At 51.3% G+C, this 60948-nt stretch overlaps 1 protein-coding gene across 1 annotated transcript; it reads left to right on the top strand.

Annotated features, from left to right (window-relative positions):
• Positions 1-3674: 3674 nt before the first annotated feature.
• Positions 3675-28693, top strand: SLC22A5 (solute carrier family 22 member 5). Its single transcript, XM_062189201.1, has 10 exons — positions 3675-4088; positions 10477-10580; positions 18408-18562; positions 19457-19628; positions 20721-20847; positions 22393-22493; positions 24001-24215; positions 25671-25853; positions 26961-27096; positions 27430-28693. Exons 1-10 carry the CDS (start codon positions 3696-3698, stop codon positions 27515-27517), a joined length of 1674 nt encoding a protein of 557 aa, XP_062045185.1. The 5' UTR covers positions 3675-3695; the 3' UTR covers positions 27518-28693.
• The last annotated feature ends 32255 nt before the right edge of the window (positions 28694-60948 follow it).

Raw genomic sequence — 60948 nt, 5'->3', positions numbered from 1 at the left:
TGGACGCTTCTCTAACTTTACCTTGCTTAACGACTTTGATTATGGCAAGTCACCCTCCCACCAAAGGTTAACTCCCCGAATTAAGGGAGTGGTGCACGGTCCAAACCAGTCCTGCAGGAGCTCAGCTCATCTATCCTCTCCAGAGATAACATCTCCCCCCAGGCCCTGTCTTCAGATGTTTTACCAAAGCAGCACTCCCTACCTGGAGACCCTAGGTAGACCAGAGCCCCCTCCCCTGCCATGGTTCCCAGGCAAGCACATGGGCAGGCATATTGCTGGCCAATCAGAGAGGGGGCATGAGCACTATGGACCAATCAGAGATCAGCACACAAGCTGAACCCGCCTCTCTCAACCCCAACCTCAATAAAGTTCCTTACCCTTAATGTCTTGGGGGTCTAGGAATTAAGTCATCATTGTCTGCACTCCTTGCTTGGAGATTTACCAATATCTACTTTCTTTCGGGGTCAGTGATGGCTCGCTGGGTTTTCATTTATTTGAAATATATATATATATATATATATATATATATATATATTTTTTTTTTTTTTTTTTTTATTTGAGAGGTAGAGAAAAAGGTCTTCCATGCACTGGTTCACTTCCCCAGATGCCCGCAAAGGCTGAAGCTGCGCCAATCCAAAGCCAGGAGCCAGGAGCCTCCTCCGGGTTTCCCACGTGGGTGCAGGGGCCCAAGGACCTGGGCTGTCTTCCACTGCTTTCCCAGGCCATAGCAGAGAGCCAGATTGGAAGAGGGGCAGTTGGGACTCAAACCAGCGCCCATATGGGATGCCAGCACTGCAGGCAGAGGATTAACCTACTGCGCCACAGCACCAGCCCTGAAATACTAAAATATTTGATACAAGAAACACTTATTTTCTAGAAGTCTTGCATCCTTTTTCACTGGGTTTCAGATAAGGACTATCAGTCAAGATCAGATGTTAGGATGAAGTGCATTTCTGAATGCATAACCATCCATCTTCAGAAAGCAAGAATATGAGGGTACTTCAAAAAGTTTGTGGGAAAAAGAATTCAAACACAAATTCATTTTGGTGCAAACACCCCTTTGAAGTCCATGCATAGAGGGGAACAATAAGTGTAAAGAATTGAGCAATAATGGTGAAAACATTTTTCATTATTTTTAAAAACTCAATTATGCTTTATATTTTATCACCTGTATAAAATCTGCTGGCAAGGTTAGCTTCTCCTTCTGTATTTTTATTTTCAATTTAGAATATGGTCGCTATTAATTAATGTTTATCCAACAGATGACATGTAAAAAACGTATACTTAGTTCTCTATCACTAAGCCACTATTATAGAAAAGGAATAACTGGCAATGTTTAAGTTAGCAGTCCAAATTCCCAAAAGCCTTAGAATGGTACTGTTCCAATGGCCACTAGCTACATGGGGCTAGGGAGTATTTAGTCCAAATTGAAATGAAACCCATATTGGAGTCTGAAGGTTTAGTAGGGGAGGGAGTAGGAACAATGGCTTTTATGTAAGAATATAAAATATTTAAATAATTTCTAAATTGACTATGTGATGGAATGGTCAAGTTCTGGGCACACTAGATTAGCTAAGTATACTATTAAGTTAATTTCATGTTTTATTTTTTAAATATCCAGTGTTGTTCAATTAAAACTTAGAAACTTTAAAATAACTTTATTAGGGGTTTTAGGAATTGTAATTTGGGAGACACAGGTTCAGGAAGCTATGAATCTGTTCTGAGGAAGGCAGGTAAACTGGGAGCTTATAAGAGGGAACCTGGACTACTGTGACGAATGGGATGTAAAGAAAAGGATACGAGAGGCCAGCATTGTGGCATAGCAGGTAAAGCTGCTGCCTGCAGAGCAAGCGTCCCATATGGGCGCTAGTTCCAGTCCTGGCTGCTCCACTTCTGATCCAGCTCCCTGCTAATATGCCTGGGAAAGCAGTGGAAGATGGCACAAGTATTTCGGCCCCTGCACCCAAGTGGGAGACCTGGAAGAAGCTCCTGGCTCCTAGCTTTAGATGGGCTCAATTCTGGGCCCTGCAGCCATTTGAGGAGTGAACCGGTGGATAGAAGATCTCACTCTCTCTCTCTCTTTCTCTTTCCCCCCTACCCATTACTCTTTAAAATAAAATAAATAAATTTTTAAAAAGAAGTAAATAAAAGGATATGTAAAGAGGGTAGAAATGTCCATAGAACAAGAATCCAATTGATAGGCATCTTGAGCCTCTGGGTATAATGTAACTGGCCATTTATGTCATTGTAGATGCATGAGGTCAAAGGTGGAGGTGACCGAAGTCCACTTTCCAGGAAGCAGCTGGAATTATGCATAAGCCCTGCTCCCTTGACAACCCCTCCACTCCACTTGGAGCGGTGCAGTCTATGCTTATTTCATCATTTTCTGCATTTTCCCAGAAGCACTGCCAGATAAAACACTGGACACCCAGTTCCATTTGCAGTTCGTATATTCATGCATGGGACACATTTCTCCTGAAAAATTGTTCATTAATTAGGTAAAATTCTCACTCAACTCGGTGTATTTACTAAATAGGGAAATTTTTTAAATATGGCTAATAAAACATTTAAAAATACACATGTAGCTCCTTAGCTCGTGCTGCTTTGGAATCATCTAGTTGCTATTTTTTTTTTTTTAATTATCAACTTCTGAGTTAACTTTTCAGAATTAACTAATCTGAGGGACACAGTTAATCCGAGGCTGGGATTGTTTATAATCTTGAAGTTAAATTTTTACATTTGCTTGAACAAATTAAAGAACAACAAGGAGTTGGCACTGTGGCATAGCAGGTGAAGTGCTGGCATCCCATACAGGCGCCAGTTCGAATCTAGGCTGCTCCTCTTCCGATCCAGCTCTCTGCTATTGCCTGGGAAAGCAGCAGGAGATGGCCCAAGTCCTTAAGCCCCTGCACCCACGTGGGAGACCTGGAAGAAGCTTCTCCTCTGGCCGTTGCCGCCAGTTGGAGAGTGAACCAGTGGATGGAAGACCTCTCTCTCTCTCCTCTTTCTGTGTAACTCTGATTTTCAAATAAAGAAAGCAGGCAAGAAAGAAACGAACAACAAAAGGCCTTGTTACAGGGCATCTGGACCAGAATGAAAAGCCGTGGCTCTCCTCTTCCCAGAATCCCAGTTTAACACAATCCCTGCCACTCTCACAAGGAGCCTAAGCAGCAGTGAGACCTTGGGCCAGGCACACAGTCCCTACGGACCGGGACAGGCGACAAAGGTAGCAGCGGACCCTCCCACCGACCTGGCCCAAGCACAGCGCGCCTGGCCCCTGACGCCGACGTCCTGAGTCGGCTTCGGGCCGTCAGCGCTCGCACTCGGGGCCGGCCCAGGGGTACAGGCCAGGGACGCGCCGCAGGTGCACCCGGCGGCCGGAGCCGTCCACCCGCCGCCGCGCCCCGCCGCAGCTCCGCCCCTGCCCGCGCCGCGCCGCCGGCCGGAGGGGCGGGCCTTGCAGCCCAGGCCCAGGGCCCGCCCCAGCCTGGCGCCCTATGTAAGGCCGGTGGCGGCGCCCGAGCGCCCAGCTCGGGAGCCTGCTCGGCCGAAGGACGGTCTGGGGGTCGGGCCCCTGCTCCGCCGGGCGCCCGGGAGCCCACGCGCACGCGCACGCGCTCGCCGCGCCGCGCCCCGCCCCGCGCGCCGCAGTGTCCGCGACCCCGGGCGGCGCGCCGCGGGCGGCCGAGGGCGGCATGCGGGACTACGAGGAGGTGACCGCGTTCCTGGGCGAGTGGGGGCCCTTCCAGCGCCTCATCTTCTTCCTGCTCAGCGCCAGCATCATCCCAAACGGCTTCAATGGCCTCTCGTCCGTGTTCCTCATGGCGACCCCCGAGCACCGCTGCCGGGTGCCCGACTCGGCGAACCTGAGCAGCGCGTGGCGCAACCACAGTGTCCCGCTGCGGGTTCAGGACGGCCGCGAGGTGCCCCACAGCTGCCGGCGCTACCGGCTCGCCGCCATCTCCAACTTCTCGGCGCTGGGGCTGGAGCCCGGGCGCGACGTGGACCTGGAGCAGCTGGAGCAGGAGAGCTGCTTGGATGGCTGGGAGTACAACCAAGACGTGTACCTGTCCACCATCGTGACCGAGGTGGGTGCCGCGCCCGGCCGCCGGGGTCTGGGGCGCAGAGGCAGCTCTTCGGTCCTCAAATCCGCCGCCACCAGCCCAGGTGCAGTGTTGACTCGCTTCTCAACTTAGAATACCCTGGCGGCTCCGGAACGTGTTGCCCGGTGACATCCAGCCAGACCGTGCCCCTGCAATAGCAGGTGTTAGGCTGCCCCTCCCGCCCCTTCCTCACGGCCACCTTGGAGAGAGAGTCTAGAAGGGACGGCCTCTGGCTTGGGGGTGGGAGTGGTGAGTGGCAGAGCCGGAGCTTGGAACGTGGAGCTGGCACCATCTCTCCTCCGGCTTCCTGGCATGCGTTCCCACTAGGGAAATACTCCTGTGCTGAGCTTTGATAGTCAAGGGAAACATGTGTCCGAGACTGTCTATTCCCTCCCTGGGACAGCCCTGTGAGGAACTGTCCACCTCTTGCCCCGGGTCACTTGTCGAACTTTTTTTTTTTTTTTTTATTTGATAGGCAGAGTGGATAGTGAGAGAGAGAGAGAGACAGAGAGAAAGGTCTTCTTTTGCCATTGATTCACCCTCCAATGGCCACCACGGCCGGTGCGCTGCGGCAGGCGCATCATCATGCTGATCCGAAGCCAGGAGCCAGGTGCTTCTCCTGGTCTCCCATGCGGGTGCAGAGCCCAAGCACTTGGGCCATCCTCCACTGCCTTCCCAGGCCATAGCAGAGAGCTGGCCTGGAAGAGGGGCAACCGGGACAGAATCCGGCACCCCGACCGGCACTAGAACCCGGTGTGCCGGCACTGCAGGATTAGCCTATTGAGCCATGGCGCCGGCACTTTTGACAGCCTTGTATCTGAAGACACAGGGTGCCTTGTGAACGTTTTGTGGGATGTTCCCAGGTGAGCTGGGCAGCCACGCTGAGTTCAAGTGCACAAGCTTTGTTTTTGGAGGGTAGTGGAGGTCTTGGTCCCCAGCCCCTCAGATTTTCCTTTCCAGGGGTTATGTCTGTCCCCTGGTGCACCTGCTGTCCTTGGGGCTCAGTGCCTGACATGACATTAGTGGTGCAGGTGAGTGTCCTTTGTGTCTTGCTTAGGCATTGCCTGGAGGGTCAGCAGAGCTGAGGAAGCAGAGCAGTGGACAGAGCACCCCTTTGTAGGTACTGGGTCACCTGTGTGTCATGTTTAGGGATTCCCAAGTTAGGAAAGGTCTCCTAGAGGAGGTGTTGCCTGCCCAATGACTCTGGGATGGCCCAGATGCAATAGCACGAATCTGCGTGGCAGGGCAGAGTTCACAGGGAGGGGAGGCGGCAGGGTACCATGGGACCCAGTGTGGCATCAGACGGTAATGTTCCCTCCTGGAGCCTTACGGGGGCTCTGGGGCGCCAGGTATGTTCTTTCCAGGGAGTCTGAGCGCTGCCCTGGGAAGCTCAGACACGTGTTTGTGTAGAGAAATTTGATGTCCCCAGCACCTGTGCCTGCTTACTCCCCATATTTGTAGTAGGAGTGTGACCTGAACCCCACAGGGAGTGACATCATTGCAGTGTCCTCAGGCGTACTCAGGGACAAAAGGGCAGAGTGGAGGTAGCTGGCCATGATCTGGGACCCAAATCTCCAGAGAACGCATGGAGAATGGGAGCTTTCAGTGGGTTCGGGTCTTGGGTCCTAGCCTTCCAAGTGAGTTTGTTCCCTTCCTAGAAGCCAGGGAGAACTGGGGAGCAGAGCTTGTCCGACGGTCACAGGTAGGGGCCACCGAGGGACAGCCAGACTTCATGACACAGAAGTCCCTATGCATCTGCTAGTGACTGCTGGAGGAAGGGGGCAGGCGTGAAGCTGGAAGAGACCCGGGCTTCCCGGGTTTTCCCCGGACCCTTGAGGGTCCCCTGGCCTGTCCTTGTCATTGACTGCTGTCCTTCACTGACCACACCCTGCCCTCAGCTGAGAGAGGTGGCAGCCCCGAGGCGCTCCCACGGCCCGGCGGATCCGGTGCTGCCCCTGTTAGTCCGCTTTGTATTCTTTTGTTTAGACTATTCATTTCGCCGTCTCAGCAGTTTCGTCAAAGCTCTGTGCCCTTTCGCCTACTTCCAGGTTTTCCGTCTCTGCGGAGAGAAGGATTAATACACAGTCCTTTGTTTTGGGATCGGAATGCGTGAGTTCGGGCTGCTGTTCTCAGGTGAACAGTCGCTGTTGGGAGCTGCCGCAGCAACATTCTGAAAGGTTTCTTTCTTTTTTTTTTTTTTTCCTAAGGTTCACTTTCTTTCAGCCAGGCCCACTGACCACTGTAGCTTGTCCTGTGCCTGCCAGATGTCTCTAAGCCTGCCCTGTGTGCCAGATCCCACAGAGAGGTGTTTGCACAATGGGATTAGATTCTTGTTCATAGGTTTCGACAGAGACTAAAGCCTCAGGTCTGCAGTTTGTTTTTTTTCCTAATTCACATCAAGGTACATCCACTGGCAGTGAGCTGGGCAGTAGGTTTGGATCATTGCTGCTTGCTCAGCTCCTGACCCAGTGCTGGATGCAAGTACTCAGGAAGTTTATGATTGATTGGCTTAATGAATGATTTAAGGAATCTTCTCTAAAGTTGGAGAAAAACGGATAATTCATAGGAGGGAAACTTGGGGGGTAGTCAGAAAGGATCGACCGGAGTATTCTCAAGGAACTGAGATTCTCCACCCCGTGTCCCGGGGTGTGGTACTGTGGATTGGGAGCAAGGCATTGGACTTGGCAGGAAGAAGCGGGCAGTTTGTGAAGTGAATGGGGCTCAGGAATCGCCTGATGGTGCGCATGCTTCTAGGCCAGCCCCCACCTCGCCTCTTAGTCACCCCTGGGCTGTGGGGACTCACACAGTCTCCCTGGCAGTGCTTCTGGGCCCAGGACTGCCCCCTCCTCTGCACACCTGCGTGGTTTCTCAGATTGCCCGCGCACCCTGAAGCCCGTCCCAGCGTGCAGGCACAGAGATTCCTTTGGAACTTTTGTACCCTTCTGACTCCTGGGAGTTGTTAGGACCCTCCCCGCCTCCCCCCCCCCCCCCGCCCCCAAGCTGAGACCTGACCTCCGCATCGGCCTGTTCCCAGTTTGAATCCCTCTCTGGCTATCTGAGAACATCCTTGGCTCAGAGTTCTGACAGTTGCCACGAGGCAGGGGGGTCAGGGAGCAAGGAAAATAACTCATCCAGAGACAGAGATTCAGGGTTCATCTGCACTTTGGGTAGTGAAGCCCAAGGACCAAGCCCAAAGGATCCTGAAGGGAGGTGGTGAAGGTTGACAGCCCTTTCGTTTACCCACTTGCTCTCTCACTGTGTGGCCAAACAGCCCCTGAGCCTCTCCTCTCAATGGGGCACTGCCAGATGTAGAGGATGCATTAGCTGATAACCTCTTGACTTTGCCCTGACAGCCTTGAGGCAAGAATGGCAGCCGGAGGCAGGACGATTGTCCGGCACACAGCATGTTCGGTAACACGCAGTGCTTACCGGGCTGTTTGACCACTGGTGCGGTGAGGTCAGGTACACCTGGGAAGAGCTTCTGCCTCCTGGGCAAAGACCCTATCTTTTCACTTCCAGCCAGTTCTTAGGTCAGAATGTTCAGTCCCAGGGAGCTCTGTCGTCACAACTTCCCATTACTGAAAAGTAGCACCAGTCATGTGTAAGGTAGAAGAGACACGATTCTTTCTCAGAGACATGATTCTTTTTCAAAAGAGGTAACAGCTTTGTTGCAATGGAGAAGACACTTTTTTTTTTTTTTTTTTGACAGGCAGAGTGGACAGTGAGAGAGAGACAGAGAGAAAGGTCTTCCTTTGCCGTTGGTTCATCCTCCAATGGCCGCTGCGGCTGGCGCACCGCGCTGATCCGAAGCCAGGAGCCAGGTGCCTCCCCCTGGTCTCCCATGGGGTGCAGGGCCCAAGGACTTGGGCCATCCTCCACTGCACTCCCTGGCCACAGCAGAGAGCTGGCCTGGAAAGGGGGCAACCGGGACAGAATCCGGCGCCCCAACCGGGACTAGAACCCAGTGTGTCAACGCCGCTAGGCGGAGGATTAGCCTGTTGAGCCACGGTGCCGGCCTAGAAGACATTTTTAAAAACTGAAAATCTAAGGTGTGCAGTAGGAAAAGCTTGAGCACGTGTGCCTGTAGTCCTGTGAAACCATCACCACCCGAAAGGCATGTTTCTGACCAAGAAGCACAGCCAGTCTTGCTGCTTTGCCAGAGTTACTCCCAGCTGTTTTCAGTAGCGCCTGCTTTCCCAGATCATCCAGCCAAGGGGTAACCGTGCCAGACTTGTGGTTGAATCTTAAACCCACACATTCAAGTGGAGGCATGGATGAGCTGGGGAGCTGGGAGTTTAGTACCTTTCAGGGCACCAGTGCCTTCGGAAACACATGAAGCAGGGGTAGGGAGGTGGTACTTGGCTTGGATTCTGGGCTGCTCATCCAGTCCCCCAAATGAGGATTCAGGCAAAGTCCTGGAGCCCACTGCAGCCTGCCTAGTGGTTGTCGAGTGAGTGGATGGATTGGCTGGGTGGGACCCATTCCATGTCTGTTTTGGCAGTCTTTCACCTTTCCTGACCCCTGATCACAGGCCTTTGGCTGGCCGGAAAGAAGTATTAGGACATGTTTGCTTTTGGAGGGCCCGGTGCCAGACCCTGAGCATGGTCTGGGACTGACAGTGGTGGGTGGTGGGCACAGTTACTCTGGAGTTACACACCTGCCTGGACGAAGGACAGGCCAGACTGCCTGGGGAGGGTGGGGCTGAGGGACCCCGAGAGACGCCCTGGCATCACGCAGAGACGCACTCCACAGTCTTCCTGTCCCCTGCAGGGCAGCATCTGACCTGGTTTCAGGTAGCACCCAGCCTGGTCAGCTCAGGAGTCTGTTACTGGGAGACCTCACCTAGGAGCTGCAACCCTAGAGCTGGCCATGGCGCCTGTGTGTATTTCTGTGTCACTGAGCCTTGCCGGCCCCTGACTCAAGACAGACCAGTTGAGAAACAGTGATTGGCCCTTTATTTATTCGTTCTTGAGCTCCAGAGTGGCCCCTAGAGGTCAGCCGAGCATCCCGAGGCTGACACCCCATTGCTGATCAGCTCAGCTCTGCCCACTGCTCCCAGGCTTGGCTTTTTTCTGAGGCTGTGAGGTGGGAAGGCTGTGGCAGCCTGAGCTGTCAGGTTTTTGCACCAAGAGTCAGTGTCCTCCAGATGGAGGTAGAGGGGGAGATACTTCCAGTCCTGCCCTTGCCTTGGGGATTGCCACTGTGAGTGCTTCTAAGTGCGTGTGACCCTAAAGCAGGAAGCCAGCAGCACGCCCGTGTGAGCCACACTACCCACTGTGGGCGTTCTCTGTGTCCAACCTGCCGGCTACCTTCCAGCCCCTCTCAGAGGTGCCCAGAGGCTGCGAGCACACTGCCCAGCAGGGCAAAGAAGCAGATTCGTTTTTCCCCATCACTGGCCCAGAGGAGGGGCTTCGTTCTGGGCTCCGTTCATGACTCAGGAGCTGGCAGGCTCCATGCACAGCAGGCAGGGGTCTGCATTCCTGGAGGGCGGCTGCTCATGTACAGAGGTTGCTGGGGAGCTCCCTGTTCTGGGAAACATTTTTCTGGGAACCACTGAGGTTCCTGTTTTGGCTCCTTGTGTCCGAGACTCCAGCTGCTGGGCCCTGGACCCTTCCTCTGCCTGCAGGCTTCTGTTCCCATTTGTGGTGGCTACAGATGGAACCACACGCCTGCTCCTTACCCCACAATCCCTGTTTTACAAACGGGAATTAAGGCACAGTATGGTAGGGGAGCAGGGACTGGCTTGACTGAGGTTGGACACCCAGTTAGGAGTAGCTGGAAGTTCAAACTGAGTTTCCCGCCTGCTTGCGCAGGGCTCCGAGGTGCAGCTGGGCCTGGGATTAGCATGCAGCATCAGGATGCCAACTGTAAATGTCACAAAGAGGGCCCAGGCGTCACTGGCCCAGGGTAGGAACCTAAGCATAGCAGAAGGAACAGGTCCAGAGTGTGCACCCTGGGCCCACTGGCCTCAGTGACCCTTACAGCCCCAGAGCCCTGCTCTGGAAGCGCACCAGTGCACTGGTGCCAGTGGCCTGCAGCCCCCTGAGCAAGGGCCTCAGCCTGTGCCACATCTCTGGGCTCTGCACAGCATCTCAGGAGTGAACACGAAGGTCTTACCTTTACCTGGGTGGCCACGCGGGTGGAGTATACTCCCTGCCTCCTCAAAATGGAAGCAAGAGAGTGGGACCAAGGCTGCGACGTAGCATGGCGAGGGAGCCCACTCCCTGCCTTCCTGCCCAGGTGAGGCGTCCTCTGCCCGGTGTGCTTCACATACTCAGGGCATGCTGGGATGCAGGATATGCTGACCTCTTTTTCCAAGAAGCCTTAGACTGCTTTGAAAAGTGTTTGATCATTCCCTTTGCTCCTCTTTCAGTGGGACCTGGTGTGTGACGACGACTGGAAGGCCCCGCTCACCATCTCCTTGTTTTTCGTGGGTGTGCTGGTGGGCTCCTTCATCTCGGGGCAGCTCTCGGACAGGTAAGGTGTCTGTGCCCTGTAGCTTCAGGGGACCTGAGCACCAAGCCAGGAGCTTGGGCCTGGCCCTTGACTTGAGCCGCTGGTGTCGTCTCCGCCCAGGGTGTTGCCTTTCTAAAGCAGAGGAGGCTGTGTCTGCAGCGTATGTTACTGTGGATTTGTTTCTGAGAGGAAGAGCGTGGTGGGGGCAAGAGGCGTGGCGTCACCACACAGACCCCGGAGTCGGGTGAAAGCAGGCCTGAGGCAAGCAGCCTGCAGACTCCTTTATTTCAGTTGCTACAGCAGCTTATATAGCCAAGGCAGCCAATCCGGTCAAGGGGCGGTCTATGCCCTAACCAATCACAGCCTGTTGCCAGGCAGGCTCTGTTGCCAGGCAGTTTCTTAAACCATCCAATCACAACCTGTTGTCAGTCAGGCTCTGTTGTCATGTGGTTTCCGAAGCCATCCAGTCACGACCTGTTGTCATGCACGCTCTGTTGTCATGTGGTTTCCGAAACCATCCAATCACGACCTGTTGCCAGGCAGTTTCTGTTGCCAGTGGCCATCTTGGCATGACCTTATTCCACCACAAGCGTAGATCCTTTATCAGTGAAAAGAGCCTGCAGTGCCCTGTGCCCAATTCTTGCTAAGTAAAGAAACCCGAGCTCCCTAAGCCCAGAGTGTCCATGCTCTAGTTTAAAGATATATTTATTTATTTGAAAGGCAGAGTTATAGAGAGAGGAGGAGAGAGAGAGAGAGAAAGAGATCTCCCATCCACTGGCTCAATCTCTAAATGGCTGCAACGGCCAGGGCTGGGCCAGGCCAGAGCCAGGAGCCAGGATCTCCATCCGGGTCTCCCATGTGGGTACAGGGTCCCAAGGACTTGTGCCATCTTCTGCTGCTTTCCCAGGCATGTTAGCAGGGAGCTGGATTGGAAGTGGGGCAGCCAGGACTGGAACTGGCACCCATATGGGATGCCAGCACTGCAGACGGCAGCTTAACCTGCTATGCCACAGTGCCAGACCCTCAAATAAATAAATAAATACTTTTAAAAAATAAAAAAAGTTTTATTTATTTATCTGAGAGACAAGGTTGCATATAGAGAGAGGAAGAGACACAGAGAAAGAGAGAGGTCTTCCATCTGCTGGTTCATTCTACAAATGGCCACAGTGGCCAGAGCTGGGCTGATCTGAAGCCAGGAGTCAGAAGATTCTTCCGGGTCTCCTAGATGGGTACAGGGGCCCAAGCACTTGGGACATCTTGTACTGTTTTCGCAGGCCATAGCAGGGAGCTGGATGGAAAGTGGAGCAGCCAGGCTTAAACCAGCACCCATATGGGATGCTGGTGCCGCAGGTGGAGGCCTAACCTACTACACCACAGCTCTGGCCCCTAAGTAAATCTTTAAGAAAAATTTCTTACAATCACCAGTGAGTATTAAAGAGTTCAGTAGACTGACCACAGGTGGACAACTCTAGCTGAGCCGGAAATACTTGCCCTGTGAGGAAAAGTATTCACTTGCCCAGGTCTTTAATCTATTAAGATGCATCAATTGATCACTTACATTTAATAATCACATGGCAACTAATATGTGCCAAATACTGTTATGGTATTATAAAGTTTAAAAAACAAAACAGGGACAAGTGGTTGGCATAGCAGTTAAGATACCACTTTACACACCCCCGCATTTCATAGCAGAGTGCCTGGGTTCGAGTCCTGACTCCACTTCTAATCCAGCTTCCTGCTTATATACACCCTGGCAGCCAGAAAGTGATGGCTCAGATCCCTGTCACCCGCGTGGGAGACCTGGATTGAGTTCCCAGATCTTGACTTCAGCCTGATCCAGTCCTGCCTATTTGAGTCATTAGGGTAATGAACCAATGGATTTTTATTTTATTTTTATTTTATTTTTTTAAAGATTTTATTTATTTTGAAAGTTAGAGTTATAGACAGTGAGAAGGAGAGACAGAGAGAAAGGTCTTCCGTCCGCTGGTTCACTCTCCAGATTGCCGCAGCGGCTGGAGCTGCGCTGATCTGAAGCCAGGAGCCAGGAGCTTCCTCTGGGTCTCCCACACAGGTGCAGGGGCCCAAGGACTTGGGCCATCTTCTACGGCTTTCCCAGGCCACAGCAGAGAGCTGGATTGGAAGAAGAGCAGCTGGGACTAGAACTGGTGCCCATATGGGATGCTGGCGCTGCTGGACTGTGCCATGGCCCCGGCCCCGAACCAATGGATAGATCTCTTTCTGTGTGTGTGTGTGTGTGTGTGTGTGTGTGTGAAATAATAAAAATAAAAATTTGAGAAGAGTAGAATTTTTCTGGGGAGGGCATTTAGCACAGCGATCAAGACCCTGCTTAGAATGCCTGCATCCCCTGTTGGGCTGCCTCGTTTGTGTACTGTCTCTACTTCTGATCCAGCTTCCTGCTGATGTACACCCTGGAAGGCAGCAGGTGATGGCTGTAGTAGTTGGGCTCCTGCCACATACTTGGAAGATCTGCACTGTGTCCCCAGTCTCAGCTCTGTGGATGTTTGGAGAGTAAACCAATAGCTAGCAGATCTCTCAAAGATATCTCTCTCTCCCTCTCTTTCTCCCTTTAAAATAAATAATTTAAAACAAAAATAACTTACCTCTTATAATCCTATGAAGTAGGGGCTGTTGTTATTCCCATTTACAGATGGGGAGAGTGCAGCCCAGAGAGGTTAAATGAGGTGTCCAAGGTTACACACCTGGCACGTGGCAGAGTTAGAATTTGGACCCAGATGGCCTTGCTTCCCTGTTGGATGTGGACCACTGTGCTAGGTCCCTGCTCTCCTAGAACTTTCCCTTCCAGTGAAGGGCACGTGTGAAAGAACTGGTTGAGGACTGAGTGTTACCCTTGGCTATGCTAAGTGAGACAGAAGGAAGCTGCTAAGGGAGTGTGTAGCATGGGGTCCGGGCGCTTCCCCACCGGGGGAGCCTGAGCCTGGGATTGAACGGTGAATGGCCGTGCCCCGGTGAGGGGGTGGAGAGCAGAAGCAGTGTCTGGCAGGGAAAGCAGCGCTCTGAGGCCTGGCCTCAGGGAGTCCCAGGGACAGAAACTGTGCTTTGGGCGGGAGGTAGAGATGAAGGCAGTGAGGTGGGCAGAGGCCCAAGCAGCAGGGCAAACAGGGCTTGGCAGATCTGCGTTAGGAGTTTGGGCTTCCACCACAGAGCAGTGGGAAGCTATTGAGGATTTTTTAAAGCAGGAGTGAGTGTGACAGTCATCAGATTTGCATTTTTTTGAAAGGTCGGACAGCCTGGTGGAGAAGGGATTGTGGAGAGGCTGATGAAGAGGTTATCACAATGGTTCTTGCAAAAGATGGTGCTGGCCTGGCTCAGCACGAGAGTGTGCAGATGGAGAGAAGCAGTGGGAGGCGAAGTCAGCAGGACCCGCTGGTGGGTTGAGTGTGGCAATGAGGGGACAAAGATCTCTGGCCACATCAGCAGGTGAGGGTCGATCCTGTCCTCCGTGCTGGAGCACACTGGGAGAGAACCATGTCTGTAGATGTTGGGTTTACTTTGAATGCACTGAATCGGAGGTGACCATGAGAACCTTGAGTGGAGAAACTGAGTGTACAGTTGGAGGTAGGGATGTGGTGCTCTGTGAGAACTGAGGGTGGCGGGGGTGGGGTGGTGCCGCATATTTGAGAATCGTTACCCGATGGAAGCCACATCAAAGCCCCCAACGTGGATGGGGTGGCCTCTGGGGGGAGGTCAGGAGGTGGTCTTTTCTCACAGGGCAGATTGGCAGCTGGGGCCCCGAGGGATTGCACTGCTATGAAAAACGAGGCTTTCAGAGTGGAAGAAAGACAGCGTGGGCCTGCTTACCCCGCAGCACTGTGTTTAACCGAGGGAGGGGCTTAAGGTCCACACGGCCTGCTGCCAAGGACACAGTGGAGCCAGAGTTTATGGATATGTCGAGGCCTAATATGGTGTTTTTCAAACCTTTTTAAAATTTCTGGCAGCTTGGGCAGGCGTTGTGGAGCAGCAGGTTAATCCTGCTGCTTGGGACGCCGGCCCCCTTGTTGGAGTGCCAGTTGGAGGCCCAACCTCTCTTCCAAGTCAGCTTCCTGCTACTATGTTCTAGGAAGCAGCAGAATACAGCTCTGGTGCTTTGCCTCTGCCACCTGCAGGGGAGACATGGATTGAGTTCTCAGCCCCTGCCTCCAGCCTGGCCCGACCCTAGCTGTTGCAGGCATTTGGCAAGTGAACCAGCAGACAGAGCACTTCCTCTTGCTCGTTTGCTCTCGCTCTCTCTCTGTCACTCTGCCTTTTAATAGATGAAGATAAACATTTTTTAAAGTGTTGGCAACACAGCTTTGTTTCACAGTAGGATCATTCAAGTCGAGTAAGTGACAAAGCTGAGAGTACAGCCCTGCCTTCAGCTCCCAGCGCCACCCTTCAGGCTTGTGTGCCCTCCTGTGGAAGGCCCGGGGCTCTGCAGGGTGGCCAACTTTTGTCCTCACCATCTCTTAAGTAAGTCGTTGTAAAACCTAAGCCCAGTAAATGACCCAGGAGCAACAGATTCATGCCTTCAGCTTGTCGTGGAGGATAGCAGTAGGAACTTTTCTACATAGCACCAAGAACTCACCGTCTTCTGTATTATCCCAGCCTTCTGTTTGGCACTTCTGATCTGTGTGTGTGCATCGAGAGAGGCACAACTCTGGGAAGAAGCAGACTGCTGACATGTCCTGTGTGTGTGTGTGAGTGTGTGTGAGTGTGTGTGTGTGTGTGCTGTTTTGTTGACAGATCTTACAAGTGAGTGTTGCTGGCCCCAGTCAGGGGCTACCAGACAGTGGTGCTCTGTGCAGGCTCTCCACATCTTCCTCTTTGTCCCCTCCTGGGGAGTGGCGTCCTGGGGGAAGGGAAGGAGGGTAAAGGTTGTATCAGTTGTCCTTGTAGTTGTCCTTGTAGTTGGGACTGCTCCTTGGTTGGCATACGGAGCACTCTTGTCATAGAGCAGTGCAGGGGGAGTTGAAGTCTCCTTCCAGGCCAGGAGTTCTCTGCCTTGGCCCTCTTAGCAGTGTAAGCGGAAGTCACGTAGTTCTTTGTTGTGGAGATTACCCTGGGCCCACTAGATAGATGCCAGTAGCACCCTCTTTCTGACTTGTGACGACCAAAATTAAACAAACTGCCATTGCACTGAGGAGAAACATGAGCTCTCCCAGAGCTGCAAGGCCTGTGTGCTTTGCTCCTGCTGCCTTTGCCACCCTCTGCTGCACACCTACAGCCACAGGGCTGCACACCTGCAGATACACTGGCCCCCGCTGCAGCCACACTGGCCCCCCTGCAGCCACACTGGCCCCCCCACAGCCACACTGGCCCCCCTGCAGCCACACTGGCCCCCGCTGCAGCCACAGGCTGCATACCTGCAGCCAGCCACACTGGCCCTCACTGCAGCCACACTGGCCCCCGCTGCAGCCACAGGGCTGCACACCTGCAGATACACTGGCCCCCACTGCAGCCACACTGGCCCCGCTGCAGCCACACTGGCCCCCACTGCAGCACAGGGCTGCACACCTGCAGCCAGCCACACTGACCCCCACTGCAGTCACAGTGCCGTGTGCTCCACTGCAGTGAAAGTGCTCCCCTCCGTGGCTGGTGTTGTGGCATAGCAGGTAAAGCTGCCACCTGCAATGCTGGCATCCCATATGGGCGCTGGTTCAATTCTGGCTGCTCCACTTCCGATCCAGCTCTCTACTAATATGCCTGGGAAATCAGTGGAAAGTGGCCCAAGTGCTTAGGGCCATGCATCCATGTGAAAGACCTGGAAGAAGCTCCAGGCTCCTGGCTTCCATCTATCCCAGCCCTGGCCATTGCAGCCATTTGGGGAGTGAACCAGCAGATGGAAGATCTCTCTGTCTCTCCCTCTGTCTGTAACTCTGCCTTCAAATAAATAAATCTTAAAAAAAAAAAACAAAGGAGGTGTTTTCCCCTCCACCTCCCGTGGCCTCCTTGGCCGTGCAGGCTGCCTCAGGATGGCTGGTTCACATTATCTTGGCGCCCACGGCTTCCCTTCATAGCACCTCGCAGAAATGGGTGAAGCAAAGGTGTTATCCTAGGATTATTGGTGGTCCCCAGCCCGGCCATACTGTGACTGCTGTTGAAAGCTTGCCTTACAGCCATGACCCACGCAGCCACTGCCATTACCACAGCTTCTTAGGGCACCTTCATCAGGGAGACCTCCCCTGGGTGCCCGGTTCTCCTCCCCCGTGCTCAGTCCACGTGTCTTGGTTGTGTCTCTTGTGGAGCTGGGTGCCGCTCCTTCAGTGCGCTTGTCTCGATGTGCAGTCGTGTATCTGCCGTGTGGCTCTTCACGGGAAATTCGGTTGGTGCCTGCCCCGCCCACTGAACTGCAGGCTGCTTGAGGGCAGACAGCGTCCTGTTGGGTTTCGCAGTATCCCTAGTGCATGGCGTAACAGATGCCCGGTAAACTTTCTTTTTTTTCTTTTTTTTTTTTTAATTATTTATTTATTTGAAAGAGTTACACCGAGAGAGAAGGAGAGGCAGAGAGACAGGTCTTCCATCCGCTGGTTCACTCCCCAGTTGGCCGCAATGGCCAGAGCTGCACCAGTCCGAAGCCAGGAGCAAGGGGCTTCCTCCAAGTCTCCCACGTGGGTGCAGGGGCCCAAGGACTTGGGCCATCTTGTACTGCTTTCCTGGGCCATAGCAGAGAGCTGGATCAGAAGTGGAAGAGCCAGGACTCGAACCAGAGCCCATATGGGATGCCGGCACTGCAGACTGAGGCTTTATGCGCTACACCACAGCACTGGCCCCTGGTGAACTTTCACTGGATGAAGCTGGCTGTCCACAAGCCCTGGCCAGACTCAAGCTCAATCTACTTCCTGCTATTCCGGTTCCTCCCATTTCTCTTAAACACACATACACACACACACACACAGGAAACAAGCTCTCTCCCAAACCCATTTTTTTTTTTTTTTTATTAAAAATGAGCACAAACATAGACAACCACACAGAACAAATCTCTGGCTTATTGAATTGTTCTAAGAAGATGACCACATCCCCAGTCAGGTAGCCTGCTTGCTGTCCGAGCAGCCCCGTCCAAGTGCCTTTTCCAGCTACCACGCCCCTGCCCCCTGAGGAACCACTGGCCTCCCTCTTCTTTGTTGGTGTTTTCTAGTTTTGTCATCCACATGTGCATCTTTAGATGTAAATAACAGTCTTTCACGTTTAAAAGTCTGGGTATCTCCTGACTCCCAGCGTCTTCTTCCATCCCTTTTTCCGCCTCACAGTTTATCTGTGGACGAGCCGTGCCGTGCCATCTGCAGAATTTCCCCTTTCTCGTGTGTGTTGACTGTGCCCTCATGGTGCAGGCCAGTGGATTCCTCAGTCCTCTTGCAGATTGGATCCAGAGACTCAGATTCTGATTTCGGCCCTTGGGCAAGACTGCACGAGGCGCGCGGCCTGTGATTGTCTTCTTGTGATGTTAGCAGTCGTGGGTACGCAGTGCCTGTACCTGTTAACACATCAGGGCTGTAAAATGGAGGCACTCTGGTTTCACCACTGTTTTGTTTGCTAGTGGAAATGCCTCGGCCCTCATCTGTCTTTGGTTACAGTTTGTAGTTTGCAAAACGAAGTCAGGAGAAAGGCCTCCTTCCCTCTGTCACCAGTCTTCCTCCGTAATGAAGTGATCATCCCCCAGAGTTGAGCGATTCTCTGGTAAAATGCCACAAGGAGTGACAGTTGGGGACAGGGAACGTCCTTGGGAATCCTGTCCACCACCGCTCCCTGGATGGACGTGGGGAAAGCCCCTCCTGGCGGGACTGTCCTGCCGCCTGTGCCCTGCTGGTGCTCTGCCCCTCTCTTTCCTCCCAGGTTTGGTCGGAAGAACGTGCTGTTTGTCACCATGGGCATGCAGACGGGCTTCAGCTTTGTGCAGGTCTTCTCAAAGAACTTCGAGATGTTTGCCGTGCTGTTTGTCCTCGTAGGCATGGGCCAGATCTCCAACTACGTGGCAGCGTTTGTCCTGGGTATGGCATCAAGTCGGACCCGAGTACTAGGTCCTGTGTTCACCCTCATCCCACCCCTGCCCTTTTGGAGACAGCTGTGATAACCCTCAGAGGGATGTAGTTTCTAGCAGTGCTGGCCAGGGCCCTGTGTACCCAGTTCACAGGCCGGCAAACTGAGCCGACAAGTGGCCAGTACCACAAAAGCCTGACCTCTCGTTTCCAGTTCTCTTTTGGCCTCTGGGATGAGGCACCTTGGTCTTAGTAGTACTTGTTGGCCATTTTGCTAAGGCTCTCCAGAGACTGTCCATCTGAAAGAGCCTGCCCCTGCCCCGGCTGAGGTTCCTGGGGAAGGAGGGAGGCGTGGCATGAGACGGGAAGACTGACGGGCAGGCAGGCCAGCGAGATCCACCGCCCCTGCAGAGTACAAGGCCAGTGCCATCTGCAGATGACAGTAAGTGGGTATAAATAGCTTTCATCGCCCTCCAGGTCTGTCACTCAAGTGCGCAGACTCGCCAGCCCGTCCTGTCTGACCGCCCGCCAGGCTCGTTTGCAGGATATCAACCCCGGCTAATAAGGTCACTGGGCTCCTTGGGTTGTGTGCAAAGGATTATTGTGTCCTTTTGACGTTCTAGAAGATGGTTTTCCTTGAAGGGTAATGGTCAGCAGGTGTGGCCTAGGAATGCTTTCACCTTTTGTGTGAGGGTTAAAGGGGCCCTGACATGGCCTTAGAAGGTGTGTCCCCCGGGAGATGGACAGGCTGGGCTGCGTCCAGGATCCCACCCTCTCCCTCGGGCTCGGGAACTCAGAGACAGTTCTGGCCGCCTTGTCTGTGTGTTGAAAATAACACCATAACTGATTCATGAGGAAGTAACCCAAGTCGGAACGCTCACCAGATCCCTCCCCTGTGTCGAACAGGAACCGAAATTCTCAGCAAGTCGATCCGGATTGTGTTCTCCACGCTGGGCGTGTGCATATTCTACGCCGTGGGCTACATGGTGCTGCCGCTCTTCGCCTACTTCATCAGAGACTGGCGGATGCTGCTGCTGGCGCTGACGGTGCCCGGGGTGCTGTGTGCGGCCCTGTGGTGGTGAGCCTGGCCCTGTGCCCAGCCTGTCCTCCGGCCACGCGGCTGCCCTCTGGCCTTCACTAGAGGGCAGCAGCAGCCCACAGATGCCTGCCTGGGCTCCCAGACAGGAAGTGCAGATCATCCATGGGTTGTTTCCCCGCGTTTCCTGCACCCTCAGGGGAGGCAAAACAGAGCAGCATCCCAGGCCACCGGCAGACTGTGCTCAGCCTGTGCCGCGCTGATGGAAGTGCGGGGAGTGGAGGAAATCACTGGGAGAAGCTGGGTCCAGCATGGCCTCTAGGAAGTTGTCAGGCCCAGCCCCAGACAGCCCAGGCCCTGGCTCTGGCTGTGGCTGCCGAGGCCTCACGCCGCACACACGGGGAGAAGAGGTAGAGCAGCGAAAATGAGGCTCCTCACGGAGGCTGCACAGAGGCCACCCAGCCCCACCTGTGTCCCTGAGACGGAGGGGTCGGGCAGTGGGAAGAGGCCACGTGGAGGGGGACATAGTAGGGGAGCCAAGGGGGAGGCGCCTGTTGCTGGCAGTGGGGCAGGGGATCGGTGGCCCGCATGGAGCAGACAGCATTTCAGGGCTCTGTAGGGGAGGAAAGAGTACATCGTGCAGCCTGGGCACGGTGAATAGCAGATACCCGCAGAAGCCTCATAGACACGCTAGTGTCAGTGGGGACTGTGGCAAGTCTGGCGCGTCAGTCAGGGTGGGGTAGGGAGAGAGTAGAGGTGAAAAGGTCAATGCAGAAGCTCCTGAGGGTGCCAGGGCTGGTGCAGGGGTTGTAGCAGGGTCTGGGCCAGCTGGGACATCGGCAGTGACGGGCTTCAGGAGCCATCTTGCCTGTCTCCTTAGACCCCAGCAGGGGGCGCCACCACTCCTCGGAAGCGGGCTGGCCAGCCCCTGCAGGGATCTCCTCTGGGTGTGCGCCTCAGTGTCCTCAGTAGCTCACACCTCAGGTGGTCACCGAGCATGGGCCGTCCCTTTGCTCCTGGCCCATACCCACCATAGCTTCCAGCGAGCTTCTGAAAGCTCACTGCGTACACGCCTGGCCTGTCGGTCAGCCGTCCGCAGGGAGGCCTCCCTGAGGGAGCTCCTTGCACCTGCAGGTTCATCCCAGAGTCGCCCCGATGGCTCATCTCCCAGGGACGCTTTGAAGAGGCGGAGGTCATCATCCGCAGGGCCGCCAAGATCAACGGCATTGCCGCACCTGCCACCATCTTTGACCCAAGCGAGGTGAGCACCACGTGGGAGGAGCCCATGGAGGACCACAGTGGGTACCCAGCCCCAAGGGCCCCTGCTCACAGGAGCGCCCCCTCCGTGCTGGGCCCCTGCCTGGCTCTGTTCACCTTCCCCACAGACTGTAGGCTCTCCTGCTTCTGCTTGCTGCTTTCTAGGCAGCTGTGTATCTTAACCATCCCCTTCGATGATAATAGATGATAATAGATGCCCTTTATGAATGACAAAAGTCAGCATTTGGGGAAATCACAGTTGCTTGTGCCTCGGGCAGTTTGTTAACCGAAGAAGAAACTCAGTCTGAGGCCTGCAACTGCGCAGATTCGTAGTTAGAGACACACAGCCTCCTGCTGCCCTCCGACTGTCAGTCAGTGCCCACCCTCTGGGAGCTGGGGCCCAGTCGGCCCCGCACGCCCTGTTCTCACACACTGAGAGAAGGGGCTTGGCTCCACCCGGGTCCTGGCCTGGCTTCCCTGTCCTGTTCCCCCTCTGCCTCCCCTCTCTGCAGCAGGCAGCTCTCCTCAGTCTCTCGCTCCAAAGCAGAGGCTGCAAGCTGGAAGTGCTGGCCGGCGACAGCAGCCCGGCTGATACGTGTGCAGCAGGCACGCTACTGGCACTCAGGCCTCGAGATGCAAACTGGGCAAGGGGGAGCCATTTCTTGGAGACAGCAGAGTGGCCAATGGTCTCCAGCAGCCCTGCTGGCATCCGGGCTAAGTGGTAGCCCAACAGCAGCTCCCACTTAGCACCTACTGTTGAGGCTCCGGGGCACAAAGGTCAGGACAGGAGTGTGGCCGAGAGGGCTTCTGAGAGAGGGTCACTCTGGGTGAACGCATGGCCCCCCTGGCATCTTTGAGGAAATGAGGCAATTTCAAGGGATCCTGAAGTCAAAAGCTGACCCTTGGTTGAACTGCTAACTCAGGAAAACAAGCCCTGGAGCCGGGTTTGCTTAAAAAAGCGACATCAGTGTGTGTTTAGACGTGTGCTTTATTAATGGCTGTGGCTGTGCTGAATTTCATAGGAAGTTACTCTGGGTGAAGCTCAGGTCAATTTTCCTGTTTTTCTGTTTGATTTTTTTTCTCCCCCTTGGAAGTAGACCAGTAACTACATGGTCTGAGGACTCAGAACACTAATTCTTTTAAAATGTCAGATCAATAGACTACACAGCCAGTTTCTCTCTCTGACCCAGAGGGCAAGGAGCCAGCCTTGGGGAGGAATGTTTGGAGGCCTGTCTGGAATGCGGCCAGTGAGCCGAGGTCGGGGATGTGCGGCCAGGGAGCTGTGAGCTTGGGTCTCGGCCCTGCCACTGCCCGGAGGGAGTGGCCACTCCCCGTCCTTATTCATTCTGGTGCTTTATCAGCAAGGCCAGGAGAGCCTTCGGCAGCCCAAAACAGTCAGTGCATCCACGGGTCTTTTCCCGGGAGAAAGGTCCAACACTGGCCGGCACTGAGCCCTGGGGAGCCCAGAGCACAGGGTTTCGGGCACATGGCTGTGTGCTGTCTCCAGCCTGCCCTTCCTCCCTCACCCTTAATTGTGTCCTTCCTGCAGTTACAAGACCTAAACTCCAAGAAGCAGCAGTCTCACCGCATCCTGGATCTGGTCCGAACCCGGAATATCCGAATAGTCACCATCATGTCCGTGATCCTGTGGTGCGTGAGTGACAGCTGACCGAGGGCCCCCCACCCCGGCATGACTTTCTGGGCGTGGCCGTCACGCCTCTCATTGCAGATGAGCCTCAAAGCAGCGTTGAGAGCCTGTGTGTCATCAGAGAGCCAAAGGGACACGTGAGCCTGCCTCAGGGGTCACGGTGCTGCGCGCTTGGGAAGGGAGAAGGACGATGGCTGTGGAGTCTTGGGACTTACGGGACCTTCCGAGGTCTCTCTGGGGCCTCAGCTGGATCCTTGCTCACTGTGGGTCCTGGCTTAGTTTTTGCTGCCCCCTGCCTCTCCTACCCACCCACCTGAGAGGACAGGTGAGGCCCTGTCCTGAGGCTGCCGATACCTGGTAGACCTGTACCGTGGAAGGTGCTCCTCGTGGAGTGTTCAGAGACACCCTGGTGAGGGCCCTGGCTGGACGTCCCTGCCAGCCTCTTCCTGATGCGGTGTTGCACAGTGTCAGCAGGGGGTCTGTGAGTCACTCAGGAGAGGGAACACTTCCGAGTGCCTGGTAGCTTTCGCTTGGTGGCTAGACCCCTGGGATTGCCAGTGACTACCTGAGCCCACCAGCTGTGTGGTGGTAGGATGGGCGAGAAGGGCGGCCTCCATTGCAGAATCTTGGTTAGCAGAATACCAGCTATGGGTCATCCGGCCTTGTTGTTCCCTGGGTGGTGCTCCAAGTCACCCGTTCCCAGGAAATGGGGCAGGGAACCTCGGGGCAGGGCACCACTCCCTGAGTCTGCCTGCAGCCTGCCAGCCTGCAGTGAGTCACCCCTCTGGTTCCCCCAGGCTCTCCTCCCTGCTCTGGGTGTCCTGGGGATATGTCCACATCCTCTTGCCCTTCCTTGTACCGGCTGTGCTTTCCACCTGGGAAGGGGTCAGAAGATGTCTGACTCTTCAAGTCACAACAGTTGTGAGTGTCACACAGAGAGAGATGCCTCCTGGGCACAGGGCCTGGGCAGGGCAGTGCAGCCGCACCATGAGACGCTCCCACTCTTCTCCGTGAGTGCAGTGGGGTTGGTGGCAGCCACCTCGGACCATCTGCTTCCTGGCTGCTAGTCTGCGGGGTCTGGCTTCAGGTGTTTGAGCTCATGTCCTGCCTCATTTTGTCTTAGCCCCTCAGTCCTGCCCCAGACATCTGCCTCTTGACCCACTCCCTGGCTCCTTCTGCAGCTGCCGGACTTGGGGAAGTGCAGAGAAGAGAGAAGTCAATGCTTCCACTTAGGACTTTGCAAGCGGGCAGACAGGTTGGGGGTTTGTACTTTGCCTGTGATGTGCTTTGACAGCACTGGCATGGAAGCCACGATGCTGGGGCACCCGGGCTGGAGGCAGTTCCTCTCCTATCCGGGGAATAAGATGCAGGATTAAATCTGCCACCTTCCTGTTCTCTACTTAACCAAGACTTGGGGATTTACTGAGACGACTGCGTGTTCACAGTTGTGCTGCTGCTGGGAGAGATGTGCATAGCGCGTCTCCAGCTGCCCTGTGCCCTCTGTTCCAGGATGACCATCTCCGTGGGCTATTTCGGGCTTTCCTTGGATACTCCTAACTTGCATGGGGACATCTACGTGAACTGCTTCCTTTCGGCGGTGGTGGAGGTCCCAGCGTACACGTTGGCCTGGCTGTTGCTGCGGTATCTGCCCCGGCGCTATTCCATGGCCACTGCCCTCTTCCTGGGCGGTGGTGTGCTTCTCTTCGTGCAGCTGGTGCCCCCAGGTAGGGACCACGGGCACCTGCGGGCTCAGATTTGCTTTGAGTTACACACTCTCTGCCAGGCTGCCTTCCTCACTTAAAGAACCAGACCAAGCCTGTCTCAGCTCCCCTGCATGGATGCATTCTTGACCTGACACTCAAGAAAATGGCTCCTGAGGCCAGAACACCCTCTCTGTCTTGGGCTCTGGGGCCGTGGGCCAGAGGACACACTGGGGCTGTTGGTCAGTTCTACTCCAAGCCCACGTTATATGCGTTCACATTTGTTTTCCTCTCCAGAATGAGGGTGGAGAAGGAGAGCAGCCCCATTGCTTTCTTGCTGGCTCTGTCTTTCTGTATTCAACACGTAGCTGTGGAGTGGCTGCACAGGCCTGGTGCTGACGGGGTAGAAGTAAAGAGGTCAGGCCAGCCCCGGGCTCAGCGGGCTCCCACCCTACCCAAGAAGACAGACCACAAACAATGGCACTGCTTGTTGCTCAGATTACGTAGCTTTCCATGGATGGAAATAAGAGGCAGCGGGGAGCTGGCTCACATGGAGCGGTGATGGGCAGAGCCCTGTGCACCGGAGGTTGAGCAGAAGCACACGTCAGGTGCTGCGGAAGCCAGGCCCGTGTCGGGGAAAACATTTCAGGAAGCAGCAGCAACAGAGTGAGCGTCCTGAGCAGAGAGGACCCAGAGAGGAGAAGAGGGAGCTGGGAAGAGAAGGAGCAGGGGGCCAGGTCACGGGAAGGGTGCCCTGGGCTGTGGGCAGAACTTGATTTCTGAAATTGTCTTCTTGTCTGCAGGTGGGTGGGAGGTAGCCCTTTCCGACAGCTTCTAGAACAGTTGATGGGCCCTCATCTGGCCTCTGTGCATGGAGTCTTCTGCGCACCCCTGGGGTTATGACAGTCACTGGTGGTCACTTTGCTCCCAGAGGCTGGGAGCATTCTGCATGGGGACAGCCCCAGTGTGACAAACCTGAAGGAGCTCAGGGTAGGTGTGGACAGTCTCACATGGGCTCATCAGCACCCCAGGTCACTTGGCCTCCTCTTGCTGGACCACCCCAGGGTTCCTACAGCCTGTGCACTTTCTGAGGTCTGAGCAAAATGAAAGTGTGAATTAGACCCGAAGTCCCCGCTCACCTCACAGTCGCTCGGTAATTCTGTAGTGGCTCCAATAGGAAGTTGTGCGGTGGCAGCCAGCATGCTGGCAGACTAGTCTTTGGTGACTTACAGGTGGGAAAGCAGGTTTGGTGAGGGCGCTGTCCTGGTGGTCTGTGGGACAAGGAGATGCATGCGCTTGCCCAGCTGCGGGGTCCCAGCTCGGAGGGAAATCTTGACTATAGCCCCTTATTCCATAATAGGAAGTTAGAAGACAAAATCTGAGAGGAAGGTGTGTCTGAGGCAGAAAAGAAACAGAACTCTCACAGCAGTGTCCCTGGGCTCGGTGCCCACTCCTGCCTTCTCCCCTTTGCCCCTGCAGACTTGTATTATTTGGCTACCACCCTGGTGATGATAGGCAAGTTTGGAGTCACTGCTGCCTTTGCCATGGTCTACGTGTACACAGCTGAACTGTACCCCACAGTGGTCAGAAACATGGGCGTGGGAGTCAGCTCCATGGCATCCCGCCTCGGCAGCATCCTGTCACCCTACTTCGTGTACCTTGGTAAGTCCCAGGGTCCCCGGGCACACTGCGACGATGGCACAAAAGCACCAGCTGGCTTTAGTTGCGGGGAGGAACTCCCACCCAAACTATGGACTGGCTGGAAGTGGCTGACAGCTTGGACGATTTAGTGTTTTCGCCTCTGCAAGCCTTCTGTCAAAGACGACTACTTCAGGAACCACTGCACTTGCTTGAAGAAGTTTCTTCTTGAACGTGGCATTTTTTTAAAAAATTAAAAAATATGTTTATTTGAGAGACAGTGCAAAACAGAGAGAGTTTGCAGCTTCTGGTTCACTCCCCACATGCCCACAACCAGGGCTGTGCAGGAGCCAAAGCTGGGAACACAGTCCAGGTCTCTCACATGAGTGGCAGGAACCCAATCACCTGAGCCGTCACCGCTGCCTGCCAGCGTCCATATTAGCAGGAAGGTGGAGTCAGGAGACAGAGCCAGGTACTAAACCCGGACACCCCAATGTGGAACGCAGGCAACCTAACCAGCATCTTAATCGCCAGGCTAAATGCCCACCTGCTGGGATTAGCATTTAAAAGGAGCATGAAGAGAAGTATGTCCACTCACAAGGCCTGATGAATTCAAAATTGTTGCAACTTGCAGCACTTCACAGAGTGGCTTTATGCTGTGTCCAGATCCCCTGTGCTGTTTCATATAGCAGGGCACCAGTTTTCCTTCCTCGAAATCAAATCCTCATGGCAGCTGCAGTTCCCTGCACATGCCCAGCCAGTGCCTCTCTGGGGAGGGGTGACACCTACCCTGACAGTACCCAGTGAGCAGACTACATGGCCTAGCAAGCAGCAGTACCCTCTTGCCTAGCCTGAAGGTCCACCAGTTGGGGCTTGCGACACACCTACAGAGCTGGAAGAGTTGGTGTGCCTGTGCCTGGACAAGCACCTCAAGTTCTTTGGAAACCTGATAAATAGGAATAATCGTGCTCGGCTCCTCCCTCCCCCCCACCACAAGACCAGATTGCAATTGCAATTCTGCAGCTGACATCGAGGCAGGTGATCCCCTTTAGAGCATCCTGGGATATAAAGGGACGAGAGGGAGACCAAGCCTCAGTGCAGCCCTGGGCGTGGGCCTCTGCTTTGCCACAGGTGCCTATGACCGCTTCCTGCCCTACATTCTCATGGGAAGTCTGACGATCCTGACCGCCATCCTCACCCTCTTCCTCCCAGAGAGCTTCGGTGCTCCCCTGCCAGACACCATTGACCAGATGCTAAGAGTCAAAGGGTAAGGAAGCTTCCTTCTTCCCAGTGCTGATCCAGGGGGTCCGAGACAGGGCCTGGCCAGGCCTTCGGAGGCCCTCCCACTAGAATCCCTGCCATCTCTGGACTAGCGGAGCCATTGGAGGTTATAAAGGCAGCGTGCATGCAGTCTGTCCTCTCTGGTCTGATCCTGCGTGGACATTGCCATGACATACCCATGGCGACAGTGGCCCTGGGTGGTGCAGCAGCTCGCAGAGCCTTCTGGGATCTGCTCTCTGGTTCCTGGCACGTTTGCTTTGAGACTGGTAGCCATCTGTCCAGGACTTGTTTCTGATGTTTGTTTTGCTTGTCTTTATAGTATAAAATACAGGCAAACCCCAAGCCACACGAGGATATTGAAAGACGGCGAAGAAAGCCCCTCAGTCCTTAAAAGCACAGGTTTTTAGCAGCCTGCTGCGTCCTGTCAGAAGTGGCTATGCAGACTCTGGGTCCTTCAGGGACACAGGTCTTTGCCATTGATTCTCTTGGCCTATGTCTGACTGGCTCGTGGACAGACACCCAGGCCCAGGGTGCGTACGGGCCTGGATGGCCACCGTGGCCACCTGCAGACATCCCAGCTATCCACAATGCACTGGGCTCTTCCCAAGAAGGTTACGATGTGCTGGAACCAGTGGAATCTGCAAGAATGTGAACATTTCGCATTTACGCCTGCGTGAAGAGTCCCCCCAGGGGAAGTGGAGATCTGTGGTCTCCCCACTTCCCTCTGATGATGAACTTTAGAGGAAAAGAAAGAATTTCACAGGGAGTTTGATTTCGCACCTTGCCTCAGTTACAAAGGACATTAATGGGGCTTGGTGCTTCCCCAGGGCAGAAGAGCACAGGCCCCAGGAAACACACAGGTAGCGAAGGTGCAAGGCACTGAACAGAGGTGGGACCCAGCCTGGTGCGAGGATTCAGGAGCTCCTGGACCGCAGTGGTAGGAATGCGACTGCTGGGCAGACTTGTTTACATCTCTTCAAAGCTCTGGGCTTGCCCAGGCCCATCCGGAACGCATTGTCGGATCTGTGTAAATCAGACCTCTTGCAACCTGCACTGTGAAGGCAGTATGTCGGTGGAAAAGGCAAGCAGCCTTGTCTCCTCCCTCAACAGTCATGTGGGTTTTGTTGCTTGTTTGTTCATTTGCTGTGTCTCCTTCTGCTTAAGTTATTTGCCCTTCAGCATAGACTTGGGGAAGGCTGGTTCCTTAGCCTCCTGGTTTGTGCCTCTTTTAACCCAGAATCAGGCTGACACTGGCCTGCCGTTGCCACTGTGCAAGGCCTTACCTGCCTGCCTTGGCCACGAGCACTTCTCTGAGTGCCCAAAATGATGTCATCTCGTGTGTTCCTTTTGTGACGCCGTAATCATGGGGAAAATACAGAAAAGAAACCAAAATCGTGTTCACAGTCCTGTGGAGTTGCTTGCTCGGTTTTATGCAGCATAATTGGAAGCCACTTTATGCTCAGTGTGATCGTCCACTGATTCTGTCACAATGGTACTTATAAAGCACAGGCGTCGCCTGGTTCAAATAACCTATCTTTGTGAAAGCTACTGAAGTGCCTTGGGAAATGTGGAAGTTTTAATAAATAAATACAATGATTTTTTTAAATAATAGCAGCTGCCTGCCATCTTCATTTCCAGAATTTGGGGAGCCCCGCTACACCATCAGCTGACCTTTCTGTCCGTCAGTTTGGGCTGATCCTAGAAGTAGTTTGGAAGTGGTCTCTAGAGTTGAGAGGAATCCCTGTGTGCTAGAAACCTTCAACCTACTGACTATGGACTGCGCCAGCCTCCTCCTCCAAGTGTCTTAGCCTGGGCTCCCTGAAAGAGCCTAAGACCATCACTTCTGTTAAATAGGAGTCAAGGATAGGAGGAGAAGGGCAGGGATGGAGGGAGAGCCATTGCAAGGATGCATGATCAGGGAGGCCAGCACCCAGGGCAGGGGTGTCCAACCAGCCAGTAACCTGTGCATTGCATCTTGGAACCATTTGCACCAAGGATGAAAGGGGGAAGTATTTACTTGTTGACACCCATGTGTCAGAGGCAGTCCCTCAGTTGTCCACTCAACACACTTCCAGGTTGCACATGGATGAGTTCAAACAGATTCTGTTGCCTAGGTAGAAGGCAAGAGGGCAGGAGGTCATCAAACAGGTTCTGAGCTCCTGGGTAGAAAGCAAGAGGGCAAGAGGTAATCAATCCACTGCAGGCCCCCGGGGCAGGCACTGTCAGGCTGCCCCTCAGCGAAGCCCTAGGAGCTTGGGGATCGTTCTCTGCAGTAGTGGCTAGGGTTGGCAGAAGGGCTGATGGAACTGGGAGTCAGGTGTGACACACAAGAGGTGTCTGTATCCACAGACAATTTGTCACGAGGCAACCTGGGCTCGAAATTGTGGATTCCTGAGTTCTAGCTCCAATATTGGAGAGACAATACAAGGGCGCATCCTGTGAAAACAAGAACAGGAAAGCAACACTTCTGGGATGCTGCTGGCTCTTCTCAAACCTGGTTCTGTGCTGGTTTTCTGATTAACTGACTTCACAAGGGCCCCGGGACCTGAATTATGCCCCTGTTTGCTCTTTGTCCTGTTGCATTTCCTCTCTTACTCTCAGTGTTACTAGTCCTAGCCATTCCTGGCCTATGCTTACCTCAACGTTTGGAGCGCTTCATGTGATGGGGCAGTGGCTCACATCTCCACGTCTGGGGTTTAGTCACATGTTTGAGAATCCAAGCTCTCTATCCAGTGTATTGCAAAAAGCCAACTGGAAAAAAACTTGGTTCTTTGAAAAGATAAAATTGATAAATGTTTAGACCAAGAGAAAAAAATGAGGAGACTCAAATTACTAAAGAGAAAATTACTACTGACCTTACAGAAATGAAAAGGATGGCAAGAGGATATTGTAATCAGAGAAAGCCAACAAATTAGATAATGCATACGAAATGGAAAAATTCCTGGAAACACAAAAATTATGAAAACATACTCAAGAATAAAAAGAAAATCTGAATAGGCTATAATAAGAAAAAAAGACTGGATGAATAGTCAAAAGCTTCCCAACAAAGAAAAGCCCAGGATCAGATGGTTTTACAGTGAATTCTACCAAACATTTAAAGAATAATTTTTTAAAAGAATAATTAATACCATTCCTTCTCAAACTCTTTCAAAGGATAGAAAGGAAGAGAATACTTTGTATCTCATTCATGAGGTTAATACCAGGCAAAAATATCAAAATAAAACTTTATGATGGGGCCGGCGCTATGGCGCAGCGGGTTAACGCCCTGGCCTGAAGCACCGGCATCCCATTTGGGCACCGGTTCTAGTCCCGGCTGCTCCTCTTCTGATTCTGCTCTCTGCTATGGCCTGGGAGGGCAGTGGAGGGTGGCCCAAGTCCTTGGGCCCCTGCACCCAGCGGGGAGACCCAGAAGAGGCTCCTGGCTCCTGACTTCAGATCAGTGCAGTTCCAGCTGTTGCAGCCAATTGGGGAGTGAACCATCGGATGGAAGACCTCTCTCTTTGTCTCTGCCTCTCCCCTCTCTGTGTAACTCTGACTTTCAAATAAATAAATAATTTTTTTTTATTTGACAGATAGAGTTAGACAGTGAGAGAGACAGAGAGAAAGGTCTTCCTTCCATTGGTTCACCCCCCAAATGGCTGCCACAGCCGGAGCTACGCTGATCTGAAGCCAGAAGCCAGGTACTTCTTCTTCCTGGTCTCCGATGCAGATGCAGGCATCCAAGCACTTGGGTCATCCTCCACTGCCTTCCGGGGCCACAGCAGAGAGCTGGGCCGGAAGAGGACCAACTGGGACTAGAACTGGCGCCCATATGGGATGCCGGCACCGCAGGTGGAGGATTAACCAAGTGAGCCATGGTGCTGACCCTAAATAAATAAAATCTTGAAAGAAAACCTTTATGATAATAGTCTATGAGCACATATGTAGCAATACTCAATAAAATACTAGCAAACCAAATCATTGCCATAGTAAGAGTCATACATACTTTGACTGCTATGGTTTGAACATGAATTGGCTCACAGACTCGTGTAGGACTTTAAACTCCAAAATAGTAAGAGTCATCATACAATAACCAAGTGGGATTTACCCCAGGGATACAAGTGTGGTTTATCTGATTATGATGTTCAGGAAGTGGGCCTAGTGGGAGGGTCTTGGGTCATCGGTGATGTGCTCTTGGGTGATGTGCTCTTGATAAGTGGTCCTCGGGGGAGGGTTGTTATAAAAGCTGAGTCTGGCCTAGCTGGGTTGGGCCTTGCTCTCATTCCTGACTCAGCATGTGATCTTCCGTCTGCATGCATTTTGCTGTGGCCGTCTGCCACCTTCATCAAATGCCGAACAAATGGGCCCCCAGTTTTGGGTTTGAACCTCCAGGACCATGTGCCAGAATAAACCTCTTTTTCCTTTGTAAATAGCTTGTCTGGAGTATTTCATTACAGTAATGTAAAGATGACTAATACAGTGACCAGGATTTATCCCAGGAATACCAAGGGCAGTTCAATGTGCAAAAGCCAATCAACTTAATACACTGAGTTAATGAAATCTTCTCAGAATATCCAACATTCTTGCTTGATGAAGGGAGCTTAACAAACTGGAAATGGAAGGTGATTTCTTCTTCTTCTTTTTTTTTAAGATTTATTTTATTTATTTGAAAGACAGAGTTACAGAGAGAGGTAGAGACAGAGAGAGAGGTCTTCCATCCGCTGGTTCACTCCCCAATTGGCCACAATGGCGCCGATCCGAAGCCTGGAGCCAGAAGCTTCTTCCGGGTCTCCCACATGGGTGCAGGTGCCCAAGGACTTGGCCCATCTTGTACTGCTATCCCAGGCCATAGCAGAGAGCTGGATCGAAAGAGGAGCAGCTGGGACTAGAATCGGCGCCCATGTGGGATGCCGGCACTTCAGGTCAGGGCGTTAACCTACTGTGCCACAGTGCTAGCCCCATGGTGATTTCTTCAACATGATAGAAGCCATCTATGAAAAATCCACAACTGGGGCTGGAATTCTGGAGAAGCTTCTGCCACTCACCTGGGATACCTGGATGGAGTTCCAGGCTCTTGGCTTCAGCCTGGCTCGTCCCAGCTATTTAAGCAATTTGAGGAGTAAACCAGTGGTTGGAAGATTAATTTCTCTCTTTCTCTCTCTCTCCTCTCTTTGTAATTCTTCCTTTCTGTCTTGCTAGCTCTATAACTTGGGGCAAGTTTCTCAGCTTTTCTGAAACTCAATTTCCTCAACAATAAAATGCATTATCTATCTCATGGGGTTTCTATAAAAATTAAAATTAGCCCTGTGGGGCTGGCTCTGTGGCTCAGCAAGTTAAGGCCCTGGCCTGCAGTGCTGGCATCCCATTTGGGCACTGGTTCAAGTCCTGGCAGCTCCATTTCTGATCCAGTTCCCTGCTGATGTGTCTTGGAAGGCAGTGCAAGATGGCCCAAGTGCTTGGGCCTCTGCACACACGTGAGGGACCTGCAGGAAGCTCCTGGTTCCTGGCTTCAGCCTGGGTCTGTCCTGGCTATTGCAGCCATTTGAGGAGTGAATCAGTGGATGGAAGATCTCTCTCTGTGTAGCTCTGCCTTTCAAGTAAACAAACAGATCTTTTTTAAAAAATTAGATCATGCGCAAAGTGCTTAGAAATGCCAAATCTGATAACAACAAGTTTGCTAGTGGTTTCCCGTGTGCACAAGTAATTAGTCCTGGATCTCTTCTGCTGTGACTGCATTGGAGGCGGGGACAGACTTTTCCAGCCCTAAGGTACTTAAATAGAGCACTCACTTTACATGCACAAGGTTGGTTTATTTGCCAAGTCCTTATACTCATTCATCCCTTCCTGACCAAGCCCTCAGGACAACATTCCTCAGGGAACCCCTATCTCCTTCTTTGTTTTTTCAGTACAAGCAGACAGGTGGCAGCTAGGCTGTCTGACAGCCTGGGAACAAATCACGTTCACCATCCCATCAGCCTCCACACTCGAGCTTGAGATGGGCATGGGCTGTCCAGGATGCACTGTTGGTGAAGGAAATGCCCCATTGGTGCGAGAACCCTGGGTTCCAACACGCAGGTGGTAATCAGGGTTGGTACTCATGCCCACTTCTGGAGGAAGATGGATGGTGGACCAGAGACTCTGGAGCTCTGCCCTAGCACAGGTGGTTTACTCAGGCCACCTGCTGGCCACTGAACCCCTAGGAAGGACCAGCCTGCGCCACCCAGCTTTCTCAGGGCTCCTGCTCAGGGAGGCTGAGCCAAGAGCAAGAGCGCCTTTGGCCGCGCTAGCTGCCTTTTCTCAGAGAATGGCAGCAATTTCCACCCAGCTTGCCAAACAGGGAAGTGCTCTCCTTAAACAACAGTTAAAGAGAGGACTCCCTTTCCCAGCTAGCCAGGGTTCTCCAGAGAAAAACTACTCACTTTTGACTGTTCAGGAACAACTGCTCGTTTCCTTTCAATGTTTGGACTGTTAACTCCTCAAGAAAATTAAAGGATATTTTCAGCTGCTGGTAGTTTGTATTTTTCTAGAGCGAGCAGTGGTAGCACTGAGTCCTAAACTGAGGATTGGAGATTTTATCCATGGAGCCACATTTTGAAAACAAGACCAGACCCTGGCCTGCACAGAGGTTGTGGCTGAGGGCTTAGTACCCAAGCACAAGCATACATGTCTTATGAGAGAGGAAGGGGCAGGGAGGCGGTTCGTTGCCCACTCGACACCTCACCCATCATCTGCAGAAATAAAGCCCTCCAAACCCTGGACTTCTTGCAGGATTTTCCAGCTCAGTGATGCTGATTGAATTAAACATGTACTAACTTGTTGAGGAAAATGGTCGTGATGGATAGAGGGGAGGACGTGGAGTGAGCAGAGATTCAGACTGTGGTGCAGGTCTGGCACCTGTGCAAGGGATGGGAGAAGGAAGGAGGGCGAGGTGAGAAGAGCCTCTGACTGCAGAGCCGTCCTGAGAGCGCTGGCCAGGCTGACAGGAAGCCCCAGGGCACAGATCGCCTGTGGGGGGTTCTTCCTGTTATTCCCTCTTGCAGCATTGAATGCACTCAGGAGCACTTCAGATGCTGTTCTCGATTTGCTTATGTGGTTGGTCTGATGACCTCACTGATCAGTGCTTTCCTGACGGCAGAGGCTACGTTGACTTGTCTCACGATGGAATCTCCAGCGTTCACAAGGTGGCTGTATTTTGCAGTGGGCACAGAATATTTGATGAGTGATGTATCTAAAAGGGTGATTTGCTTTTCAAATTTTTGCTCGCGTTGCACACCAGGTGGTTCTTTCCTAACCACAGATTCTGTCTAACTTAGATGCTGCCCACACCACTCCTCCTTTCCATCTGTAGTGTCCTTCAGGGGCACTGCAGTGCCCCCACTGCCCCCTTCTGTGGACCCCAGACTTGGATCTTGGTTTTTTTTGTATCTTCACTGACAATCATTGCAGCTCCGGATAAAGTGTTTGTTGCAAAACTTTGTGCTGCAAACTTCTGTTGTAGGATCCAAAGTTCAGGACAACAGATGTGCCTCCAGAGAGGTGGGATAGGAAGTGGCCCTTTAGAAGTTAATCAAAAATGAAAATACAAAGATGAAAAAATAAGGGCTCCGAGAACTTACTAAGCAATATTAATCAGTAAGGCCTTGCTCGACTTAATAAAAAGTCCATCTGATAAGGAACAGAAAAGATAACGTAATAAAGAGAAACTCGGGGACACAGTGTCCAACAGGCCCCATCCCAAGAAGATGGGCTGGCCAGACCCACAGAGATAACTGATCAGTCCTCCTGGCAGGTTTTGCACATGTTGCGGAGAAAGTCGTGACATTGCCCAAGGCTGATATCACTGGACACTTTAAATCAGATAACTCCCTCATTTGATTTTGCTTTTAACCTCACCAAGCCACCTTCTGATCATCAGGCTCCAAATTGCACGGCTATGAAAAGTGTACTCATCAGGCAGCCTGAAAGGCCCCGTGCTCTCAGTAGCTTTGCTTCTAACAGGAATGCCTAAGTACCAGGTTTTGGTTCAAATCCTGGCTCTACCTAACAACCATGCTAATGGTGTGAGAGTGGGGATTTGTTTCATTTTTCCCCCAACTGAAAAACAGATTAGAATATACCGTAGGATTGAAGGGAGAATAACGAAGCGATGCATGTAATGCACTTAGTATATGGTTTAGCAAGTGATGAATGCAGTCGCTCAGCTGGCATTCTGATTGTATATACATGTTGTACACATACATGTAACAGTGCTCATCAGCCTTGGAACACAAAATTAGATGGCATTTTAGTCCCACAAGGTCAAGGCCCAGATCTGGACCTTGGGGAATCACCAAGACGAAAGACCCTACGCCAAGCCTTTACCTCCCGGCACCCTCTGTTCACATGAGTGATGTCTACACAAGGCAAGCAGGAGGTGGCTTTATCTGCCTGGATCGCCTCCTCTTTTCCTGACCTTCATCTTCCCAGATCTAGTTTTCGCGCAGAAGTAGATTTCACTGTACTGTGCTTACGTGGAGTCAAGAACTGCTGTACAATGAGGAGTGCGCTTCCAGAGCTGTCTTTGATCTTCCACATTTTTCTTTTTCCTTGCCCTTCATACTACAGATCAAAAGCACCCTCTTCTGAGGGTGGACACACAGGCTGTTTTTCTAAGGGTCACCATTTGGCCTGCCCCACGTCTCCACCCACTCTTTAGGGAAATACTCTCCAGGAGACACCAAACACCCTGCCGTCAGTCTCAGCCCAGGCCTCAGCAGGCTGGGAATGGGCCCACTTCACAAACAGGCAAACCGCAGACGCTCTGGGCAGATTAAACCGTTTATTTTGCTTTTCTTTCCAGTTATCAGACTGCTCTATGTTTATTCTATCTCACACACACATAAGGCAGATCTTGTTTGGAATCTGCGGTCTTATTAACATTTTCCAAGAGCAAGTAAGTACAAAGGCCTCCACACAGCGCTGTAAGGATTTGCATCAAAATCTGGGACAGGAGCCGGCGCTGTGGCGTAGTGGGTGCAGCGTGGCATCCCATATGCGCACCGGTTCGAGTCCTGGCTGCTGCGCTTCCAATCCAGCTTTCTGCTATGGCCTGGGAAAACAGTAGAAAAATGGCCCCCAAGTCTGGGGCCCCTGCACCGGCATAGGAGACCTGGAAAAAGCTCCTGGTTCTGGATTGGCGCAGCTCCAGCAGTTGTGGCCATCTGAGGAGTGAACCAGCGGATGGAAGACCTCTCTCTGTCTCTCTCTAACTCTGCCTTTCAAATAAATAAATAAATCTTTCAAAACAGTGTCTGGGACAGTGCTTTGCTCTGAACAAAAGCTTTGCCCAGTGGCAAAGCTGCAGGGACAACCGTCGGGCTAAGTTTGAGGCCTCACCCAAAAAACACTGCAGGGACCCCTCAGTTCTTCCAAGTCAGGACAACACAGCCAGACTTTGAGAGATACTGCAGCCGCCTCCAGTGGGGCTGGCTGGCCTCAGGAGAGCCTCCACCATGCACCCAGGTAAGCGGCCACCCATCCCGCTCTGGACAGCCCACCTAGGGGCGGACAGAAAAGATCAAATCTCTTCTTCCCTGTGCGGTTTCCTTTCGCTCCTAACCCTCGGAGGCAGTGGTGATTATCACCCCCTCTCGTACAGGCGGAGAGACCACGGCTACCGGGGTCAATACTCTGTCCCGAAGCACACAGCCAGCGAGACACAGAGCCAGGGCTTGAATGCTGGGATCTCTCAACCCTCGGGTATCGAAGACACACACAGTCCAAACCGAGGGCTTTCTTATCAAACCAGGGGTCCGCGTTTCACCAGGATGAAGTGCCCACTGCCTCAGGGTCCAGTCCGTTCCGACCGGCACCACTCAGAGGCTCGGTCCCAGCTGGCCACCCGCCTCCCCGGGCCACAGCGGTCAGGTCCGGGCCCGCCACCAGCCCCGAGACCCAAGTGGACACAGACCGAGGGGCCGAGGCGGGAAGCCGCAGCCCGCGCGAGACCTGAGCGCGCGACCCACGCGGGCCGCCGGGCTGCAGCCCCGACGTCGCGGCCCGGCGCGCGCAGACCCAGGGCCGACGCCCCCGCCGCGCGCAGACCCAGGGCCCCAGGCCCGCCCCCGCCCCTCGGAGGTTTTCGCTTTCGCTTTCCTGCCGCGGTCGTTGAGGAAAATAAAGCGGCCGTGACCAGAGCCGGCGCAGTTGCGATCCGGCCGGCCGAGGGGCTCGGGAGTGCGGCGGCGGCCGGCCCGCGCCGGGTGAGGTAAGCGCAGCCCCTTCGCGGCCGCCTCGCGGGCTCCTCCTTGCGGACCCGGCGGGCCGGACGCCAGGCGCCCGCTGACGCGGCTGAGCTGGCCGGGCGGGCCCGGGATCCCTGCCGCGGGGTGGGGAGGGTCGCAGGCCCGGCCCGAGCCTCTGGGCCGGGGGGCCCGGGAGGCCGCAGGCAAGCGCGCCTAGGGCCTGGCAGCCTGAGGTGGGGATAGCGCTGTGGCAAGGTAGGCCGCCTGGGCGCAAGTTTAATTTGTGAAGAGTATCGACTTTGCCGGGTTTTTGAAGATGTGAGTGAAATGCCGAGCGGAGGCCTCCCCTGAGCTCACCGAGGAGCTCGAGGAGCTCGTAGTCTACGCCGCGTGTGCTTTTTCACTTTCTAGGTTTCCCAGCTCCGATGCACCTGGGCGCACCTGAGTGCACTTGGGTGTACCTAGGAAGCTTTCCAAATGTTCCCTGCAGTTCACCTGTTAATCATGGGCGTGGTTAGGGAGTCGGCTGCTCCCTCCGCTCATGCTTATGTGAAATGAGGGGCTCTCTCTGCAGGAACCCCAACCCTCTGGCTGGTTTAGATGGTCAGGGACTGGACGGGGCACTCAGGGGCTGTTCCCAGACCAGACAGTTTCTGTCCACGCATCCATTAGGAGTGTGAAAGATGAGCGCTGCCTGGCCCTTGCTCGTGACCAAGTCGACACAGCCAGTTTGTAACTGCACCCCAAGGCTGTGAGGCAGCCCCTGCCTTTAGCGTGTTCCCCATCCCTTGCAAGAGAAAAGCTGTGCACAAGTTACCTGCAGGCAGGTTTTGTAGGACAAGAACAGATGGCAGGATCCTGAATGCTGAAGGCGGAGGCCAAGTCTTTGGGCACGTGAGGTACAATTAAGAAGTGACAGTTTTTTGCATGCCGATACCAAAAACTGCCTTTTATCCCAAAAAAGTGGATTCAGCCTAACCACATGGCTCTGACCCTGAATTACTGAGACAGAGCCTGAATGCTCTTTGACATCACGTGACCCAGCGTCCTGATGTTTACAGCATGTCTCAATCCCAGGGTAGTGTTTTTAGAAAAATGCTGCTGTTTGCATGAGCCGGAAAGCTAGATTTTGACTCTGGTTTTGTGACTTACCTTCCTTCTGTCCAGAACCCTCTTCTCTTGCCTCCTGTCAGACGAATTTTGCTTGCAGTAGATGTTCTTTGCCACTGCGCCCTCGCCTTCCTCGTGTGGGTGACAGGGTGGCAGTGTGGGCAGAGGCTGCGTTCTCACCTCCCCAGGTTCTCGACGTCTTGCATCTGAGAACAGAATGACTCAGCTGAAGACCAGCTTCATCTTCCCCACCTCCTTCTTCGCTCCACAGCTTGCTTCATCATTCATTGGTTTAGCCGCCAGCTCGTGATGGAGCTTTGAAAATTACATTTTTAATTAGGAAGTAAAGGGTGGGGTTTTGTTTATTTTCTGTAGGATCTCAGATCCCACTAACTTGTCCTATTCTTCAGTTTAGGCACACTATAATTTTTGTTTCATTTAGAACTTTTTTTTAAGCTTTATTTATGAGAGAACAGAGAGGGAAAGGGACCTTCTATCCATTGACTCACTCCCCAAGTGGCCACAACCCTCAGGGCTGGGCCAGGCTGTAGAGGCTCTTTTATTTTATTGTTCTCCTATAACTTTCATTTCTCTTCTAACACACAGCCCTAACGTTAGGCAACCACAGTAGATTGGCATATTTATTGTGTGTCCTCAAGTCACCTTTCATCATGTATCTTTGAAAGATAGGTTGTGTTTTGCTTTTGCTATTACTCACCTAAACACATACTTTTGGGCTAAATCACGTTCTGTTTCCTGTTCCCACCACAGTGTGCCTTTGATTAAATCCACGTTACTTTACCTACATCTAGTTTGTTACTCCTGATTGTTGCATAATTTTCTATCAGAATTATACATCACAAATGTGCTTAGCCAGTTCCCAGGGGATAGACCTCCGGTGGTCCCTTAATTCCTTCTTCTTACAAACAGTGCTTCAACAAACACCCTTTAGCTGTTTCCATATGGGCTTGTGCAAGGTTTTTCCCCGAGAGAGATGATAGAGAGATGTAGATAGATAAGGCATCGCTGGTTCTACAATACTTGCATGCTGTCATATTAAAAATTGCTACTTTGTGGGCCGGCGCCGTGGCTTAACAGGCTAATCCTCCGCCTTGCGGCACCGGCACACCGGGTTCTAGTCCCAGTTGGGGCACCGGATTCTATCCCGGTTGCCCCTCTTCCAGGCCAGCTCTCTGCTATGGCCCGGGAAGGCAGTGGAGGATGGCCCAAGTCCTTGGGCCCTGCACCTGCATGGGAGACCAGGAGAAGCACCTGGCTCCTGGCTTCGGATCAGCGAGATGCGCCGGCCGCAGCGGCCATTGGAGGGTGAACCAACGGCAAAAAGGAAGACCTTTCTCTCTGTCTCTCTCTCTCACTGTCCACTCTGCCTGTCAAAAAAAAAAAAAAAAAAAAAGCCACTTTGTGCTGCTCTGGGTTTGTAGGAGATAGCTTTTATGTGCTAGTCTCATGGGTCCCACCTAGTTTGTGAGGCAGTTGGGACATTAAGGCCAGTGGTATTCCGTTGAAAACAGATGGGTGAGCTGTAATAACCTTTCCCACCGTCCATTAATGTGGTGGATTGCTTTATCTTGATATATTCTTAATACACTTTTGGATTTGGTTAGATAAGGTTCTATTTAGTATCCATGTTTACAAGTGAAACTAGCCCATATTTGCCTTTATTTGTATTGTCTATGTTCCAAATTTCAAAATTATAGTAATCCTAAATTAGACAACATTTTCCCTATTTTTCTATCTCTTAAAGCACAGGTGGGAAATGTCTGCCCCACAGGCCGTATAGAGTCCATGAAATCATTTGGTCTGGCCCTGCGAAGGCAACCACAGGCAGGACTCGAAACCCAGTTGGTCTGTAGCAGGCTAGTTTTTAAGCTGATAATTTTGTTTGGCCCACGAATGATATTGTAAATATCCAAATGGCCCTTGGCAGAAAAAAAGGGTCTCCACTCCTGTACTAAAGCAACTCATTTAAGATGGAGATTGTTTGCTCCTTAGACATTGGCAGAATTGGGACTGGCACTGTGGTGTAGGAAGCGAAGCTGCTGTTCTGCAGTGCTGGCATCCCATATGGATGCGGGTTCAGCTCCTGGTTATTCCACTTCCAATCCAATCCCTGATAGTGCACCTGGGAAAGCAGCAGCAGATGGCCCAAATCTTTGGGCCCTGCACCCACATAGGAGACTCAGAGGAAGCTCCTGGCTTCAGCTGGCCCACCCCTGGCCATTGATGCAATCTGGGGAGTGAACCAGTGGATGCAAGACTTTCTCTCTCTCTCTGTAACTCTGCTTTTAAAATAAATAAATATTAAAAAAAAAAAAAAAAACTTGGCAGAATCGTTTCTGGGCCTTTTGACTAAGATCAAGTGTAGAAGTTGGCAGAATACATTTACATAACCTTCTGGGCCTGAGACTTTATTTAAATTTCTTAAATGGCTACTCACTTTTCTTTTTGTCGTTTGTGTGCCGGTTTTAGCAATTTTTGTTTTCTAGAAATTTATTGCACTTATATTTTCAAAGTTAGTATTGTATAGTTATTTTTTTAAATGAGATTCTTTAGCTTATGTATTTATTTATGTATTTATGTATGTGTATATGTATTTTAAAGGCAGAGTTACAGAGAGGTCTTCCATCCTCTGGTTCACTCCCTAGATGGCTACAACAGCCAGAGCTGGGCTGATCTAAAGCCAGGAGCCAGGAACTTCTTATGGGTCTCCCACTCAGATACAGTGGCCCAAGGACTTGGGCCATCTTCTCCTGCTTTCCAATGCCATAGCAGAGAGCTAGATCAGAAGTGGAGTAGACAGGACTCGAACCAGCACCCATATGGGATGCTGGCACTGCAGGCAGTGGCTTTACCCACTATGCCACAGCACTGGCCCCTGTAAGTTATTGATGTTATTCTTTTATAAGTTTTTAAAGTCTGTTGTACTTGATATTTCTTCATTTTTTATCTTTTTTTTCCCTCCAAATCTTATATCAGTTATTCATCAGTCTCCCTAGAACTTTGTCAATTTTCAGTTAAGTACTTTGGGATTTGTTAGCTGCTGTTAGCTGCTTTTTTTTTTTTTTTTTTTTTTTTTGCCTCTATTTTTGTTTTCAGTATCTTCTTTTTTGTTGATTCTGCCCTTCCATTTATTTTCTCATCTCTTCATGTTTCTTTGGTTACATGAACTTGTAATAGATTCAAACAGATGTTCCCAGAGTCACACAGGAAAGTCCACCCCTGCCTCCTGTAAACCACTTGCTGTAGGTAATGGCTGTTACTGTGTTTGTGTGTTTTTTGGGCACTTTACTGTGCTAGTACAGACATTTTTCTACCACTTTGTACACCATGCAAGTCATAGGCCTTTTTCTGTGGTCACAAGCACATAATACACACATCCATTAAAATGGGTACCCTGATATATTCATTTTCTGTTCATTGACGTTTGGCTTGAAACTCTTGGTCTTTTAATGGCAGAAGTAAGTTCATTCTTATTTGATGGGTGGTAAGTCTGGCGTTATTTTTACTTATTTGTATCATTTGTTCTGCTACAAATTTATCACAAATTCTTTTTTTTTTTTCCTTTATGAGTCTTTCTGGATTCATAAAGGCATCTTTGTCCCTTTTTCCTTCCTTCATTTTATTTAGTGACTGGGAAGCTGTGTATCTCGCAAGGGGCCACTGGCCATTCAGTTTTTAAGCATAGAAAAACCCATTTTCCTACCAATGACAAAAATTAATCAGAATCTACAACCTGCTTCCAAACCTAAGAATCTGTTCAGCATGTTTTCAGCTCTCTTTGCCCCACAGGCACTACCCACCTAAGTATCTGCCTAGGAATTATTGAAACAGTCCGGAAGCTTCCAATTGTTCACGCTTCAGTATACGCTTTTGTGTTTCTGTTTTTGAAATCTCAACAATTACATTAATCTGTAACCTATTTGTGTGATTCTGTTTCTCCAGGAGAAATCTTAAATGTGCTGCTTTTAGAGTCTTCAGTGACTTAACTGAAAATTTATAGTGACTTGGATCTTGTGAACAATGTTTCTCCACCTCTCTTGTTTTTCAAGATAAGATTCCATGCTATTCTGATCCTCATTTGACCTTTGCTGGCACAAAGACATTCTACTGTTTGCAAATGCTAAAGTCACTTCCTCATGTTTTACTGAGTTTACTTTAGCTTGGTTAAACCAAGTGCAATATCAGTTTGTGTAAACTCACCACAAACTGAAGTTCATGTAATAACCCTGCTGTAACTCAGGGACTGGACAAAGTATGGAAACCATCTTTGAAAATTCAGCTACTGAATATTTTGCACTAATAAGCTCAGAAGTTGTAGTTATTTTAACATTTTTGTTTAGGATACTTAGTATTTATGAGAATGAAGTACAATAGATACTCTCATAATAAAACATGGTAAAAGGATCTTGGATAGTGCCTGGGCTTTGATTATCAAAAGCTTTTTTAAAAAAAAAATATTTATTTGAAAGTCAGAGTTGGGGTGGGGGGGAGAGAGAGAAGGAGAGAAAGAGAAAGGGAGATATCTTGATCTTCCATCTACTGGTTCACTCCTCAAGTGGCCACAACACTCAGGGCTGCACCAGGCTGAAGATAAAAGCCAAGAGCTTCCTCTGGGTCTACCACATGGGTACAGGGCCATCCTCTGCTTCTTTCCAAGGACATTAGCAGGGAACTAGATCAGAAGCGAAAGAGCCAGAACATGAACCGACACCCACGTGGGATGCCAGTGTCATGGGGGATGGCTTTACCTGCTATGCTACAATGCTGGTCCCTATCAAAAGCTTTTTAAATTACCCTTTCCATTTATCCTGATTCTCTTTCCAGGAATATACTTCAAGGCATATTTCCCACATGAGGTTATTCTAGATGGGCCATATTTGCTAAGTCATCTAACACTGACACCATGGGAAACCTTTCCCCTGCTCAATTCCTTTTCAAATGGGGCCGGCAAAGCTACTACCTGTAGCGCTGGCAGCCCACATGGGTGCCAGTTTGCTTCCCAGCTGCTCCCATTCCAATCCAGCTCTGCTATGACCTGGGAAAGCACTACAAGAGGACCCAAGTGCTTGGGCCCTGTGCTCATGTGAGAGACCTGGAAGAAGCTCCTGGCTCCCGGCTTTGGATTGGCTCAGCTCCAGCCATTGCAGCTATCTGGAGAGTGAACCAGCAAATGGAAGACCTTTCTCTCTCTCTTTCTTTCTCTCTGTCTGTAACTCTACCTCTCACATAAATAAATAAATAAATCTTTTAAAAATAAAATAATAATAAAAGAAACAAACTAAGTACATGTCATTACCTTTAAAAAATAAAGTGAAATTTCTTTTCAATCTCTGATCAAGGGAAGGAGAAAAAAAACCTCAGCCTGGTGGCAGTATGTCTGTAACACCTCTGTAAGCCTCCTAAGCTTCCATGTGATAGAAAAGACTCAACAAAGGGCTGGCAGTTTCTTACCTACATTTTAATCCTAGAATTTTGTTGCAATTGCAATAACGTATTTATTTTTATGATTTCCCTCCTTTTATTGGCACATGAAGCTGGTTCTCCATTTTTAATAGTAAATAAGGCTTCCTTTTAAAATGTATTTGTTTAGAGGCAGAAATGAGTTGATTTAAAGTAAATTGTTAAGTGTAGTATAGAGGATATTCAATTATGGCCAAATGGCAATGGTGATACCTGGGTGTTGGAAACATGACCCTAAAGAAATAAAAAGAGCTATTAGATATAGATTTATATCCATGAATATATTTATAAATGGACATATTTCTCCCAGTGTGATTTCTGTTTCCATAAACTTAGACACTACTCAGTTACCTGCAGTCAGGGGTTGATTGGATAGTTTTGATGCCTTCATATAATGGGATACTTCTACATATACATTTAATATATCATGGGAAAATGATATACTGTTAACTAAAATGCAACTGTCTATAAAAGAAAAGTCCACATTCTGTTAAAGTGTGTGTGTGTGTGTGTGTACATAGGAGAAGAAAGACTGGAAGAAGATATTTACCAATGGGTTATGTCTGGATGGTTAGAGCTACAAGAGGTTTTGTTTTCCAATAATAGGAATATATCACCCAGAAAACTCCAACAGGTACATACATCTATTTTTTTAAAAAAGATTTATTTTATTTATTTGAAAGGCAGAGTTACAGAGAGAGGTAGAGACAGAGAGAGGGGTCTTCCATCCGATGGTTCACTCCCCAGTGGCCACAATGGCCGGAGCTGCGCCAATCTGAAGCCAGGAGCCAGGAGCTTCTTCTGGGTCTCCCACGCGGGTGCAGGGGCCCAAGGACTTGGGCCATCTTCTACTGCTATCCCAGGCCATAGCAGTGAGCTGGATTGGAAGAGGAGCAGCTTGGACTAGAACTGGCGCCCATATGGGATACCGGCGTTTCAGGCCAGGACTGTAACCCGCTGCGCCACAACACCAGCCCCCATACATCTATTTTTAAATTAACTTGTTCCTATCCTAACAGGGCTACCTGATATTTTGCTCTCCACAGGCATTCTTAAGTCCTTTCATGCTCTTAGAATTCAGTTATAGGGCTGACATTGTGGCATAGTGGGGTAAGCTGCTGCCTGTGATGCCAGCATCCCATGTGGGTGCTGGTTCGTGTCCTGACTGCTCCACTTCTGATCCAGCTGCATGCTAATGCTCTTGAGAAAGCAGTGGATGATAACCCAAGTCCTTGGGCCCTGCTACCCATGTTGGAGACCCTAGGTAGAGTTCTAGGCTCTTGGCTTCCGTCTGGCCCAGTCCCGGCCATTTCAGCCATTTGGGAGTAAACCAGGAGATGGAAGATCTCTCTGTCTCTCAAGGTCACACTGTCTCTCTGTAACTCTGTATTTCAAATAATTAAATAAATAAATGTTTTTTAAAAAAAGAATCCAGTTTGGGGCCAGCACCATGGCTCACTTGGTTAATCCCCTGCCTGCAGTGCCAGCATCCTATATGGGTGCCGGTTCTAGTCCCGGTTGCTCCTCTTCCACTCCAGCTCTCTGCTGTGGCCTGGGAGGGCAGTGGAAGATGGCCCAAGTGTTTGGGCCCTGCACCCGCATGGGAGACGAGGAGGAAGCACCTGGCTCCTGGCTTTGGATCAGCGTACTGCAGGCCATAGCGGCTATTTAGGGGGTGAACCAACAGAAGGAAGACCTTTCTCTCACTGTCTAACTCTATCTGTCAAAAAAAAAAAAAAAAAAGGGAATCCAGTTAGGTCCTTGTGGCCTAGTGCAATGCTATGGGGACAGCGTCCCCAATACTTAAGAGTATTCCACAGCAGTTGGTATTGGTGGGTGTCTTTATAGAATAAGGAGAATATTTCTAAAATTTCCTTGAATCACTTTTATTGCTTTTTCTTATCAACAGTCCCAATAGCAGGACCAACTTAGAAGTCTACTTTTTTTTTCAGTTATTTATTTATTTATTTGAAAGGCAGAGTTACAGAGAGGCAGAGGCAGAGAGAAAGAGAGGTCTTCTATCCACTGGTTCACTTCCCAAATGGTTGCAACAGCCGGAGCTGAGCCAATCTGAAGCCAGGAGCTTCTTCCGGATCTCCCACATGGGTGCAAGGGCCCAAGGACTTGGGCCATCTTCTTTTGCTTTCTCAGGCCATAGCAGAGAGCTGGATCAGAAGTGGAGCAGCCAGGACTTGAACCGGCGCCCTTATGGGATGCTGGCACTGCAGGTGGCAGCTTTATCCGCTACACCACAGTGCTGGCCCCAGAAGTCCACTTTCTAAGTAGATCTGGCTCATTAAATAAGAGAGAAATAAATGTGGAGAGAAAGTCTCCTAGTTCCTCGTTTATTCTTTATTTACTTTGTGCATTGTTTTTCTGACTGTGAGATTTCTAAATGTTGGATATAATCGTGATACTGCATCACCTGGGTTTGGAGATGTGTGTATTTAAATTTGAATACCTCCTTCCAGAATTACAAAATCCATGTTTGGGGTGTAGAGGGGTGATGTTGAAGAGTTTACTGCAAGGCTGGAGACTTGGCAGAAATACTTGCTACCTTTTGCCTAGTAACAGTTTCCTGGGTGTTGCTTCTTAGAGCTTCTTCCTGGAGACTCCTGCACTCTTTGGTGGGAACAGGGCTGGCAGGGCCGTGCCAAGTCAATGATGTTTGTGTGTTTCTGGGAGTGGTCTACAGCCTGTTGTGAGCTTCCTGCTCTTGTAATGGGTGCTGGGGGAGCAGTTCAAGTCCTGAGCCTGAAGGAGGCCCTCTGTGGAATTCCTGTGATACCTTTGACCAATTCTTCCCTTCCTGGGGTCCTTCAATTCCAGCACCCGCCTCCCTCTCCGTGGTTGTGCTGCAAGTCCACACATCTCTTGCCTGGTCCCCGCCTGCTCTTCCTCTGACTTCCTGTCTGTGTTTTCACCGAACTCAGTGTGCTCTAACCTCCTACCACTGTTGTCATGAGTGACTATGGGTTAGTGTTTTACAACCGTGCAGACTTGGTGTTTTACGGCTGTGGAGGTCAGAAGTCCCACTATCAAGGGTTTTGCACTTCTGCATTCCTTCTGGAGGCCTTAGATGAAAATCATTTTGTTTGCTTGTTCCATCTTCTAAACACCACCTGTATTCCTTAGCTCCTGGCCCCTTCCTCGACCTTCAGGGTCGGCAGGTCTTTTTCATGTCACATCACTCTGATGATGCTGTGGTCCAGAGTCCCCCAGCTCCTTCTTATAAGAACACCTGTGATAACATTGTCCCCCCTGGATAACCTCCTCATCTCCAGACCCATAATCTAATCATACCTGCAGTGTCCCTCTTGCCCTACAAGGGACACAGCCTCCAGGGATCCAGATTTTGACATTTTTGGTGGGGCTGTAAGTTAGCCTGGCGCAAAGCATAATCTTAGAAAATCACACACCCAACCACATTGGTTCTCTGCTACCGCCCATGTGTTGCTGCAGCCTGCAGAGGATGAGGCCCACACTTACCCTGTGGCTGGGGGGCCAGGCGAGGGCTGCCCACATCCCTGCTCCAGCTGCAGGCCACCTGCTGTCCGCTTGCTGCCCACCAGGCAGCTTGCGTGCATGATGGCTTTTTATGAGGGGTGTGGCTTCTCCACCCACTTCATCCCGGGCCTCAGCCAAGGTCAGCTCCCCTGGAATGCTCTCAGGAGGGCTGTGCCGGACTGCTGTCACACTTAAACACAGTTCCACATCCTTCTGTCTTTGAGGTGGTTATTTGATTAACATGAAATGTTCTCTTCTTATACTCGTGTGAGTTAGCATCCAAATTGACAGACACCAGGTCTCTTTCCCTGGCTTGCTGTCCTTGGTGTGCAGTTGGAAACAAGAAATGACAGGGTTAGTAAGTACCAAGAGAACCAAGTGAATAAGTGAGTGACTGTTATCCCACTTTATGGCCCTGCTCCTGCAGTTTCTTCTGCGCTGCACTGATCACCTTTTCCACTGGAATGCAAACTCTCTGAGGTGAGGACTTTGTCTTGGGTTTGCAGTGTTGTGGGCAGCATCTGGCTCACACAGACACTGGGGAAATATTTGAGAGTGAATGATCTGCAGGATGTCAGAATCTCTCAGTTTTCATGTTTGATTCCTCTGAAGTCCAGTGTTATCGATTCTTCATTTTTTTGATTCATCTTCATTCAACAGTCTGATGATTTGTCAGAGACCTTACAAAGCAGTCACCTGCTGTGGTGAGGATTAAATAATTAATAACAGCAAGTCACCTAGAATATCTGTTGGCAACAGCCCCGTGGGAGAGTTTGCTGTTGCCAGGAAACATTTGAATCCTTGATTGTTTTTGGTGACCGTGCGACCTGTGGCGGGACCTCATTCACAGGCTGTTGGTGACTGCAGGCATTGGCCCTGGGTGAGTGCTACTGGCTCCTATACCAGGAGGGGCGCCAGGTCTTCCAGCTGCCCGTGGGCCATGCTGGGCTTAGCAGGTTATTTGAGCCACTGCTTATGATTTTTCTTGTTTTGCCTGTAGATGGCAGCACGCCCTGGACCTCCCTGCAAGGGAGGCCGTGCTGAGGCCGGACAGCAGAGAAATGAGAAAATGGACTCCCTTCTCCTGGAGACGTGAATGCCAGCCACCAGCTGTGGGTGAGTGTACAGCTCAGCAGGGGTTTTTCTCTTCATTTGTTGTTTAGCATGGGAATTATTATAAAGCACATGTATTCAGTTCTGAGTAATTTGTTGATTTTTACAAAACCAAATAATGATAGCAATGAAACCAGAATCATCCCTAGAATGTTGCAGAGGGAATGTGGGCAAGGGGCATCGCCGCACGGTGTGGTGTCCCTTCTCCTCCACGCCTTGGGCCCCCTTTGCCATCCAGGCCGGGGGGGGGGGGTACACATCCCAGATGTTGAGCATGTGTGGCAAGGCGTTCTCTGCAGGGACCCTGGGTTCATCCAGTTATTCCCACAGATCTCCCTTGGCATCTGCAGAGGGTCTCAGCAATGACCTTCCCTGAGTTTGTGACCTGCCGGGCTTGGCGTCACCCTTCCCTTAACTGCAGCTCCTGTAAGGCCCGCCCAGCAAGGATTCTGTGACATCTCCGCATCGTGTCCCGAGGCTTCCTTTGCAGGGAGGTTGATGACCCCTTGTCCTTTTCACTCGGGCCTGTGCTGGCTTGGCCCTGTGGTGTTTGTGTTTTAGGCTCACTGTGTGGAATCACGGAGCTGCGTGTTGGGTCCTGATCTTACCAAACTCCAGGGCTCTTTGGAAGTTTACTGCGGTTGGAAGAGGGTAGATTATATAAGTGAAGCTTGCCTTTAGGTGCTTTTTTTCCCCCCTAAAATTACTAATCTTTAAAATACTTCAAATGTGTGTATTTCATTTAAAATCTAATTCTCTTCTTTTACACCTCTTAAATTGTTTTTCAGTTATAGAGATATTGAGGCAGACAGAGAGAGAGAGAGAGAAAGAGAGAGAGAGAGGTCTTCCATCCTCTGGTTCACTTCCTAGGTGGCCGCAATGGCCAGAGCTGCGCTAATCCGGAGCCAGGAGCTTCCTCCGGGTTTCCCATGTGGGTGCAGGGGCCCAAGGACCTGGGCCATCTTCCACTGCCCTCCTAGGCCACAGCAGAGAGCTGGACTGGAAGTGGAACATCCGGGAAAAGAACCTGTGCCCATATGGGATGCCAGCACTGCAGGCGGCGGCCTTACCTGCTACACCACAGTGCTGGCCCAAGTAGGTTTATTCTCAAGCAAAGATAATAGCCTAGTGAAAGAACTAGTACTGAATGCCTGCTGTGCATCAGACACTGAGCTACAAGGTTGACATTCATTCTGGGACAAAACCTGGAAAAATCGGTTGTGTTATTTCTTTCTTCATAATAGCAGGAGCCAGTGTTGTGATACAGCAGGTTTAGCGGCTGCCTACAGCATAAGCATCCTGTATGGATACTGGTTCAAGTCCTGGATTCTCCATATCCAATCCAGCACCCTGCTAATTTGCTTGGGAAAGTGGAGGAAGATGGCCCAAATTCCCAGGCACCTGCACTCTTGGGGGAGGAAGCTTCTGGCTCCCGGCTCCAGCCTGGCCCTGCCCTGATTGTTGAGACTATTTGGGGAGTGAACCAGTGGATAGATTTCTTTCTCTCTCTGTAACTCTGACTTTCAAATAAATAAATCTTAAAAAAAAAAGAAGAAGAAGAAGAAGGAGAAGGAGAAGAAGAAGAAAAGAAAGAATTACAGAAAGTGAGGCCCAGAGATTAAATTACTGATGGAGCTGAGCCATAATGGACGAGACAGTGTGGCTTCCACATCTTTCTCTTTGGTGCATCTTATTAGAAAGTGAGCCCAGCCACCTGTAGCTGGATGATGAGTCACATTTGTTCCTTTTATTAAAATTCATTTTCATTTTATTTGAAAGGAAGACAGAGAAAGAGAAAGATCAATAGATCAATGTATCTTCCATTTGCTGGTTCACTCCCCAAATGCCTGAAAAGGCTAGGACTGGGCTACGGCTAAAGCTGGGAGTTGGGAACTCATGTTTCCCACATTGGTGACAGATACTCCATTACCACTGCCTCCCAGGATCTGCATTGGCAGGAACCTAGAATCAGGAGCTAAAGCCAGGAATCAAACCCATGTTCTCCAGTGTGGGATGCATATTATCTTTTCTTTTTTTAAGATGTATTTATTTTTTTAAAGATTTATTTATTTATTTGAAAGTCATAGTTACACAGAGAGAGGAGAGGCAGAGAGAGAGAGAAAGGTCTTCCATCTGATGGTTCACTCCCCAGATGACCACAATGGCCGGAGCTGTGCAGATCCAAAGCCAGGAGCCAGAAGCTTCTTCCGGGTCTCCCACATGGGTGCAGGGGCCCAAGGACTTGGGCCATCTTCTACTGCCTTCCCAGGCCATAGCAGAGAGCTGGATCGGAAGTGGAGCAGCTGGGACTAGAACCAGCACCCATATGGGATGCCGGCACTTCAGGCCAGGATGTTAACCCACTGCACCACAGCGCCTGCCCCAAGATGTATTTATTTATTTGAAAGGCAGAGTTATAGAGAGGCAAAGAGAGAGAAAGACATCTTCCATACGCTGGTTCACTCCCCAGAAGGCTGCAACAGGTAGAGCTGTGCCAATCTGAAGCCAGGAGCCAGGAGCTTCTTCTGGGTCTCCCACACGGGTGCAAGGGCCCAAGGACTTAGGCCATGTTCCACTGCTTTCTCAGGCCATAACAGGGAGCTGGATTGGAAGTGGAGCAGCTGGGACTCGACCCAGCGCCCATATGGGATGCCGGCACTGCACGTGGCGGCTTTACCTACTACGCCACAGTGTCAGCCCCACAGATATCTTAACCAGCAGACGGCACACCCCCTGCCAAATTCTGTCTTTTAAATACTTTCGTTTTAAAACAAACACAAAAAACCATGTAAGTATGAAATAAAAGTGCTGGTTTGGAGGTGTCCCTTGAGAGAATGTGGGATTAGGTTAGGTGTGGAGAGTTGTGCAAGGGGTTTATCCTGGGTATTTAGCATGTGGGAGGCATAGAGCAGAGATGGGCCACAAAGAGGAAGGAGGCAGGTGGAGAAGCTGGGGGCAGCAGGATGCCATCTGCTGTTGGTTCGTCCTCCCCGAGGGCTGCCCACACCGCTGCCAGGCCTGGGCTGTGATGCTGGGTGGCGCTACCGGCCAGCCAGGTGATGTGATTCATAGCTGTGTACTTCTGTGTCCAGTTTCACCGTCTTCTTGCCTCACAAAGTTGGGCTGCTGGCATTTGGTAAAACAGGTGCTTTGAGGAGTGTGTTGAAGGACCATCAGCCCCCAAGGGACTTTGATAGAAGACACAGTTCAAAAACATTTCCGGGCTTTTTTTTTTTTTGACACCAGTTAACAGTTTTCAGTTCAACTGTGTTTTCCTTCCTGAAATCTTTAAGTGAGACTAATTCTTGTGCTTTTTTTTTTTTTTTTTCTCCTCTGCTCACTGTTTTCAGGGAGTTCTACTATTTGTCAAGTCTGGGTGGAGATAAAGCTGACTTTTTGTTCTCCACACAGACCAAGCCTACAGAAATGGGAGAGACTTCATTGTGTCTCCGGAGTAATTTCTGTGCCTTTCTTTTCTTGTGTTTGGGAAATACATAGACTATTGAGGGGCATTTTACAAATCCTTTTTTTGCCGAAGTATTTATTTGAAAGGCAGAGCTACACACAGAGACAGAGAAACAGAGAGGTGTCCCAATCACTGGTTCACTCCTCAAATGGCCATAACAGCCATATCTCAGTCAGACTGAAACCAGGAGCCAGGAACTGCGTCCTGGTCTTCCACGTCGGTGGAGACCATCTTCTGGGCCATCTTCTGCTGGTTTCCCAGGCACATTAGCAGGAAGCTGTCTTCCAAGTGGATTAACAAGAAGCTGGATCCGAAGTGGAGCAGTCAGGACTTAAACCAACGCTCCAGCATGGGATGCTAGTGTGCAAGAAGTGGCTTAACCTTCTGTACCACAATATTGATCCCATACTTTAACCAAATTCTAACTGTTAACTTCAAATGAGCTAGCAAGAATGTAAATAATTTTTAAAATTTTGCTTATTTATCTGAAAGGCAGAGACAGAGAAAGAAAGATCCCATCTGCTGACTCAAGTGCCTGGAGTTTGGCCAGGCCAAAGCCAGGAGCCCAAATTCAGCCTGAGTCTTCCACGTGGGTGGCAAGGACCCAATTACCCGAGCCATCATGTGCTGCTTCCGAGAGTGTGCTTTTCTTATCAGGAAGCTAGCACTGGGAGCAGAGGACTCCAGCGTAGGCACTCAGATTTGAGAGATGGACGTCCCAAGCCATGTCTTAATCTGTACCAAATGCCTTCCCCCATGTGTGTTTTTTTGTGCCTAAGAGGGGAAGAAGAGGGAGACAGTTACCCTGAGGATTCTCTGTTCTGGCTGGCGAGTCAGAACTGTCCCTGCCTGTTCCTACATGAGTGCCCAGAGTCTCAGTCAGGGAAGACTGCCCCCGGGGCTCTTGTACCTCAGATGGGAGCAAAAAAAAAAAAAAAAAAAAAAAGCAGAAGGTGGTTCCAGGCACACAGTATGAGAAGGAACAAGAGTGGCTTGCAAGGAGTCTGGAGGGCCTGTGCTGGGCAGGTGGGTTGGCTGGGTGCTGGGGTTGGTGGGAACTTAACTTTCAAGCCAAGAAGTGTGAATTTGATACCACAAAGAATTGGAATCAGGGGGCCAGCGTTGTGGCATAGCAAGTGAGGCTGCTGTCTATGACACTGGCATTACATGTGAGTGCCACTTCCCATCCATCTCCCTGCTAATGCACGTGGGAAAGCAGCAAAAATGATCCAAGTGCTTAGGCCCCTGCTGCCCATGTCAGAGACCCAGATGAAGCTCCTGGCTTTGGCCTGGCCCAGTACTGGCTGTTGTGGCCATTTGGGGGACCGAATTCATGGATGGAAGTGCGCACTCGCTTGCTCTCTCTCTCTCTCTCTCTCTCTCTCACTTTCAAGTAAATAAATTTTTTTTAAGTAGACTTTTGAGCACTGGAAGAGTTTGCTGTTTAAAGCAGGAATTTCTGGAGCAGGTGGTGTGGCACAGTGGTTAAGCCCTACGTAGGACACCCCCCATCCCACAGCAGGGTGCCGGCTCAGTCCTCACACTTCCATTTCTTTTTGTTTCGTTTTTTTTTTTTTTTGTTTGTTTGTTTGTTTTTTTGACAGGCAGAGTGGACAGTGAGAGACAGAGAGAAAGGTCTTCCTTTTTGCCGTTGGTTTACTCTCCAATGGCCGCTGCGGCCGGCGCTTCTCGCTGATCCGAAGCCAGGAGCCAGGTGCTTCTCCTGGTCTCCCATGCGGGTGCAGGGCCCAAGGACTTGGGCCATCCTCCACTGCCTTCCCGGGCCATAGCAGAGAGCTGGACTGGAAGAGGGGCAACCGGGATAGAATCCGGCAACCCAACCGGGACTAGAACCCGGTGTGCTGGCGCCGCTAGGTGGAGGATTAGCCTGTTAAGCCATGGCGCCGGCCATTTTGTTTTGTTTTAAAGACTTATTTATTTTATTTGGAAGGCAGAGTTACAGAAAGGCTGAGGCAGAGAGAGAGAGAGAAGTCTTCATCCACTGGTTTACTCCACAGTTGTCTGCAACAGCTGGAGCTACGCCGATCCGAAGCCAAGAGCCAGGAGCTTCTTCCAGGTCTCTCACAGAGGTGCAGGGGCTCAGGGACTTGGACCATCTTCCACTGCTTTCCCAGGCCATAGCAGAGAGCTGGATCAGAAGTTGAGCTGCTGGGACTCAAACTGGTTCCCATATGGGATGCTGGCACTGCAGGTGGTGACTTTACCCACTATGCCACAGTGCCAGCCCCCTTACACTTCCATTTCTGATCTAGCTCCCTGCTGATATACCTGGGAAGGCAGCAAATGATGGCCCAAGTACTTGGGTCTCTACCACTCTTGTGTAATATCCAGACAGAGTTACAGGCTCCTTGTTGAGCCCTGGCTGTTGTGGCCATTTGGGGAGTGAACCAGCAAGTAAAAGATCTTTTTCTCCCCATTGCTGTCACTCTGACTTTCAAATAAATAAATAAACCAATCAAAAATAAAGTAGGAACTTTTATTTCCACTTTACTTCTGGGGAAAGCTGTATTTAAAAAAAAAAAAGTTTATCTATTTGAGCAGCAGAGTTACAGACAGACAGAGAGAGGGAAAGACAAAGAGAGAATCTTCGATCTGGTGGTTCACTCCCTAAACAGCTGCAGTGGCCAGAGGTGGGCCAGTCTGAAGCCAGGAGCCAAGAGCTTCTTCCAGGTCTGGTCTACCACGTGGGTGCAAGGGCCCAAGCACTAGGGCCATCTTCCACTGCTTTCCCAGACCATCAACAGAAAGCTGGATTGAAGGTAGAGCAACCAGAACACAAACCAGCACCCATAAGGGATGCAGCACTGCAGATGGAGGCATAACCTACTGCACCACAGCACCAGCCCCAAAGCTGTATATTTCGAATAGTGTCTTCTCAAACAATTCTCTCTGCATACACAGCTGGTAGGGGTTGTACCTGTCAGAATCCAGCATCCGTGTGTACTCCAACCCTGCCCTGGCCTGCATTATCTGTGGGTACAAATTGACCTTCAGGGGACCAGGGGCCTTCCCAGCCCTGACCTTGTATGACCTTGAGAGTCTACATGCCTGCCACTGCTCAGCAGCCACGCTTCCTGGGCTGAACTGGGCGTGGGGGAAAGGGCCCTTGGGTAACTCGTTTCCCAGTCGTGAGGTCCTAGGAAAGCAGGGGCTGGAATCAGGCCAGCCCTCTATGGTCTGCAGAGCAGCAGCGCAGACCAGTTTCAAGAGATGCACAGACTTTTGGGAGCCCGGGAGCTGCAGGGCTGATGGGGACAGCACAGGCGGCTTCCTGCTGCTGCCCTCATCCTGCAGCACAGAACGTGAGGGTTTGATTGTTCCAAAGTTTCCAATTCATTTGTCTTTCCTTCATAGAGTATTCAGGAACTAATTCAGTGTTTCAAATATTCCACGTTCAGCTCTGGACCCTGGACTCACAGCAAGGAACAGCTCAACCCAAGACCTTGCTCACAGAGCTTGCATTCCAGTCGAGGGGCAGAAAAGCAGGGGAGAGGAAGAGAGGGAGCGGGGATGCACTGGCAGGACAGTCCGGAAACTGAGGAGGGACGTTTGTCAGAAACCCGACGAGGCCAGGGCACGAGCGGTGTGAATGTCAGGTTGCGGCAGAGGGAAGAGAGAGCCCGTTGGTATCAGATGGGATTGTGTGAGGCACAGCAGGGGACAGGTGCGTGCCAGGGAGAAGAATGGGAGCACTGGGGGCTGGACAGTCCTTCCTTGCAAGCTGCCATGGGAAAGCAGCATTTTGTTGTTTGCCCAGCTAACTCCAAGGTAGGCGCTGTATGTGGCTGGCTGGCTCCAAGTCTGCGGCACTCCCCAGGAGGCCTTTGCAGCTCTCCAGGATCCCTCCGTATCATCCCTTTTCTGGCGAGTTAACCTCAGTTCTGTCATCTGCAACCCTGGACCCTGCCTAAGCTAGAGCTCCAAGGGGAGGACCCGAGGGCTACCTCCCTTTGGAGCCAACCAGCTCTGCAGGGAAATCAGATCTGCTCTCGAAGTGAAAAAAATGCACTTGCAGATTATGTTAAAATGTTCACTGGGGCCAGCGCTGTGCCATAGCGGGTAAAGCTGTTGCCTGCCACACCGGCATCCCATATGGGTGCTGGTTCGAGTCCCGGCTACTCTACTTCTGATCTAGCTCTCTGCTATGGCCTGGGAAAGCAGTGGAAAGTGCTTGGGCCCCTGCATCTGAGTGGGAGACATAGAAGAAGCTCCTGGCTCCTGGCTTCAGATCTGTGCAGCTCCAGCCATTGAGGCCATCTGGGGAGTGAACCAGTGGATGGAAGACCTCTCTCTCTGTCTCTTCCTCTTTCTCTCTGCCTCTGCCTCTGCCTCTCTATAACTGTTACCTTTCAAATAAATAAATAAATCTTGGAAGGAAGGAAAGAAGGAGGGAGGGAGGGAAGGAAGAAAGGAAGGAAGGAAGGAAGGAAGGAAGGAAGGAAGGAAGGAAGGAAGGAAGGAAATGTACCTGTACCCCCATATTTATAAAAAAAAAAAAAGTTCCTGTTTTGGTTAGAGAGCTTCTGCCTTGACAGGAAGGGGCCTGTTCTCATCACTATGCCTTCCTCCAGGGCCCAAGAGGTTGGGGTTCTGTCTCCTCCTTGCCTGGAAACTGAGGGCCTACTCTGGTGCCCCTTGCTTGTCTCTCTGTGTGTTATCGGTCGCTCTATTCCTGCCTGAAGGAAGGGAGGAAGACTCAAGTGACATATTGAGGGTCTTTCCCATCTTGGGGGTCTCTGAATAATTTATTCTGTGAATAAATTCCGTAGAACATTGCACAGGGGTTAGGAACATTCCTTGAGTTGTGTCCAAGGCTTGTGATTTCTGTTTGTTTGGTGCGGCCTCTCCCTCTACCCTCACTTCGTTTTTCACTTCCCATGCACTTTTCCATCTGTCCTTGGTCTTTATGAACCAGCTGTTAGTGGTTCAGAGCACAGAAAAACACATGGTACAGAGGCCAGGTGCACCTTTGCCAGCCATGTGACTTTGGGCATATCCCATGACCAACTTGCTGCACTATGTTTCCTCATCTGACAGCAGGAGTGGAAATAGAGCTAATGGCACAGGGGCCTGGGAGGGTGCATGTGGTACTGCCTCTAGCACAGTACCTGGCCCATGTGGACTCTCACTGGATGCTAGCTGTGGTGATGATGGTGTGAGACGATTCCCACCTGTACCACTGAGGTCACGTGACCGACCTGTGTTCCCGTGAAAAGGTAGGGGCAAAACCATAGGGAGAAGGCAGATCTCAGGGAGCCTAGGCCAGGGCTTTCTCCCCGGGGTTCATGTTAGTTGCTAGGAAAAAGTGGTAGCATAGGGGCCAGTGCTGTGGCGCAGTGGGTTAAAGACCTGGACTGAAGCGCCGGCATCCCATATGGGCGCCAGTTCAAGTCCTGGCTGCTCCTCTTCTGATCCAGCTCTCTGCTATGGCCTGGGATAGCAGTAGAAGATAGCCCAAGTCTTTGGGCCCCTCCACCCATGTGCGAGACCTGGAAGAAGCTCCTGGCTTCTGGCTCCTGGCTTCAGATTGGCGCAGCTCCAGCTGTTGTGGCCATCTGGGGAGTGAACCATCAGATGGAAAACCTCTCTCTCTCTCTGTCTCTACTTCTCTCTGTAACTCTGTATTTCAAATAAATAAAATAAATCTTTAAGAAAAAAAAATAAAGACCTGGCCTGAAGCGCCAGCATCCCATATAGGTACCAGTTCTAGTCCCGGCTGCTCCTCTTCCAATCCAGCTCACTGCTGTGGCCTGGGAAAGCAGTGGAGGATGTTCCAAGTCCTTGGGCCCCTGCACCCACATGGGAGACCTGGAGGAAGCTCCTGGCTCCTGGCTTCGGATCAGAGCAGCTCCGGCCATTGCAGCCATCTGGGGAGTGAACAAGGGGATGGAAGACCTCTCTTTTTCTTTCTCTGCCTCTCTCTGTAACTCTGTCCTTCAAATAAATAAAATAAATCTTTTTTAAAAAGTGGTAGCATAGGCAACTCTGTGTCTGACAGTTCAGCGCCACTGACAGGGTTTCCTCAACACAGCCACAGTCCCAGGCACTAAGAACGCTCTGAGCAGAGGTGGGGGCTGGGGGTGGTGTGCTCCCTGTGCTCCTCTTCCTAGGTCTGCCTGCTGCTGCTACATCCTGCAGCTCTCCCAGAGGCTCATGGAGACTTTCTGGAACCTGGAATGAAGAGGAGTGGGCTGGACAAGGCCTCCTCCTGTGGCAGACTCTTGCTCAGGCCAGGGGACGCAGGTCTCCTGAAATAATTGCTGCCATCAGGCCCTTTGTCCTCTAGAACAGGGGCATCAGCCACCCTTTCCAGGTACCCTCGTCATCCCGTTGGCCTAGTCTTAGACATAGTGACTTCTGACAAAGCAGATTTAAGGATGACCCAGCTGGGTTTCCCTGGGAAACAGCAGCAGTAAAGATTTTGCCTTAGGAGATGTAGCACGCACAGCCAAACCTGGGATTGAATCCTGGCTCTGCTCTCTCATGTATGGGGGTTGTGGGTGGGTAGGGGTGTGCTTAGGAAATTGTTCAGTTCCTTCAGTTCTGGGTTTTTTTTTGTTTTGTTTTTTTGTTTTTTGTTTGTTTGTTTGTTTGTTTTTTTGACAGGCAGAGTGGATAGTGAGAGAGAGAGACAGAGAGAAAGGTCTTCCTTTTTGCCGTTGGTTCACTCTCCAATGGCCGCTGCGGCCGGCGCATCTCGCTGATCCGAAGCCAGGAGCCAGGTGCTTCTCCTGGTCTCCCATGTGGGTGCAGGGCCCAAGCACTTGGGCCATCCTCCACTGCCTTCCCGGGCCATAGCAGAGAGCTGGCCTGGAAGAGGGGCAACCGGGATAGAATCCGGTGCCCCAACTGGGACTAGAACCCAGTGTGCCAGCACCGCAAGGCGGAGGATTAGCCTGTTAAGCCACGGCACCGGTCCAGTTCTGGGTTTTTGTATCTATAAATTGGGAACAAGAATCCCAGCCTCATGGTGGATTTTCTGTGTGAATTAAGTCACCTTGTGAACTGCCCAGCACATACATGTGCCTGGTGGCTATTTTTGTCACCACTGTTAGGCTTGTCAGTGGCTCTGCCTGTCTGTGGGAGGGAACAGCTTTCACACACTGCATTTGCTGTGACTCAGGGCTCTAGAATGACTGAGCCCAGCATTTCACACTTCTTGCTGTGTTGTTATGCACAGTCGTTCTCAGTTATCCAGAGTGGATAATTCAGTTTTTGGTGGTGTGCTGTTTTCCCTGTGTCCCTTGTGTTTAGTTAAATGTCCTTGAAAGAAAAAAAAAACAGTTATATAGCCAAAATATTGCAAGTTTAGGATGCTAAAAGTTTTCCATAAATTATTCCCTTTAATAAGTAACCACCAGGTATTGAAACAGGCTGCTGTTTCAATAATGCCTAATACCACCCTGCTGTCACCCCCAAGCTTCAAATGTCCTATTCCAGGGCCCACGCTGGCCTGTGGACTGCCCCGACACCTGGCGGTGGTTAAGTCTGTTGACCTTGAGAGTTTAGGGCATCTGGTTTTCCCCCCATCTCCCCTTTCTAGACCATGCATCACAGAGGGGAAAATCTGTCCTTTAGAAACTTTCCAGAGAGAACTGCTGGCTCCTCCTTTTGGGGGCCATTTTTAGGGACTGGAGAGACAGTGGCTTCTTCCTTGAGTCCCTGTACAATGTCCCCTTGGGGCCAGCTGTCCATTCTGCAGAGTGTCCTCAGTGCTCGTGGAAGCCTGGGATAAGGGGTGTGAGGTGGGTGCTCCCCCAGCATGTGAGTGGGGCTGCTAAGCCTGGCAGTGGGGTATGGCACCCTGTACCAGTGCCCTCAGTTGAGTACCTGGCCACAGCTGGCTCTGCCCTCACAGGCCTGCACCCATATGACTCTGGGGACGATGAAGGGGTCTGTGGGCCAGCTGGGTCACTCTGCGAGCTAAGCGATTGGCTGTGTTGGGCCAAGCCTTCCTGTTTGGGGGGGTGGGGTGAAGATCTGTTGATCTAGGGGCCTTGAACCCTGAGAACTGACATCGGAGGTCCTTTCATTCAGGAAGCGTTTGTTGAGCACTTTCTGTATGCCGAGAGAGGCCACGTGAGAGCCCTTAGCTGTGAGTTGGTGCCACTGGCCACCAGGGAGCTCCACTGCTCTTAGAAGGCTCTGAAACTGGACTGGCACCTGGCTTGGCTGTGCTGCTGTTTATCTGAACAGCTTCCATGACAACCAGGAGATAAATACCTGCGATCAAGTAAAGCCTGGAACACAATTAGATGTTTGGGTAGGGCGGGGCCTGTACTATGATCTGGAGACCCTTAAGTGACTGGTGTTTTCTGGGTGACTTTTCAGCATGCTAATTCTTTGGTTAATTAGTTAATTTATGCCCAGAAAGGATTCAAAGTGGCTCTGCTCAGCAGGCGTCTTAGAGGGAGGAAGGTGGCCTTAGCTTGCAATGAGTGACATGTGGAGGTTTAATTACGTCCTGCGTTGAGCAGGAGAGTCATGTACCAGTGCAAGCACAGTTCTGTGCTCCCAGCGTGGGCTCCCCATGAAAACACAGCCTTGCTGCCAGAGCTGGTTTGCAGCGTTTCTGTGACCACCTCTGGGTCTCTTTGCAACAAGTGGCCCCAACACCTTCCTGTCTTGAAGCAAATCATGTGACTTAAAAGAAGCAAACCTGACCTCAATTACCAGGTGCAAACATCATTGCTGAGAGTAACCGGAAGGCTAGTGTTTCTGGTTCTTTGAGCCTCCAGTGTTAAATATTAAGAGCGTACTGTTCAGGGTGTGATAACGGCTGTCTCCCAGTTTATGATTTCCAGTAAACCAGGAGCCTTCACGGAAGGGCTAGGGACAGGTGAGAGACTCCAGACCTGACCCTGTGCTGAGCTGGCAGAGCAGTTTCTGCAGGGGCTGGAGGGGCAGGGAGTAAGGCCCCAGCCCCTAAAGATTAGCC

This window comes from Lepus europaeus, chromosome 4, assembly GCF_033115175.1.
Source record: "Lepus europaeus isolate LE1 chromosome 4, mLepTim1.pri, whole genome shotgun sequence".
NCBI classification, from domain to species: Eukaryota; Metazoa; Chordata; class Mammalia; order Lagomorpha; family Leporidae; genus Lepus; species Lepus europaeus.
The sequence above is the reverse complement of the archived record's forward strand: the minus strand, read 5'-3'. Positions and strand labels throughout refer to the sequence as shown.

Bases quoted from the DNA above. Each gene is read 5' to 3' on its own strand.
- SLC22A5 (XM_062189201.1), top strand. From the start codon at position 3,696: ATGCGGGACTACGAGGAGGTGACCGCGTTCCTGGGCGAGTGGGGGCCC. The intron at 18,563-19,456 runs GTATGGCATCAA...TGTGTCGAACAG, and splicing joins CGTGGCAGCGTTTGTCCTGG to GAACCGAAATTCTCAGCAAG. The intron at 27,097-27,429 runs GTAAGGAAGCTT...TTGTCTTTATAG, and splicing joins CAGATGCTAAGAGTCAAAGG to TATAAAATACAGGCAAACCC.